Source organism: Panicum virgatum, chromosome 2N (genome assembly GCF_016808335.1).
Source record: "Panicum virgatum strain AP13 chromosome 2N, P.virgatum_v5, whole genome shotgun sequence".
In the NCBI taxonomy this organism is placed as follows: Eukaryota; Viridiplantae; Streptophyta; class Magnoliopsida; order Poales; family Poaceae; genus Panicum; species Panicum virgatum.
Window position 1 is genome coordinate 16,536,746 of NC_053146.1, and position 72,089 is coordinate 16,608,834.

A 72,089-nucleotide genomic window follows, 5' to 3' on the forward strand; every position below is an offset into this window, starting at 1 on the left:
CCATCCTGACCCCCATGTACCCCTCACAGGAGCCCTACGTGTCGATCCGCACCGCCCAGGAACCCGGAGCACCCTCGCGTCAACCTCGTCCGCGAGCTCCGCGTCGTCTTCGCCGCCGGTCCTCGCCGTCGCGCCCTCTGCACGACTCCCTCGCCAATCTTGCACCCCGGTGAGCACCAGTAGCCATCCCTCTATCCTTTGCGCATGTTGTTGTGGCCCGTAGCACGCCTTAGGAGTCCGAGCGTGGCGCGCCGGCGACATCCGCCACCCCAGTGCCGCCGCCGCCGCCGCGCATGGCGCCCCACGCCCTAATCCTTGCCCCTGAGAGGCCAGGTAGATTACGCATGCTCCGGCGATCGTCCCAGGCCAAAGCCCCGCTCGTTTTGACCCCCGGAGTATCGAGATTGCCCGACTCCGGCGGGTTTCCCCTGCGCGCCGCCGCGGGATTCCTCGCTGGCGGTGACCCGCCGCCCCCCCCCACGCGCCCAAACTCTTCCAGCCGCCCGATCTCGAATGGACGTCCTAGATTAGATCTAGGACTGAGCCACCCTGAGCCCTTAGATCCAGATCTGACGGCCGTGGTGCGTGCGTACCGGTTCGGTCAGTGTTTTTGTTAAAGAGCCCCTCCCTTTCTTAGATATCAACCCGCGGTCCTTTTCTTTTGAAAAGTAATTACGGATCGGCCCAAAACTTTGCAAGAACACCCCTGATCTTCCTAGAATTAGCACCCGCCGTCCAGGCTTAGTCCTTTTGCGTGTTAGCCCCTGGATCTTTTCAGTAATTGCGTTTTAGTCCTCGGTTTTAGCAGAAAAGCCCCTGGAACTTCAGTTTTCTTACAAATAAGCCCCTAGGACTTGTTTTAGGCCTAGTTTATGCGTTTTAGCTCCGTTTTTAGCGTTCTTTATGTCCACGCGATCGTTGTAACGCGAAGAATAGTTTTAGCTTAGTTTTTCTTGCTGTTTTTATGTATTGATGTACTGTTTCTTAGTTTTTATTAGTGATTGCTTGTATGCTTATTTTCGTGCATTGTTTTGGCCATGTGTTCGTGAGTAGACGTTGATCCATCTGAGGAGCCCCAGTACCAGTTCCCGGAGCAGTCGTCTTCGGATCAGTTTGAGCAGCAGCAGGAGCAGTACGAGGAAGGCAAGTATAACATGAACAACCTATCATCTTTAAATACAATTTCATACTGCATTTTAATACTGTATGCCTTTAAGGATTTCCTAGCCAGTTTATATCCTTTAAATATAACCTTGGGTTGCATTTTGGTTAGTTGTGCTAGGTTGCTGCGCTATAACACACTCTGGTCCTTTTTAATTAATTTGACTAATGGTTTACTTGAACTTAATTCTGAGAGTGGCACTCTGTGTGGCTTGAGTGGCTCACGTCTCGTTAAAATTGGCTTTTGTTAGAAACATGGTTTAGGGGGCCAGCACGGTGCTTAGTGCTTGGTTGGCCACTCTCCATAAGGACCGGTTCATAGAGCGACAACCTGGGACAACAGCGCTACCACAAGACTGGAATGGGACGGTCTTGGCTTACTAATTAGGCCATGTTGGTTCGGGAGTAACTTACCGACGGGGCATGGGGGGTGGTGAGCTTCAATGGTGGCCAGGCTACGAGGCTGGTCTGTGTGTCTTGTACCCCCTCGAGGTGGTTACCATCGTTGCGGAGCCTGATTCCTTAGTGGTTACACCTTGCCAATGTGTCCTTTGTAACAGCCTCGTAGTGAGTTTGCCAGTCATCTCACCTAAGGAAGTGTGATGAACAACTGGCGTAGCTCACGACTTGTGGGTAAAGATGTGCAACCTCTGCAGAGTGTAAAACTGGTATACTAGCCGTGCTCACGGTTATGAGCGGCCCAGATCCTCCTTTTGATTAGTGAAGTTATCTCCTTCCGACGAGGGAGGTGCTTCTCGGGGTTTACCTTGGTGGCTTGGTCGTGGTTTGGTTCTCAGTAGTAGTATAATTTAATTCTGATTAATGACTATGTAACTGGGTTAATGGTAATTCATCAATTCGTAGTAAATAGCTTTAATAAAATTTTGCCAACACTTAAAAGCTAATGCAGTTGAGTCAGCCAACCTTAGAGCCTCATAGTTTGTGTTATACTTGTTGAGTACAAGTTGTGTACTCACCCTTGCCTCTTCTCTACTTTTTCCTCTTGGCTACGCTACTGCTGCTCAGTTCCTGCCGACGCGAGGGAGTTCGCTCAGCGCTACCAGGACTACGAGGACTTCTAGGTGTTCGTCTCCCAGTCGACGTCCCTGTGGCGCCCTGCTTCAGCTTCGGAGAGCTTTTATCGTATTTTGTACTTCGTTTCCGCTGTATCAGACATTTTGTCATTATTGTAATAAATAACATTCGTATTCGCTTTATTATGTCTTTTTACGTGATATGTGCTATGATATACTGTTCATTCTGTTGTATATACGTGTGACTTGATCCTGGCACGTATATGATTGCTCGGTTTATGTTCTTTTATAAACCGGGTGTTACAGAGTGGTATCAGAGCCGTATCGACTGTAGGACGAAGCCTAGATAGAACTGGTCGAGTTTTAGGACTTCTTCTCTCCAATCCTTGACTGCTGAAACTATTTTACTATTATACCCCTTGACTTCTTTGACTTTTTACCCTTCTTGCCTTGATTTCTCTCTCTGAAGAATAGTTTCGTAGATTTTGGCCTGAATCAGTCATCTGACCACCATGAGTTAGCTAGGTGACCCTTTAATAATGAAACGATAGCACGTTCTGCGATGCGTTGCGTTAGTCGAGTCTATTGCTAAACTCGGCTAAGTTGTGAAAAATTGTCTGCTTGTTATTATGCTACATGTTTGATTTGGATTTTTGAATGATTGCATAGCTTAGTAGTTTAGATTTGTTTAAAGAAAATCACTCAGATGTTAAAGTTAACTAATTAATAAAATGAGTTAGATCGTTGGGGGTAAAACAGTCAACTCTATCCTGTCTACTTTATCATGTCTGAGTCTTTTTCCGCAAAGAGTTATCATATCCATCTGAATTCATTCTTGCAATATCCTTACTCGTGAAATCTTTTGTCCAAAATCAGATGGTGAACACCAGGAGCACCGGTTCAGGTTCTGGCCAGCAGCAGGGTCAGAACAACCAGGGTACTGGGATCCCGATGCCTCCACCCTTGACTCCGGAGCAGTACTTCCAGCTCCAGATGCAGATGATGGCTACCCTGAACAACACCGTTCAGGCTCTTCAGCACGCTCACACTCAGCCTCCGCCTCCTCCACCGCCGCAGCCTCGCGACAGGCGTGCTGAGTTCCTGAGGGGTCACCCGCCGACGTTTTCTCACACGTCCGACCCTCTTCAGGCTGACGACTGGCTCCGTGCAGTGGAGCGTCAGCTGGACATCGCCCAGTGCGATGATCGTGAGCGAGTTCTGTACGCAGCAGGACAGCTGCGAGGGGCAGCTTTGGACTGGTGGGAGTCCCACCCAGTTCACGACCGCGAGTCTCTTACTTGGCTCCAGTTCAGGGAGCGTTTCCGTAGCCACAACGTCCCCGCGGGCGTTATGAAGATGAAGCAGAAGGAGTTCCTTGCACTGAAGCAGGTAATCCTAAGTATAATCATTCAGCGTTTTCTTTTGAGCTTATGCCCCTTGTTCTATCCTTATGAATCTTGAGTTAATCTTCCGATATCCATCTGTCTTTGTGAATTCAGGGGACTATGTCGGTCACGGAGTATCGTGATCGCTTTCTTCAGCTGGCTCGCTACGCCCCTGCCGAGGTTGCGGATGACCGCAAGAAGCAGGAGCACTTCATGGAGGGTCTTGAGGACTACCTCAGTACGCGCTGCTCAACCTCCGCTTCGACGACTTCAACCATCTGGTTGACAGTGCGCTCAACACTGAGCGTAAGCACCTGGAGATGGAGGACAAGAAGAGGAAAGTTGTCCCCGTTGCTTCCGGCAGCAACACTCGTCCTCGACTCCAGCAGCCCCAGCAGTACCAGCCTCAGTACCGGCCTCCTCAGCAGTACCAGCAGAGGCCACCGCAGCAGTACCCGCCTCGACAGCAGCAGGCAGGTCAGGGCCCGAGGTTACCGGCACCTCCGGCTCGTGCTGCTCTACCAGCTCCACCGGCACCGCAGGCTCCACGTCCGGCAGCTCCTACCGGACAGCAGGCTCCAGCACCTCCTCGCGTCTGCTATCACTGCGGCCAGCCGGGGCACTACGCCAACACTTGCCCCCGGAAGGCGCAGGCGGGACAGCAGGGGCGCCCAGCTCAGCCCAGGGCGCCACTTCAGGGCAGAGTGAACCACGTGACGGCCGAGTCAGCGGCCGAGGCTCCCAACGTGGTTATTGGTACGTTCATGGTCAACTCCCATCCAGCTTCAGTGCTTTTCGATACTGGTGCTACTCATTCTTTCATCACCAAGTCATTTGTTGAGGAGCATAGTTTCTTTACCACTGCATTAAAGAACTGTCTGCTAGTTTCTTCACCGGGAGGGGAGTTGAGATCCCATATTGTTTGCCCCCGAGTCAGTGTAGCCATAAGGGGGGCAACGTTCAGTGCTGATCTGAGGGTGCTAGACACCAAGGGTATCGATGTGATTTTGGGAATGGATACTCTTGCCAAGTGGGGAGTCAGAATTGATTGTGCTCATCGAGCAGTTCACCTGACAGCATCTGATGGCCAAGAGGTGACAGTTAGTGCTTCAGAGCCTTCTGGATTTCTTCACCATATGGAGGCTAGACCCACGGACGGTATTCGCGTGGTGTCTGAATTCCCGGATGTCTTTCCGGATGATTTGCCAGGTATGCCGCCTGAACGCGCCATTGAGTTTTGTATTGATCTCTTGCCTGGCACAGCTCCTATTGCAAAGCGGCCCTACCGTATGGCACCTATAGAGCACGAAGAAGTTAAGAAGACTATTGATGAGTTGCTAGCCAAGGGTTATATCCGTCGCAGCTTCTCTCCTTGGGCTTTTCCATTGCTGCTAGTAGATAAGAAGGATGGCTCGAAGAGGATGTGTGTGGATTATCGGGAGCTGAATGCAGTCACTATCAAGAACAAGCATCCACTGCCCCGTATTGAGGATCTCTTTGATTTGCTTCGAGGTGCTCGTATATTCTCGAAGATTGATCTTCGTTCGGGTTATTTTCAGCTAAGGATCCGTCCTGGGGATATTCCGAAGACGGCATTCACTTGCAAGTACGGGCTATATGAGTATACAGTCATGTCCTTCGGCTTGACTAATGCCCCGGCTTTCTTCATGCATCTGATGAACATGGTTTTCATGGACTATCTGGATGTCTTCGTGGTGATTTTCATTGATGATATCCTGATCTTTTCCAAGACAGAAGAAGAGCATGAGGAGCACCTGAGACTCGTATTGCAGAGATTGAGAGAGCATCAGCTGTATGCCAAGTTCAGCAAGTGCGAGTTCTGGATTGACGAGGTTCCATTCCTCGGTCATGTTATCTCTCAGGGAGGCATTGCTGTTGATCCAAGCAAGGTGAAAGATGTGCTCGAGTGGGAGACACCGCAGACAGTGAAGGAAGTCAGATCTTTCTTGGGCTTAGCTGGATATTATCGGAGGTTCATTGAGAATTTCTCCAAGATCGCGAAGCCTTTGACTTCTTTGCTAGAGAAGAATGTGGCTTTTGTATGGACTGATGAGCGTCAGATGGCCTTTGATGAGCTGAAGAAGAGGTTGACTACGGCGCCAGTCTTGACTCTGCCAGACCAGACAAAGAGGTTCACGGTGTATTGTGATGCCTCGAAGGATGGTCTTGGGTGTGTTCTGATGCAGGAGGGCAGAGTAATTGCTTATGCTTCACGGCAGCTACGCCGGCATGAGCTGAATTATCCTACTCATGATCTCGAGTTAGCCGCAGTTGTGCATGCTCTGAAGATTTGGAGGCATTACTTGTATGGGCAGCGGTGTGACATCTACACTGATCACAAGAGCCTCAAGTATATTTTCACGCAGAATGAGCTGAACATGCGGCAGAGAAGATGGCTGGAGTTGGTCAAGGACTATGATCTGGAGATTCACTATCATCCGGGTAAGGCCAATGTTGTAGCAGATGCTCTGAGCAGAAGAAGTTATGTCAACATGGCCGTGGCTTTCCAGATGCCTCCAGAGTTATGCGAGGAGTTCGAGCAGTTGAGTCTGGGCTTCTTGCATCATACTTCTAGTGCAGCATTTGAGGCAGTACCGACTCTAGAGGCCGAGATCAGGCAGCATCAGAAAGATGATGAGAAGCTGCAGGAGATCCGTGAGTTGCTCAAGAAGGGCAAGGCTCCTCATTTCAGAGAGGATGATCAGGGTACCTTGTGGTACAAGAACCGGATCTGTGTTCCAGATGTGAGGGATCTTCGGAAGTTGATTCTGAGTGAGGCCCATGACACAGCTTATTCTATTCATCCGGGCAGCACGAAGATGTACTATGATCTGAAGGAACGCTTCTGGTGGTATGGGATGAAGCGTTCGGTGGCAGAGTACGTGGCTATTTGTGACACCTGTCAGCGTGTCAAGGCTGAGCATCAGAGGCCAGCAGGTCTATTGCAGCCTTTGAAGATTCCAGAGTGGAAATGGGAAGAAATTACTATGGACTTCATTGTTGGATTGCCTCGTACTCAGAAAGGGTACAACTCCATTTGGGTAGTAGTGGATCGTCTGACGAAGGTTGCTCACTTCATTCCAGTGAACACTACTTACTCCGGTGCTAGACTTGCAGAGTTGTACATCTCTCGGATTGTCTGCTTGCATGGTGTGCCGAAGAAGATTATATCTGACAGAGGGTCTCAGTTCACTTCTCGTTTCTGGGAGCAGCTCCATGATTCGTTGGATACGAAGCTGCGTTTCAGTATAGCTTATCACCCTCAGACAGATGGGCAGACAGAGAGAACCAACCAAGTGTTGGAGGATATGCTGAGAGCTTGTGCCATTCAGTACGGCACTAGTTGGGATAAGTGCCTGTCATTTGCTGAGTTCTCATATAACAACAGCTATCAGGCCAGTCTGAAGAAGTCTCCCTTTGAGGCATTGTATGGCAGAAAGTGCAGGACTCCTCTCTATTGGGATCAGATTGGTGAAAAGCAGCTCTTCGGTCCTGAGATCATCGATGATGCAGAGCAGATGGTTCAGGCTGTGCGAGAAAATCTGAGGATTGCACAGAGCAGACAGAAGAGCTATGCAGATGGCAAACGGAGAGACCTGACTTTCAGTGATGGTGATTATGTGTATCTGAAGGTGTCTCCGATGAGAGGAATCCGCAGATTTAATGTCAAAGGGAAGTTAGCACCTCGTTATGTGGGGCCGTTCAAGGTGCTAGAGCGGAAAGGCGAAGTTGCTTATCGCCTGGAGTTACCTCTCAGCCTCTCAGGAGTTCATGATGTCTTCCATATATCTCAGCTGAAGAGATGTCTGCGAGTACCCGAGGAGCAGGCACCCCTGGATGGAGTCGATGTCCAGGAAGATCTGACTTATACTGAGCATCCGGTGAAGATTCTGGAGACATCAGAGAGGGTTACTCGGAACAAGCGCATCAAGATGTGCAGAGTTCAGTGGAGTCACCACAGTGAAGCTGAGGCTACATGGGAGCGAGAAGATGAGTTGAAGAAGACATATCCAGATCTCTTTGCTAGCCAGCCCAGCTAAATCTCGGGACGAGATTTCTTTAAGGGGGTAGGGTATGTAACACCCTAATTTTTAAATTTCAGAATTTACTAATAAATTAATTGGTTTTATTTAATTTTCTAAGGTTTATTGTGTTTAGTTGGCATTTAACCTAATTTTTGTTCCTTAATTAATTAAAATTTATCATAGGTTTAAATTTTTGTTGCATTCATGCTGGTGCATAATTTTAATTGAGTGTGGTTTGAATTCAAATTCAAATTTGAATTCAAACTATGTTTGAATTAGATTTAGAAAAGGAAACAAAACCCAAAACCAAACCCAAGACCCAGCCCAAACCTCTTTCCCAAACCCGGCCCAAGTCAACCCAGCACCGGCCCACTCCTCCCTCTCCTTTCCCCGCAGCCCAACCCGAGACGGCCCAGCCAGCAGTGCCACCCCCGGCCCAGCCCGCTCCCCGGCCTGCTCCGCGTCACGCGGCCCGGCCTGCCCCGCACTCCCGCTCCGCTCTCGGTTCCGCGTCGGCCGCGCCCCACTGACCGCCCGGGCCCGCACGTCAGAGCCTTCTCCCTCCTCTCGCAACCGCACGCCGCGATCCCCGCCGCGATGCTCGCAGGCCTTTCCCTGGGCGCGCCTCCCCAAGATCCCCGCCCGGCCCTTAAATTGACCCCGCGGAGCCCCTGCGTCCCTCCCATTCCGCAGCACAAACCCTAGCCGCCGCCTCCCTTTGCTCCTCCGCGCATCCGCTCTGCGCCGCCGCGGCTACGGCGCTCCACCACGCTCCAGCGCCACCGGAGCCGCGCGCTAGAGCCAACTGAGCCCCAGGAGGCCCCCCGAGCCCTCCTACCCCGGCCGAGACCCCTGCACCGCCGGATCTTCGCCGAAGACCGCCACGCCGGTGAGCTCTCTGATTTGAGCAATTGCTCACCGCCGTGCAACCCCCGGCCATCCTGACCCCCATGTACCCCTCACAGGAGCCCTACGTGTCGATCCGCACCGCCCAGGAACCCGGAGCGCCCTCGCGTCAACCTCGTCCGCGAGCTCCGCGTCGTCTTCGCCGCCGGTCCTCGCCGTCGCGCCCTCTGCACGACTCCCTCGCCAATCTTGCACCCCGGTGAGCACCAGTAGCCATCCCTCTATCCTTTGCGCATGTTGTTGTGGCCCGTAGCACGCCTTAGGAGTCCGAGCGTGGCGCGCCGGCGACATCCGCCACCCCAGTGCCGCCGCCGCCGCCGCGCATGGCGCCCCACGCCCTAATCCTTGCCCCTGAGAGGCCAGGTAGATTACGCATGCTCCGGCGATCGTCCCAGGCCAAAGCCCCGCTCGTTTTGACCCCCGGAGTATCGAGATTGCCCGACTCCGGCGGGTTTCCCCTGCGCGCCGCCGCGGGATTCCTCGCTGGCGGTGACCCGCCGCCCCCCCCCACGCGCCCAAACTCTTCCAGCCGCCCGATCTCGAATGGACGTCCTAGATTAGATCTAGGACTGAGCCACCCTGAGCCCTTAGATCCAGATCTGACGGCCGTGGTGCGTGCGTACCGGTTCGGTCAGTGTTTTTGTTAAAGAGCCCCTCCCTTTCTTAGATATCAACCCGCGGTCCTTTTCTTTTGAAAAGTAATTACGGATCGGCCCAAAACTTTGCAAGAACACCCCTGATCTTCCTAGAATTAGCACCCGCCGTCCAGGCTTAGTCCTTTTGCGTGTTAGCCCCTGGATCTTTTCAGTAATTGCGTTTTAGTCCTCGGTTTTAGCAGAAAAGCCCCTGGAACTTCAGTTTTCTTACAAATAAGCCCCTAGGACTTGTTTTAGGCCTAGTTTATGCGTTTTAGCTCCGTTTTTAGCGTTCTTTATGTCCACGCGATCGTTGTAACGCGAAGAATAGTTTTAGCTTAGTTTTTCTTGCTGTTTTTATGTATTGATGTACTGTTTCTTAGTTTTTATTAGTGATTGCTTGTATGCTTATTTTCGTGCATTGTTTTGGCCATGTGTTCGTGAGTAGACGTTGATCCATCTGAGGAGCCCCAGTACCAGTTCCCGGAGCAGCCGTCTTCGGATCAGTTTGAGCAGCAGCAGGAGCAGTACGAGGAAGGCAAGTATAACATGAACAACCTATCATCTTTAAATACAATTTCATACTGCATTTTAATACTGTATGCCTTTAAGGATTTCCTAGCCAGTTTATATCCTTTAAATATAACCTTGGGTTGCATTTTGGTTAGTTGTGCTAGGTTGCTGCGCTATAACACACTCTGGTCCTTTTTAATTAATTTGACTAATGGTTTACTTGAACTTAATTCTGAGAGTGGCACTCTGTGTGGCTTGAGTGGCTCACGTCTCGTTAAAATTGGCTTTTGTTAGAAACATGGTTTAGGGGGCCAGCACGGTGCTTAGTGCTTGGTTGGCCACTCTCCATAAGGACCGGTTCATAGAGCGACAACCTGGGACAACAGCGCTACCACAAGACTGGAATGGGACGGTCTTGGCTTACTAATTAGGCCATGTTGGTTCGGGAGTAACTTACCGACGGGGCATGGGGGGTGGTGAGCTTCAATGGTGGCCAGGCTACGAGGCTGGTCTGTGTGTCTTGTACCCCCTCGAGGTGGTTACCATCGTTGCGGAGCCTGATTCCTTAGCGGTTACACCTTGCCAATGTGTCCTTTGTAACGGCCTCGTAGTGAGTTTGCCAGTCATCTCACCTAAGGAAGTGTGATGAACAACTGGCGTAGCTCACGACTTGTGGGTAAAGATGTGCAACCTCTGCAGAGTGTAAAACTGGTATACTAGCCGTGCTCACGGTTATGAGCGGCCCAGATCCTCCTTTTGATTAGTGAAGTTATCTCCTTCCGACGAGGGAGGTGCTTCTCGGGGTTTACCTTGGTGGCTTGGTCGTGGTTTGGTTCTCAGTAGTAGTATAATTTAATTCTGATTAATGACTATGTAACTGGGTTAATGGTAATTCATCAATTCGTAGTAAATAGCTTTAATAAAATTTTGCCAACACTTAAAAGCTAATGCAGTTGAGTCAGCCAACCTTAGAGCCTCATAGTTTGTGTTATACTTGTTGAGTACAAGTTGTGTACTCACCCTTGCCTCTTCTCTACTTTTTCCTCTTGGCTACGCTACTGCTGCTCAGTTCCTGCCGACGCGAGGGAGTTCGCTCAGCGCTACCAGGACTACGAGGACTTCTAGGTGTTCGTCTCCCAGTCGACGTCCCTGTGGCGCCCTGCTTTAGCTTCGGAGAGCTTTTATCGTATTTTGTACTTCGTTTCCGCTGTATCAGACATTTTGTCATTATTGTAATAAATAACATTCGTATTCGCTTTATTATGTCTTTTTACGTGATATGTGCTATGATATACTGTTCATTCTGTTGTATATACGTGTGACTTGATCCTGGCACGTATATGATTGCTCGGTTTATGTTCTTTTATAAACCGGGTGTTACAAAACATGGCCGAGTTCAATGTACTCCTGTTCTGAGAAGAGGTCAGGTATGAACATAGGCAAATCTTCAAGGAGTGGCACGTGATCTAAGGACTTGGGTGGTTCGGTGATTTCCTCTATGTGTGGTGGAGGTGGAGAGGAAACAATGGAAAGGATGTGGAGTGTCTGCCTTTCAGTGGGCGGAACTTCTGGCTCAGGAGGATCGTCAAAGACATCTATGTACAGAGTAGAGTTAAGGACCATCTCTAGGATGGTCCTTACTTCAGCCGCTGTCTTATACAAGACCGATCCCTCGGAAGCGAGGTTTAAGAAACACTCGCTTTCCGGGTTGAGGCCATAGATGAAGTGTTGCATCAGCATCTCCTCAGCAATTTTGTGAGGGGGACCTGAGGTCGCGAGATGCGTAAATCGTGCCCACGCTGCCCCAAGTGATTCATTGTCGCCTTGCTCAAAAGTGAGCAGTTGGATGCGACGCGGGATCACTTTGGGGACAGGGAAAAAGAACAGACAAAACTCGTCCTTCAGCTGAATCCAATCTTCTCCAACTCTCACTGCAGTCCGGTAGTACCAGGTTTTTGCCCTTTCCGTTAGAGGGAACGGAAATAGCTTCCACCACAGGGTGTCCTGGTTCATTTCAGGTATGATGAGGAGAGAACAATTCTCCTCGAATTATTGCAAGTGAGTGTAGGGGCATTCATCTCTTCTACTAGAGAAGGTTGATGCACGAACCATGGCTACGAGATTGGGACAGATCTCATAACCATCAGATAGGATAGGATGGCAGGATGGAGGCGGTTCCATATACTCGCGGCATGGAACTGCCGGATAACTAGGAGAAAACTCCATGTGAAAAAGTGAATGGATGGATGGATAAGTGTACAGCTGAAAAGTTCTAGTACTAGTGTTGCTACCGTTCCCCGGCAACGACGCCAGAAAGCTTGTTGGCACTCCTTAGCCTAACGAATTACTCCGCAAGCTTTCACCAGGTGAGTAAGCCTGGGATATCGAATCCAAGGAACGATAAGCATCGACTAGTGGTTTGGAGCATTTCAGCCAGACCCGCTAAGGAGCAGAGGTACGAGGGCAGACGACTTATCTCTAGATAGAATCCTAATTACTAAGATAACATGAAGAGCTGCTAACTTGATCTGTTTCGGCGGCCTAAGCGAAGGGCACAAAAAGGGATGAGAAGGGGCCCAACATACTTTTGGCAATCCTACTGCTATGAAAGCACCCGAACGTGGTGGACTACTAGGGACGGATAAGGCTATCACCACTTGCCGCCTACCACTGCGGTACCGTGGGGTGGAACACAACCCCTGGTAACTACCAAGTCTAAGCACCACGCCTAAACTATCGAGTCACTGACTTCCGCCTCGCGCTAAAGCAAGAATAAACCCCAAATGGATAGAACTTGTTATCCACGCAGACAAGGGATCCCACAGATCAAAGAGAGCATCTAAGTAGTAACTTAAGTAAAAAGTAAACTAGCGAGGAACTAAAAATAAGCGAGAAAAACTTACTCGATTACAAGATTCCCCTGAGGTGGGTACAAGATGGGGTAAGGTCAAGAGAACTCGACTCCGCCCCTTTAGCCCGGCTTCCGCCAAAGCTCTCACCTCACACTCTCCCTATTCTACTAAGGGTGAAACTAAAATTGTGAGGCACTCAAGCTCCCAAGGTGTGTGTTACAAGTGAGGTGAGGGGGTCCTATTTATAGCTGCCAAGGTCGGTGGAATGGTTAACCGCTGCAAGCCTACGCTATCTCTTCCTTGGCTTCAACTCCATGCGAAAGGCAGCCTGGGGGTAGTGCCACCTGTCCACTGACTTCGCATGGTCGGCTCTGATCACATCAGGAGGTCGGTGCTTCTAGCGGTTTGCTCAACCGTCATCTTCTTGGGCCGGGCGATCTCCTTAGGGCCAGGCGGCCTGCCTTTGGCGGCCTCTCGGTCCTCTGTTGCACCGTCACACTCTTCTCTGACCATGGATCAATCCTGGATAGGGTGTATGTTGCATACTTGATCATGGCCCAGGTTGGCTTCTCCTTTGGATATGGGTCCAAGCCTTCCGGGTCCAAGTTATATATTTCTGGATATAGCCCATTGAAATGGCTTGGATTCTTCCTCTATTTGACTTTCGTAAAGTCTCATACCAAGATTCCACCGAAAGTATGCCGGTCGGCCGGATTTGAGCCTTCCAGTCCAGACAGTGTCCGTTTTGGGACAACTTTGGATATGTTGTTCCTGAAGTCAAATAAACACCAAAACTTGTAGAACTCATTAGTAATAATGGTTATGGCATGGTTAGGGCCAACATTTCATGAAATCAAGCGGAGCGTTGGCGGTGAAAACCATCATTATCCACCGCCAACAACGCTTCAATTTATTGACCGTCGGTTCAACCGAAGCCCACCGGTTAGACCGGTGCTAGGTCACCGGTTAAACCGGTGCAACTGATTTTGCAAGCTGTTGTCCAATTTGTCACGGCGGTCATTTGGACACCTCAAAAATATACTCTCTGCTTTTTCACTATGGTTGGGTGTCTCAGTGGTTGATTGGACACATCTCTATGGTGAATTGGACACATTTGATTTTATCCATGGGACCTACAAATCCTACAAATATGATCTCACAAACTTGTTAGATCTATTGATTATGTTGTCACACAATCACCAAAATCACAAACAATGACCTAATGGGGTCATGTTCCGTACAATTATTATATTATTCGGTCCAATTATATACCTCGATCTGAACGAAGGAAATGTAGCCCACCACATGTATAGTCGCCTCTTCTCGACTGCCAAACAGTCAGGTGCTATATATATACCTATTCCTAAAGTAAGTAAGTTTTTCAGCTAAATTTTTTGTTTGTTCCGCCTCGTATCTTTGATAGGTAGATATTAGATCATCCAGTATATGAGTCGGACCAATTCTCACTATTGGTGATTCGATTACGTAGATCCCTACAAATTAACACACGACACCAATACGTATCCGATACTTATACTAACTTTATCGGTATAATACATGAGCACAATTTCCTGGTAAGTTTCAGGCTTTCAGCTAATGCAAAGCCACCGCAAGGCCCTCCACAACGTGTGTGTGGCTTGACTAGTGTTTTAAACTCTAGTAAAATTGCATAAACCTCCCATGAGCAACCCCTAGTTGATATTTGATCCCCCAATATGCCCATTCGTCACTACTACATTTTTTATTTTCAGAGGCGTGCATTTTTTATTTTCAGAGGCATTTTTTGGAAATGCCTCAGAGCTACAGACAGTGTAAATACAACATTTTCAGAGGTGTTTTTGTGCACGCCTCAGTTAAATCAAATAAAAAAATCACGGGCCCGGTCGAGCCCATCTGCCGCGCCGCAGCCCACTGTCGTGCCGCCACCCACCGCTCACATCCCGCAGCGCACAGCGCCGCCGCGCCGACGCCTGCAGCGTCACTGCGTCGACGCCCGCAGCCTACAGCACAGCGGATCCTCCCGTCACCGCCGCTCCGGCCGCGGATCCGCCCGCCACCGCCGCTCCGCCCGCTCCGCCCGCCATGGACGCCCGCCATCGCCGCTCCGCCTGCTCCGGCAGCCATGGATGATCGAACCGCCCACTCCGGCCGCGGATCCGCCCGCTCCGGCCGCTCCCGCCACCCGAAGGCCGCTCTGGCCGGCCGCGGCGGATTCGGTGGAGGCCTGTGTGGGAGAGAGAGATAGGGAGGGAGAGAGAGAATACGGCAGAGAGAGTGCGGGAGGTAGAGAGAGAGAGTGGTCGAGAGAGTGCTGGAGGTAGAGAGAGAGTGTGGTCGAGAGAGTGCGGGAGGTTGAGAGAGAGTTAGGGTTAGGGTTTATTATATACTCCTCTTAGCAACCAGGCTCAATTGGGCTTTCATTGGCCCGGTCCATTAACTGAGGCAGACATTTATAATGTGTCCGCCTCTGAAAATAGGACGATTAATATGTGACCACCTCTGTTAATGGATTTTTGAGGCGGTTATTGTAACCGCCTCTGTTAATGTTGGGCATTAACAGAGACGGTTATTTTTTGTGCATGCCTCAGAGACCTTTTTTAGTGCCTCCTTAAATCCAGAATTATAGTAGTGCATTGCAGAAGGCACATCCCCATCACCATCAGGCATGGTTGCAAATGCCCCTACTCAGCCCACATGGCCTTGCCACTTCAGCCCAAGCCTGCCAGTGTGGCACAGTGATGGGCCAACTCCTCGAGCCCGACTAGCTCGCACAGAACCTGTTTAAGATGCAAATGCCCCCATCCGATCTAGACGCGCAATGTGAAATGAGGCGAGAAGCTCTGGAGGATAGAGGCGTGCGTCGCCGGCGGCCATCTGCTGCAGCAATTGTAGAAGATCGTGTGGCAAATTCAATCTTCCGTTCTGGTGGAGGGACGTCTCCAGGTCTCAAGACACAGTGCTGCATGGTACGTGTGTTTATTTTGTGCAAGGGTTCTGTGGATTTTTGCTGATTCATACAAGGTTTTTGTGGTATGATTGCGTGAAAAATCATGGTAGAAAATTGGTTGCACATGTAATGGATGTAGAGGGAGGAAGTAGGGTTTAGTAAAATATGTTGGTTTTTTAGTACAGATCGACGATTTTGTTCAATTGACTGGCTGAAGCTATATCCCTATCTATGCTTAATCTGCCACAAAGATTTGAGCTTTGAGGTTATCTACCTAACTAGGGTGTTTACATATATTATCTTAGATATAAATAGTTGTAACAGCAGCCTATCTGGCTTCTTAGATATAATTTGTTGTAACAACAGCCTATTACTTACTCCTGTAACTGCAGCCTTTTCGGCTTGCTCTTGTACAACTATGCGTGAAAGGTCATCGTCCCTCCTATGATATGTGGTGTTTTCCAGACTCTCTGTATGGTATCACATGGTATCACAGAGACCAGGCCCCTTCCTAGGCCTGCACCTTCTCTACTCCGCTGCCCTCTGTCCTTCTCCCCTACGCAGCCGCTGATCGGGACTCCTCCGCATCAACGCCACCACCAGAACTCTACACCACCATGAGCACCGACAATACCATGTCCTCTCTCCACTGGTGTCCCTTCCGGTGCCGGTGAAGAAGGGGAACGGGGAACCGACCGCCGGCTGTGTATACTTCCTAGGTAGTAGTAGATCCATGGTAATTTAGGTTTGGCCCATGGTGACGGGGTCGCATGGGGTCTTTTGTTCCTCAGGTGGCGGTGGCTGTCTGGCTAGTGACGAGTAGATCCTTCCTCTGATGAAGCATCAATGAGGATGCGTGTGCTGTTGTCTAGAGGTTCGCAGTGCTAGCGGTGTTGCTACATTGCTGGCAAATAATTTTCCTCCAGTTCTTCAATGTTGACGATGGCGTAGGTGGTTTCGGCTTCGACATCTTCTACAGCGATGACAATGGGAGGTTTGTAGATGGATCCATGCTCCCTTAGGGGTTGCTTGTTCCGTGTCGGTGGCTCCGTCGCTAGTGGTGGATCTTCTTTTAGGCTGTCATTTCTAGCTGGGAGTGGCAGCACTAGATTCTCCTCTAGCTGGTTGAGTCTGGCTGGGTTGGAGACCTCTGCTTCTTCTTCTCTGATGGATGGATCGCTATTCGTTCAGTAACTCATATCTGTCTTGGCAAGAGTCCTGGGACAGTGGCTCTTGCGGCTTTACAAAGTGATGACGTCTTCTGGCAGAGAAGTGGAAGTTCAAGTCTTCGGTTTCGTCCTTGCTTCACAGCCAGGTGGAGCGAAGTAGATGTGGAAAACGAATGCGGCTCTTAGGGATCTACTTGTAATTTTATTTTCTTAGGGGTCTTGTTTGTAATATGGGATGTACTGTTTTTCTTTTTAATGTATCTTCCCTTTCGGAAAAAAAAGAACTTGAAATGTGAAACTATTAAGTAATTATCTCATTAGTTCAAGAAGGTCCCACCCATTGATCCACATATTACAATACTACTGACATGTTAAGCACAAAATCAATAGGAGTACAAAACTACTCGCTTCTGAACCCGTTGATCCACATATTACAACAACAACAACATATGAAGCTAAAATCAATAGGAGTACAAACTATTTGCTTCTTAAGTCTAAACACAAGCTTCAAATGTAACAAGTGGAAGCAGATGGAGGAGGCTGGTGGTTTATTTATTTATAAAAATATCAGCACACGAGTCCATGCTAAAGGTTGGGGAGTCTTTTGCTGCTCACTGGAACCAATGTCATGGGGGCTTCTTGTTACCTATTCGGCTGGCTTGATTAGCCGCCCCCAGTGGCTTATTTGTCACTGTAGCTACAGTGCTTCATCTCGGGAAAAGGAACCAGCGTCAACGGATGGAGCTGGCTTTTTCCCTAGCCGAATAGGGCATTGTTCTGCTGATATAGATATAGGGTGTTGTAGGTCATGAAACCGCCTACAGTTTGGTTTTTCTACTCGAAATGATGGGGACTCCTGTAGTTCCATTCTCCATATTTCCTAGCTCTCCTAAGCATAAGAAGCTGTTCTGCTACTTCCTTCATATCAGGTCGGTCTTCAACCTCCTCTTCCAAACACTCAACGGCAAGCTTGCCAATTTCTTCCAGGACAAACACATCTTCTTCGGCTACTAAAATATCCTTGTCGAACATTGCCCTTCCACTGCTACTGAAATGATGAGGCTGCAATGTTCATCGTATATGGTTGGCTTCCTGCAGATAAGCTCCAAAGAGAACAACTCCAAAGCTGTACACGTCGCTCTTCTGAGTTAAAAGCCCGGTTTGGTGGAATACCGGGTCTATATAGCCCATGCTCCCTACCACAAACATCGTGAAGTCCTCGTCTCTTCCTAGCAGCTTGGATGTCCCAAAATCTGAGATTTTAGGCATGAAATTGCCATCCAGAAGTATGTTGGCTGACTTAACATCACCATGTTGTATGGTATGGTTTGTGGACGAGTGCATGTATTTTAACCCCTCTGCCGATTCAGTTGCAATGCCTAGACGCAAGTCCAAAGAGAGAGGCAGGTGGCGGTTGGCTTTGCCATGGAGGACGTTGTAGAGGTTCCCATTAGGAGCAAACTCGTATACCAGCATTGGGACATCAACCTCTAAGCAGCAACCCAAGAGCTTGATGATGTTCTTGTGGATCATTTGTGATTGGATGATCACTTCATTTGTGAAATCCTCCTTCAGAGCTTCGCTTACCTCAATGGAAGCCTTCACTGCCACCATTGTGCTGTCCTCAAGAGTCCCCTTATAGACATAACCGGAGCCTCCTTTGCCAAGGATATGTGAATTGTTGTTTGTGATTTTCTTGAGCTCCTCCTTGGTGAAAATCCTGATGTTATCCACCTTCTCAAGCACGGAACCACCATTCCTTTGGAAAAGTTGGTTCATCCTTCTTTTGTGGCACACCACAAGTGTGAAGAGCAGAGCAACAGCTAACAAGAGAAAGCCGGAACAGATGCCTACATACAAAAGATTATGGAAAATCCGTAAGAGTTCTCATTAGCCTTCCATTTTAATAAATGGTGAAATAGGCAATAATAATCTCTCTCTCTCTCTCTCTCTCTCTCTCTCTCTCTTTCCCCCACATGTTACAACCTTTTGGCATTTGAAGCTTGTTAGGACTTTGTTTTTATTTTTTGTAAATTTAGGACTTAGCCTTCGGTAAAAAGGGTAAATTAGCTTAAGCTGCCATGTCAAAAGCTTGTTAGCAGTTCATCCTACTGTCATTACAGGATTCGCATACTTTATTAATAAATTTGCACAAAACAGTGATTGAAAGCACTAAGTTAAGCATCTTTAAGCATTTACTCCCTCCATCTCAAATTATATGTTGTTTTGGATTTTCTAGGTAATATTTTTTTGGTGTGCATTTAAATAAGCTATGTCTAGATATGTAATAAAAACTACATATATAAAAAATCAAAATTGCATATAATTAGGAACCAAGGGAAGATGTGATTATGTCAACTTGTAGTTTCTAGTTAATCAAGATCATGTTTACAGATTTATATCCTCTATAAAATAAATTCACATCAAGTAAATATAATGAACCTTTTCAACTAAAATTATAAAATATTAGAGTGTGCAGCGTAATTCAGCTCAGTTGTTATACCCATACCCTACTAGACCCAGATTCAACGGAGCCCAACCAACATGTGGCCTATCTGAACCCAAAAAAACTAGCCTGATAGGTGAGGGTTATTCCTGTGTTGCCCTACCATCAATTTCCAATATGGAACTAAACTTAACATTGGACCTAACTCTTCCAACACAAGCCACATATATGTAATCTCTCAGATGATGTTATTCCAGGCCTAGAGTTTGTTGCCGCCGAATTAGGGCCAACACACGATTATGCTCGAACGCACGGCGCTAGGAGAAGCTCGATGCAGCTCTCCTACGTAGGGTGGTCAGACCGATCAAGGGGGACCGATCAGACCGGTGAAGATTGGCGACGACCGACGAGTGCTTGCCCGGGAGGGACCCCGTCAGGGCAATCACGCGCAGGGTTGTTCTAGGATCGGCAGGCCACCTAGAACGCATTTAGACGTCGTGGAGACGAAGAAAGAACAGCAAGTATGGGGGTTGGAAGAGATAGGGTTTTGAGGAAGACAAAAAGTAATGCAAAGTAATGAAAAGTAATAGATTGATGTGTTTTTGATCGATTGGATGATTCCTCAATCGGCCGTAACCCTTTATATTTATAGGGTGGGATGGACATATCCCACAAGTAATCCTTTTTACAGATCTAGATCTATAAAAATCCTAATTGTACTCGGACTCCTCCTGGACCGGTCAGACCGGTCGGGCTCTTGCCGGACAGGCCACAGCACTAGATCGGTCAGACCGCTTGGTCAGACCGGCCACGACCAATTTTGGTCATCCATAGAGTCCAACTCTCTAGCCATACAAACCCGTGTGATCCTCTGGAGATGTTCATGAACTTCCCCATCACCTTATGAGCCTAGAGATATTCCAGATTTCCCGACCTTCGGCTCTTATACCACTTGTTAGAGTAATCTAACCGACCAAGGCCTCAAGCCTAACTCAACCCAACACAATTCAAGTCCCATTGTAACCAGACTTGTACAAATATTCGACACATATTCAATATAAAAGAATATACCAACGGTCTTGAGGCACTTCTGTCTATGCTGGTGATAATTCTTAATTTCCAACAGATCAACTTGTTCAAACTAAGGTTTAAGTAATTTTCTGACATGACAGGAACTTCATACAAAATTTTTAAGTAGGGTAGGAAACAATATAAAAATATCTTCTTTACAAAATAAGAGTGGCAGGACTAATTACTTATATTTGCCTAGTAGTTTGCATCCTGAAATATATATGTTTGGGAGTTTTTTCAAAAAAAAAAGTGTTGCAGAGATAGATTATATATTGAAATATACTACAAGGAAAATAAATAAAGTGAAGGGGAGAGAGATTTTTTCATGTTGTAGCCTATGTTTTAAGAAAAGCTATACTATTATGCCCCTGCACACAGACATAGAAAAGGTCTATTAGTTCCGGTTCAAGTTCCATTTGGAACCGGCAGTAATTAAATATCACTACTCGATCTTGTGAAATAACTGCACAAAAATTGGTAGTTATACTAACACTAAGGATGCGTTTGGTTCAGGAGCGGCCGGGGATGGAGCCATCCCATCCCTTGTTTGCTTCGCGAGCGTAGGAGCGGAGTAGGAGCGGAGCGATTCCTCCGAACGAATATTCGCTCTATATTCGGGATGAACTCGTTCAGCAAAATCCACCGGACGAGCTCGCTCCTGTTTCACGCCGTCTCTTCCCGTCCGCGGGACGAGATCGGGTGGTGGCCGAGCTCCGCGTGGAGGCGAAGCTCAGGTGGGGGTTGAGGCTGGAGCGGAGGCGAAGGCGAGGAGGAGGCTGAGCTCGGGCAAGGGGCGGAGGCGGAGCTCGGGCCGGGGCGGAGGCGGAGCTCAGATCGAGGCCGAGGCTGTCGGAGGCGGAGCTCAGGCTGGGCCACCGGAGGTGGAGCACGGCGCGAAGGCGAAGCACCATCGTCGCGGGAGCAGAGCTCGAGCGGGAGCTCGTGCGGGGGCGGGGATGGAGCGCGTGCGCGCCGCTGGGGTGAAGCGCGGGCGGTGCTGGGGGCAGGAGGGCGAGGCCGCGCGGTGCAAGGGAGGGAGACCGGTGGTGCAGAGAGGAGGAGCCATGGCCGAGGCAACTGGGAAGAGAGGAAGAAGATTGGGCTACTGACAGACGGGGCCCACTAACGGTGCTTTCACGGAGTAATGTCTGTTCCACGCTCGTTCCTCCAACCAAACAAAAAATGGAACCGCTCCATTCCTCCAACCAAACATGTAGTATAGAATCATCTCATCCATAAAATCTAGAATGGAATGGTTCCATCCTACCTCACTCTCCAACCAAACGCACCCTAACAGTTTTTGGAGGAACTGGAAGTAGACCAAGCAATAAACCTACCTCGAGGCTCGATCTGATTCCTTCGACACGGAGGCTTGAACTGATCAGTTAATGCTTGTTTCTGGGTATGAGCTGTTGCAAATATGCGATCGATTGGAATTTTCGGGACCAGCAAGTTTAAGGTATTACTTAGTCTACTAGTAAGAAGTGAATGGTTTTGCAAGTTTTATTGATTCATGATCTCGTTGTTTCGAATCACGATGAACATGTACTGAAATTTCTTATGATGAAGCTATTCCCCACAGATCCCCAACAGAGTTCAGGGCCTCAACGCGGTCGTTACGGGACTAACTTTTGCCCCGAATCAATCTGGTAATGGTCTGAGAACCGGCCCACAACTGAGCCAAACCGATTTAATGATATACGTTATCACACTCCACACCACCCTAGACTACCAACTTCCAGAACCAATCTAAACTGAACTGCGGTATTGTTTTAGCCAAACCAAACCAGCAGTCCACCTTTGAAACCACGATTTCACCCATGCACTCAAAGCTAATCGATTCCATGAACAATAATATCATCATTACTTGAAGGTAAATAGATCTCAACACGAGCCTGATGCTCACATGCATGGAGACAGGCACAGGAGAACAACATCCGCTGGGCTGGGGCTACCATCCATGGCGCCGGTCAAGCTAAGAGCAACAGCGCCGCGCCTTTGATTTTCTGGTGGTCTGCTGCCGGCCACTACGTCATCAGTATGGATCCGCGCGCGCTTGCCGAATACCCCCGTCGCCGCCACTGGTCACCGTGGCGATGGCTGCCGTCGACATGCGGGCTCCATGCTAACTAGGGATGGGTTCGTGCGCGAGCTCCGTGCTAACTGGGGATGGGGTCGGGGCACCATGGGAGAAGGGGAGGAGGAGCCATGGGAGAAGCCAAGCGAATTGTGGCTGCTGCTGCGCTGCCACCGCCACCGCTGATGACGAGACGATAAGGGTGATGGGGATCCACGAGAAACCAAATCAGACCAGACCGACCCACCTAAACTGTGAATCCCAACCAAACCAGCCCACTGGCCACATCTGCCCATAGTTATTGGGACCGGACCGGACGTCGAACCGATGAGGCTCTCGTTTCACGGTTTGATTGGTCCGGTCGGTTAGACAGCCGGTTCCAACCGGTCTAATATAATATATATTTCAACTAAAACACAAGTGAACTTGTGATTTGATGGTAGTCTAGCAGGCTGTGGCTGGGTTCGAATCCCACGGAACCTTTTTTTGGCCCAGACCACTAGCAGATTGAGCCTCGATATGTGCATCACAAGATTGGGGTGGGGATAGATGTTCAGGGATTAGGGCAGGGACGGAGGGCACTCCCTGGTGGCCCCATCGCGCCCCGTTGCCATCCTTATATGGGCTAACGGCGACTTTGGCCACGGCTGTTGATGGTACTGTTTTGTTATATGGCCCTTTGTTATATTTGCAGTACCCTATCACTGCTAGTCCTAGAAATGAACCTACCATGCTAGCATTTTTGTAGTAGTGACACCACTATCTCATTAGATTAGTTGGAGCAACAAGAGCTTCTCAAAATCACACTAGCCAAATTCTTTTTAACTAACTATTTAACGATCCAAAGGATATGAAATCCAACAACTTCTCCATCCATCCCATCCCCTCCACTCCATTCTCTTCATCCACCACCTCCACATCCTCCATCCTCATTGTCAGGATCCACCGCCTCCACCTCCGCCGAAGCTCGCACCGACGAAGCAGGCCAAAGCTCCGGTGAGTGGGGAAAATGGAGAATAGGCAGAAGGGACCTCGGGGAGCCGCTCACCGGTGCTGGGGGTGCTTAGAGTTGGCTGGAATCGAGGCTAGCTGCCGGACATGGTTTGCTCCGTGGCTGCGCTACTCTGGCGACAATTCGAAGATAGCGCTTGGTGGAATTGTCATGAATTGACATGGAGAATGTGGTGGTGCTGTCGGTTTTGTCTGGCTGGGCATCGATGCGATGAATAGGGCCGGCAGTCGGCGGCATCTTGCTCTGTTCGAGCGACTAGAACCGGTTGGCGGTGGTGGTGGCATCAGCAAATGCGAGGATGGGACGCGTTGTAACGAACATGTCCCCATTTAGGCCATTTCGAGTGATTTTGGTGATCGAGTGACAACGCAATCATTGGGACTAATGTGTTTGTCAAGTGTATCTCATCAGATCCCAAGAATGAAGTAAAAAGACCTAGCAAAGCAAAACACGAAGAAAGAACTCGAAGAAACGCTGAATTGGACGAGTTCTGCAAAACTCAGTGGGTTCGGATAATCCGAAATGCACAGATCGGATAAACACTTCAAAGCAGCCGGATTATCTGACGCCATGAAAACACAGGTCGGATTGTGAGTAAGAGTGTTCTGCAGAGAGCATGTCTTCAGGGTATGAAGATTTGCTTATGGGGTCGGATTATCCGATGCTAGGCAAACTGAAGGTTGGAGAAAAACTCGGATGATGTACCAGGGAGCCTGTTTTCTCAGCTGGAATTCATGCTTCAGATCGGATGATCTGACGTAGTGAATTCAAAGCGTCGGACAATTGGGCAGTAGCAATGATCAAGTGCCGTTGGTTGTAATTCAAATGTGACCATTGCACCGGATGATCCGACGTGGCCTTCAGAAAGTGTTGGACTAACTGGTCGGACAAATGACGTCAGCAGAATGTTTAAATCTCAACGACTACGGTGGAGAACGCAGTGGGGTCGGATGATCCGACGCCCTTGGTCAGGCACCGTCGGATTATCCACCGCCTACGCAGAAAAAGGCTAACGGCTTCCCAACGGCTATTCTGAGTTGGTGGCCTATATAAGCGGCTCTCCCCGGCCATTTTGGAGTTGCTGGAGTTCAGAGAAATCCCACACACATCCTCAATACCTTCAAGCCAACCATAGTGCTTATTGATCACATCTTTAGGTTTAGCACATGCTTTGTGAATGTTAGTGCTAGATTAGCTCTTGAGTGAATGAGTGAGCAAGATTTGTGCCTTGTGCCTTGGTTCTAGGAGAGAACCACCACAAGTACTCGGTGAGCTAGCCATCCTTGGAGTCTCCGTAACTCAACGGCAATGTCATCGACCCTCCGGCTTGGTGTGGAGCGGCGACGACATCTTTGTGCGGGGGACGTGGAGACCCCCACCCTTCTTGGTGAAGCTCCTTAGTGGAACCCGGGGCCAAGGTGACCGTGATTGTGTTCATGGAAGAGACTTGGTGGCCGAGAAGCAATACTCTTTGTGAGTGCTTCAACAACGTGGATGTAGGTGTGCCTTTATGGCTAACCAAACCATGAGATAAATCCTCGTGTCAAAGAGTTTGCTTTCTCTCATCCCTCCTTTAAACTTCCACATTTACTTATTGCAATCTTGTGTGCCTTTACTTTCATAGAGTAGAATCTTGATAGGATTGGCTATAGGTTGCTTAACTCTTTTGGGATGAGGGTTTTCACACTAGAAGAATACTAGTTGCACATCTAGATAGTATATCTTAGTTTAATTTATGTGCAAATAGTTAGAGCTTGAGGTTAAGGTTTTTAGTTTTCCTAATTCACCCCCTCCCCCACTTAGGCTACGAACACCCGATTCCTTTCAAGTGGTATCAGAGCCGGGACTCACATCTCTCACAAAGAAAGCCAATTCCATTGGCAATTTGTGTTACCGGCTCATAGGATTGGTATTAGGCTTCACTGCCTAGTGAGTTAGCTCATCGTGGAAGGAACGGATTCTTTAGGACCTCCTCCACGGTTCGATGGCATGGGCTTCCAATGATGGAAGGTTTTAATGCAATCCCATCTCCAAGCTAAGGGCCTAAATGTTTGGAGAGTAACCAATGATGGCATGAAAAATAATGGTCAACAAGAGAAACAATTTGATGCTATTGCAAAATGTGTAATCTTGAGTTCTCTTGAGGATAAAATTTTCAATCGTGTGTTTGTTTGTGAGAATGCTAAAGAGCTATAGAAAACTATCAATGAGAATCACGAAGGCACAAAAGATGTGGCAAACGAAAGATATCATGTTCTCATTGATAGCCTAAATAGCTTCAAACAATTAGATCATGAGAATGCCGAGGCTATGTACTCACGATTGAATATTCTTGTGAATGAGATTAATGCCCAAGGTGTCAAGAGTATTGAAGACAAGGAACTCATTCGCAAGATGCTCCACTCTCTCCGAAGGCCGGAATATGATTTGGTGACAACCATTCTCTATGAGAAAGATCTCTCAACAATGACACCAAATGAAGTCCTCAATAAAGTGACCGCCCATGAGCTTCACAACGACATCTAGCCAAGAGCTCCACCTTCTTCACGAACACATAGTGCTCTCACAAGCAAACAAGATAGGTTGTTGAAGAAGATGGCAATCAAGATAAGCTCAAGTGAAAAGGAAGAAAGCCAATGCTCCTCAAGTGATGAAGATCAAGTCATGACCCCCAAGCTTTACAAGCAAGTGAAGATCATGAACAAAAGCTTGAAGAAGATCAATTCAATGGGGTACATGGTCTTCCTCAAAGATGGGTCTCACCATCAACTCATGAAGGTTGAAAGGAGGTTTAAAAAGAAGAACGAGAAGAAGCCCAAGGAAGAAGCCTTTGTAGTTCTTGGCGAATGGACAAGTGGTGGTGAAGAATCAAGCACAAGCTCAAGTGATGAGTCAAACAAGACATTCACCACCCGCTTCAACATGGGTGCGGCTTCATCATCCAACATATGCCTTATGGCTAAAGGTATGGAAAGCGATGTAAGTGATGATGACTCCGACTCTCCTTCATATGAAGAGCTTCTTGATTTAGTACATGAGAACCAAAGAGCAATTAAGAAACAATCTAAAAAATGTGATGCTCTTAATGATCTTAATGCTACCCTCGCTACAAATTATGATAATTTTTTGTGCAAATTCCAAATGCTTAGCAAGGAGCATGAAGAGCTCAAATTAAAAATTGAGAGCATCACTAAAGAAACTAATGACTCTTTGGAAATGGAGCAATCTATCCCTTGTGAAATTCCAATTTCTAAGGTAGATGATTCTTGCATTGATTTAATTGATAAATCTTGCTCTAACCCTTGCAATGAGAAATGATATAAGAATGTTGTTGTAGAATCATGTGATGATGTCATTGCCAAGGAGAATGATGAGCTCAAGCAAGAAGTGGAAAGGCTCATGAAGGACTTCGCAAGATTGAAGGGCAAGAGGATTGTCCAACCTTCTCAAGATAACCATGAAGACATGGTGAAGAAGCTTGAGAAGGGGTCCACCATGACATGTTTCAAGTGCCATCAAGAAGGCCACAAGTCCAACAAGTGCTCTCAACAAAAGAAGAAGCTTCCGGATGAGAAGAACAAGAAGAAGATCACAATCAAGAGTTCTCTTATCTACACCAAGCCCAATTGGAAGAACAAGAGCAAAAGCACCACCTATATGATCAAAAAGAAGGACAATGGCAAAGTGGTTGCTCACAAGGTTGGGAAGAAGGATTGGAGTTGGAACCGCTCCATTTGGGTACCCAAGGAAGTCATCACCAACATGAAGGGGCCTCAAATGGTGTGGGTTCCAAAAGATACTTGAAGCCCAAGATCGGCTACGGGGGATTTGGAGGCTTAGCTTACAAGATGATGAGAAGATTCAAGCCAAAGAAACTAAGCTCACAACTTGGACATTTGGTGCCCAAATCCCCCATAAGGTAATGGTAGCAAGATTTCAATTCATGCATCATGTAGCACCATTACTTTTGCTAGGATGTTTGCATTACATTTCCTAGTGCTATATATGGTGGGTTGCTTATGTCTTGCTCTAACCCATGATCAATCTACATGGTTTGATAAGTGTGTAGAAAGCTACACAAGATCACCTCTTTCATGGTACATAGACTTCATGAGGTATGTATTTCATTTTTGTACCATGAACACAAGCTATAGGGTAAATTTTCCATTGTTTTCATAAACAATGTGCATATATTTGCTTGGTGATTCAAACACTAAATGCACACATTAAGGGGGAGTTCATCCTATGGTTTGTGATTTTGGAGACTAACATGTTTGCAAGTTTATCGTTTGTAGTCTCTTTCCGGAGTTAACACTCTAAGAGAACATTGTTCACGCTCAATGTGAATTAACAACTCTATAAGAGTGATTAGAAAAAGTAGTGTGCTTTCATGCATATTGAGCCATGCTCTAGCGGACTTAAATTTCCATATCTAAATTTATAGACTATGTGCTCATACATTTGTTCACCTTGGTGTGCCCAAGTGCCTCTCACTCTTCTTCTTTCAAGTAGTACAACCAAGGTAACTAAGTGACTCCCCCGGAGGTATGCAAGGTTCTAAAACTCATTTCAATTGATATCTTTATCATTTCTATATCCTTTAGAGCTACCTCCGTGCATGATATGATCTAAGCTTTCTTGGTCTAAACATATAATTGTGCACTTGATTTTCACATTATCATTTTGTGCACACACTTGTGGAAAGTTTAGCTCATGTCATGCAAAATTCATGTGTTATGATCCATCTTAGTAATCATTCAAGTGGTATCTTCATCGATATCATACACATGGATCATGACTCATGGAACTAACTCCCTAGGCTACTAACTTTTTCCTTTGAGCTATATTATTTTGCAAGGCCTTTTTAGGTGATTTGACTCCAAAGGGGGAGAAATGTGGATCAAAGCAAGTATCTCCCAAAGGGGGAGGAATGTCTTCCAAATGGGAGAGAAATATGGGGAGAAGCAAAGGGGGAAAATCATGGATTTAGGGGGAGGCCAAGTCGACATTGGATGGTGGTAAGCATCCAAGCAAGTGTAAGTGGTTCAATTTGTCAATTTTTGCAAATTTATGCTTGCTTTGATTGTGTTGTCATCAATCACCAAAAAGGGGGAGATTGTAACGAACATGGCCCCATTTAGGCCATTTCGAGTGATTTTGGTGATCGAGTGACAACACAATCATTGGAACTAATGTGTTTGTCAAGTGTATCTCATCAGGTCCCAAGAATGAAGTAAAAAGACCTAGTAAAGCAAAACACGAAGAAAAAACTCGAAGAAACACTGAATTGGATGAGTTCTGCAAAACTCAGTGGGTTCTAATAATCCGAAATGCACAGGTCGGATAAACACTTCAAAGCAGCCGGATTATCCGATGCCTTGAAAACACAGGTCGGATTGTGAGTACGAGTGTTTTGCAGAGGGCATGTCTTCAGGGTCTGAAGATTTGCCTATTGGGTCGGATTATCCGACGCTAGGCAAACTGAAGGTCGGACAAAGGCTCGGATGATGTACCAGAGAGCCTATTTTCTCAGCTGGAATTCATGCTTCAGATCGGATGATCCGACGTAGTGAATTCAGAGCGTCGGACAATCAGGCAGTAGCAATGATCAAGTGCTGTTGGTTGGAATTCAAATGTGACCATTGCACCGGATGATCCGACGTGGCCTTCAGAAAGCGTCGGACTAACTGGTCGGACAAATGACATCAGCAGAACGTTTAAATCTCAACGACTACGGTGGAGAACGCAGTGGGGATGCGATCAGCGGTTCGCCAGCGGGCGAGGAGGGGGGATTTGACACGGGAAGTGGGGGACCGGGCGCACAATCGAGGAGATGGAGAGCTAGCGCCGCTCGAAAAAAAGCTAGGGGAGGGGGATAAAGAGTCTGTTGGAAGAAGTTTTTTCTCCACTTTATCGAAATTGACCTAGCCAAGTCAATATACCTAATCAGTTGAAGTTGCTGTTAAAGGTAGCGAAGTCATCTTTTAAATTTGTTATTGAAATTCGTCGATTGTTTTTTGTTATTGCAGATATTCAAAGCCAATTCGATTTGTTAGTTCTTCGAATCCAATAACACATAAAGAACAATTTTCAACTACTAAAAACATCAGGGAGGGGGGGAGAGAGAGAGAGAGAGTAACCTAGGGCAAGCTGTGCTTGGAGGGGGAACTTCCGAATACATTGTTGCTTCTTTAGATCGCCACCATTGGTGGTCATGTAACCTGAGGGGCACTTACATTGCAATGGTAGGTTCCTTGAGTGTCCTTGCAAATGCCGTAGCAAGGATACACCTCGGGGCGTGTGCATTCGTCAATATCTGTTTATCTCAGGAATTAGTACATATGTTACTTAACTGACACACTACTAGAAAATAGGCTATCAGTCCACCACAAATATAGCGGTATGAGCTTGACCCGGTACATAGTAGCAGGTCTAGCTCATACCGGTATATTTGGAATGGACCAAAGGGTTTAGGGCCTTTAGTACTAGTTGGTAACACCAATAGGTAGTAAAACTTTCACACTAATGTGTGGAAGCACCTAGTACCTATTGGTGTTAACACCCAACACTAAAGGGTCCTCCCATGGTTAGCTCTGTTAGGATTAATTAGATTAATTAATTAGTGATCAATTAGGATAATCATGTCATTAGCAACTGTAATGACTTGACACCCCTTCAGGATTTACGTTAGACACAAGACACCCTTCGGGGCAATAGGCACCCCTTCGGCCATGGCAACTGCCCTCTGGCTTGTATATATACTATTTACTGTACACAATCATTCGATTCGATCCTTTATTCGACAACCTACTTTTAACACGTTATCACGCACGCTCACCACTGAGTTCAATGCCGACTGGGGAAAAGGAAAAGTCGTGGATGCAGGGGACTGGAACGGACTGGTCTCGCTGGCCTCTGCAGGGACGCTCGCCGGAGACGCTTGCCGGTGATCTCGTCGGTGAACTGCAAGGTAAAAGAACATGGCTAACCCCGTACCTTCAATGAATGCCATGGAGGATTCCATCACCGACGCCGTCGAGTCTGCACTCCACCGTGGCCAAACCACCGGAGGTCTCCGCCTCCACATGCTGCAGAGCGCGATTCGTCGCGTTCTTCGGGACATCCACGCTCAGCGCATCCCTCCTCGCCGTTTCAATGGCATCCGAACTGAGGGGAGTGGAAGTCGGCGGCCATCAACGCCGCCACTGCCACCACGCTGGACGCCGCGCACCCCGTCCACACTGCCGCCGCCCACGGTGCCGGCACTGCTTCCGCTACCGCCTCCTCCGCCATTGCCGTCCTCCAGGCTTACACGCCCTTGGAATGGAGGTGGCGGCCCTATGGCTACACGCCATGGCGCCCCCTCCATTCCCAATGTCGGGGTTGCTTTGTGGCCGCCTGGCTTCGCCTACGACTTCGACGTCGTCCTTCCACCCCTACCCTACTGCCGGGACGCCGTTCCTGCGCCGATGCGGCAGCAAATCGGCCGCACAGGGGCGTCCTCCCGCCGGGGACGGCCCTTGGCGCCGGATTCGCTTCTTCCCCGACCTCGGGGGAGGCGGCTCCGCGCCCCTGAGTACCACCGGGATGGCCGGCGGGGACGGATCCACAGCGCCCCGGCTCGCAGCGATGGTTCTATGGACCGAAGCTCGCCGGGGATGGGCGGCCTTGCTCCGCCGGCCGGCCTCCATGGCCGGGTCTTGTGCTCGCCATGAGAGGAGGAAGGGGAAGGGGGATTGGAGGCTTGGAGGCAAGGAGGGACGGCAACTGGACAGCGGCTTAGCGATGGCGGCGGCTGGAGCACCCCACGGCGGCGGCGGCTCGGCACAGGGGGCGGTTAGGGTCCCCAAACCCTAACCGTTGCCCCTTTTATAGGCCCCACGCATTGGCTATGGGCCGGCTGGGCGGTGCACCCAGCAGCAGGCCAAACGGGCCGCGCGCGCGCCCCTGGCTGCTGGGCCAGCCGGGCCGCTTGCCGTGGCCGTCCTCTGGCATCCCATTTTCTTTATTTTTTTAGTTCTTTTCTATTTTAACAGCATTAGTAGTATAATTAGCCTCTGATTTAGCTAATTTGTTGTCTTGTGAGACTTATCTACTTAAATTGTATTGTATGCTATTGCTCTGTAATATTGTACTTGTATTTGTATATATTTGTGGATTGATTATATATATACATTGCAATTAAATATTCTATGAGAGTATTATTTTGTGCGATCATATATTCTTTTGCACCATACACATATTATTTTGTGTTCTTTTCTGGTATATATATTAGTGCAAATAATCCCCACTGTTTTTCGCACCTAGTACTTGTTTATATTGTCTCTACATCATAGAATCATGTATGTTTATGCCCCAAAACTTTTAGCACTACATACAAGTTAACTAGAGCAATTCCAACGTTTGTTCATTAAATTGTACATATACTATTGCCTTAAATATTACAACATCCCCATGTTTGATTTAATTTACCTTACGATAAATTCACTAGTCCATAATTGTCCATGTAGGACCATGGCCACTAAGGAGTTCGAGGAACTCGCATTAGATGGCAGTAATTACCCTACATGGGCTTCTGATATCGAGATAGCGCTTGCATCTCGTGGACTTTTGGCCACAATAGAGCCTGCCCAAGCTGGAGTTGTCCTCCAAAACAAGCAAGTCTATACTGCTTTGGCTTTACTACGATTTTATATTCATAAGGGTCTCAAGGCTGAATACCTTATGACTAAGAATCCTCGTGAATTATGGGACTCTCTAAAAGAACGCTATGAGCAGCAAAAGGAACTCATTTGGCCTGAGGCCAATCATAAATGGAATCACTTACGTCTCCAAGATTTTAAATCTGTGGCAGACTATAATCATGCTGTTCATAAAATTTGCTCTAAATTGAAGTTTTGCGAGAAAGAGCCAACGGATGCAGATAAGATATGGAAAACACTCTCTACTATGCTTCCGTCTGATCGTGTATTGCAAGAGCAATACCGGGCCAAGAATTACCAAGTTTATTCTCAGCTTATTCATACATTGACTCAGGCCGAAAAACATGCCGAACTTCTTATGAAGAATCATCATAAGCACCCGGTTGGTTCGGCACCTTTACCTGAGGTTCACAATGTACAGAAAAATGCTAAGAATAAAAAGTTCAATGGAACTACTTCAAAGAACAGATTTGGTAAACGCAAACATAATAAGGGGCAGAGACCGAATTCATACAAGAGGAACAAAGACAATGCGAGGTCCAAAAATGACAACAAGTGTCATAGATGTGGTGACTTCTCGCATTTTTCTAAGAATTGTAGTACTCCAAAGCATTTGGTTGCTTTGTACCAAAAGTCATTGAAAGAGAGCAAGCACCCAGGAGGAACAAGATATGAGACACACTTCAATCTTGCATCCGAGATTGTCAATGATAAGGGTTGTTCACACAAGGAACCAAAAGAACAAGAGAACAACAACACTCTTCACGTTGAAGAGAAAATCCCATCGACAGACAACATGCTCATAGACTTCGGTTCTGGAGACATGTTTGGAGATATGGACTAATTTTTGGTCCATCACTTGATATCAGATTGCACATATGTTGTAATATATTTGAGTTGTAAATAGTTACTTTCGATTGTATTATTTGTTATACTTAATGATTGCTTACCTAAGTTATTCGTTTGTAAATACCCATACATATTGTGATATCATACTCTTATTTTATTCAATATTGTATGTATACGTCTATATGTTATAATATTAAATTAAATTATATTACTGTTTTACATATAGATGTCTATTGACTGCAATCCAAAAGAGAAGAGTTATGCCTTGTGGACTCATGTACCACAAACTCTATACTTAGAGAGATCAAATATTTCCAAACTCTTACAAAAAAAGATGGAAATATTATGACTATTGCTGGTGGTGATGCATTAATAGTTGGCTCTGGACAAGCCACTATTACTCTCCCTATGGGTACACATATTACGATAGAGGATGCCTTGTTGTATCCTGATTCGACTCGTACCCTTTTAAGTTATAGAGATATCCGTAAGAATGGTTTTCATGTAGAAACACATGAAGAAAATAAAGAGGAATTCCTTCTCTTTACTAAACTTACAAGTTTTAGCAAACAAATCTGCGAAAAGATTTCTTCACTCCCAACTGGATTGTACTTTACATACATAAAGCCTATAGAACATGTTGCTTATAAGATAATTTTCCAAAACGTCGATACATTCCAGAATTGGCATGATCGACTAGGGCATCCAGGACTAGGGATGATGAGGAAAATTATTAGCAATTCAATTGGTCATGATATGGAAAACGCAAAGTTTCCCCAGAATAAAGATTTTTGTTGCACTGCTTGTGCAACTGGAAAATTAATTTTAAGACCATCATATCTTAAAATTAGAGCAGAACCACAAAAATTCCTTGAAAGGATTCAAGGAGATATTTGTGGTCCGATTCAACCATTATCGGGAACGTTCAGATATTTCATGGTATTGATAGACGCATCTACTAGATGGTCTCATGTGTCCCTTTTATCGACACGCAACCATGCTTTCGCTAAGATAATGGCTCAACTTATTAAGTTGAAGGCTCATTATCCTAAACATCGGATTCAATCTATCCGAATGGACAATGCTGCTGAATTCTCATCCCGTGTATTTAATGATTATTACATGGCATTGGGAATTCAGGTTCAGCACTCGGTTCCATATGTCCATACCCAAAATGGTTTGGCTGAATCATTGATTAAACGAATCAAGCTCATTGCAAGACCATTACTAATGAATTGCAAATTGCCAACGTTGTGTTGGGGTCACGCAGTTCTGCACGCTGCCGATTTGATCCAACTACGACCAACTGCATATCATGAAACCTCCCCATTGCAGTTAGTACGTGGAAATCCTCCGAGTATTTCCCATTTGCGTAAGTTTGGGTGCACTGTATACGTACCCATCTCACCACCTCAGCGAACATCGATGGGCCCTCACAGAAAACTGTGGATCTATGTTGGATATTCATCTCCGTCCATCATTAAGTATTTAGAACCTTTGACTGGGGATCTATTTCCTGCCCGTTTCGCTGACTGTATTTTTAATGAGGATCATTTCCCGGCATTAGGGGGAGAATTGTACCAAAAAGAATGCCAGGAAATTAATTGGAATGCTGAAGGCATTTCATTCTCTGATCCACGTACTACAGAAACTGAACTACAAGTTCAAAGAATTATTGATTTGCAAAATATTGCAAACAATCTGCCAGACGCTTTTGTTGATTATAAAGGTGTCACAAAATCAATATATCCTGCAAGGAACGTGCCTGAGAGAGTGGAGGTACCTAATAAAACCACTCAACCCCAAACTGGAAACAAGAGGGGGAGAAGCACTTCCAAAACGCAAGAAAAGACTAGAAATACATCTAAAATTTCCATTGATAGACACTTAGAGGACAAGCAATGTCCTGTGGATATATGTGATCCACAATCTAGCCCAATTATGCGCATAAACACTGAGGCTGGAACATCGGAAGACCCTAGATCCATCGTTTTGGGAAATCATGATGAATCTTTAAGGGTAGACGAAATTGCTATAAATTTCGTAGAGACTGGAGAGTCTTATGATCGTAAGTCCACAATAGGCGACTGTTACCTCTCTGAGCAAATTGCAAATATTCTTCAAACAGATTCAGATCCCAAGTCTATGACAGAGTGCAAGAAGCGCTCTGACTGGGATAAGTGGAAGATAGCAATAGAAACAGAGATTGCCTCGCTTTATAAAAGAAAAGTGTTTTCGGCTGTAATGCCAACACCTCCTGGTATCCTTCCTGTGGGATACAAATGGGTTTTCGTTCGTAAAAGAAATGAAAACAACGAAGTGGTGAGATATAAAGCAAGGCTAGTGGCACAAGGTTTTACGCAAAGACCTGGCGTTGATTTCAACGAAACCTATTCTCCAGTAATGAGTGGGATAACCTTCTGATATTTAATATCGCTGGCAGTACAAAATCATCTATCTATGCAGTTGATGGACGTAGTGACCGCATATTTATATGGGTCATTGGATTCTGAGATATACATGAAAGTTCCTGAAGGAATTAGTATACCAGATAATAAGGCAAACCGCAACATGTATTGCGTCAAGTTGCAGAAGTCATTATATGGCTTAAAACAGTCAGGCCGAATGTGGTACAATCGGTTAAGTGAATTTCTTAAATTGAAAGGATACACAAATAATGATGACTGTCCATGTGTCTTCATTAAGAAATCTTCAACAGGATTTTGTATTATATCGGTATACGTTGATGATCTTAATATCATTGGCAACGGACCCGATATTAATGAAGCACGTCATCATTTAAAGACGGAGTTCGAAATGAAAGATTTGGGTCAAACTAAATTTTGCTTGGGTTTACAACTTGAGCACTTTCAACTTTCATTCTGGTATATTTATATACCAAGCTGCCTATATTTACTGGTGCATCCGTTGTCTTCGTACGGGTTGCCCTCGAAGCCTTGCTTGCATCTGCAGAAGTAGCCAGGCACATTGGCCGAGTCCACGCACTCACTGTTCGCACTGACGCAGGCGTACCGAGCGCTGTTCCTCGCTGCGGCGCACGTCAGGGCGGCGCTCTCGTCGCGGATGGCCCAATCCAGCCACACCGGCATGCTGGTCCGCTCCACGTCCATGCGCAGGTCCGACGCCCGGAAATCGTAGCTGTCCTTGTCGACGAGGAAGGCGATGTCGCAGGGGCTGTAATCCATGCCGTCGTGCGGCCAGTCCTCGAAGGAGACGACGTTGTCGGTGAGGCCGGGCGCGATGTCGACGCGGCAGCAGCCGACGCTGGCGCACCGGCCGTCCATGGCGCTCCCGGGGCCGCCGCAGTAGGTGAAGCAGCCCATGTAGAACTGGTAGTTGTAGCGGCCGGTGCCGTTGGTGGCGGAGTTGCTGGTGTAGGCGCCGGTGTTGCAGCCGAGCACCACGAACGCGTTCCGGGCGTCGGAGATGCGGTACACGCCGTGCGTGTTCACGTCGACGTGCCCGTCGAAGAGGCCGACGGTGCCGCCGGTCGAGTTGTGACACCGGTAAGCCACCGGCAGCATCACCTTGGCCTCGGCTGCGGCGCCACCGACAGGCTCGTCACCGGGATCGTGTGGTGCGTGGCGGAGGGGAGAACCGCCGTGGTGCCGTTGTTGACGCAGGAGATCTCGAAGCCCTTGCTGCGGAAGCAGCCGGCGCCGATGCCGAACGGGTAGGGGACGTCGACGTCGCCGCACTTGGTTGGGCATCCGTGCCGCCCCGCGGCGTTTGCTAGCGTGGCCACCGCAAGAAGCAGCGTACACAGCAGCAGGACGGCGCCGCCGGCGACCTTATTGGCTGACTTGCTCGCTGTCAGAGCTCGCGCGCGGTGCGGTGCATGATGAATCGAAAGCTTTTGGCTTTTGCTTTAGTTTTCACGAGTCATTTGGCCTGGTTTTGCCACGAACAACATTTAAATAGCATAGATAGAATACAAGTAGAAGCTACCACTTTTCAACCAAAAAAAAAAAGAAAATTAAAGCTACCATCTGACCCGCTCCAGCTCTTCTACCTTGTGGATATCAGTTATCACAGTCGACTTCATATCGACATCGTATTTATTTATTTATTTCCTAAAAAATACTCAGGTAAACAAATGAAATTTTACCAAACAAAAAATCCCAATGGTGCATGTATAAGGTGAAGTTTCTAATTAAATGGCTCTTTATGATTAAAAAATCACCGCAAGAGTTGCCTCTTCAAGTAGTAGGGTCCTCAATATAAGTTAATTACCTAGCTCTACATGTAAACTTCTTCGGAAATACTGTCACGTTTTTAGCTTTTTATGTGCTGATGATATACTAGCTAGCAGTAGCTTATTCTATAGTATGCCCTCCCTTAACTTTTCACATGCTAAATGGTAATCATGACATTGTTGCAGGTCTTTATTAGATCCATTGGTAATATATACCTCGTTAATTATAGAGTCCGTATGGAAAAGGACCTAATAAAGCATCAATGATGTGAAATTGGCACTGTCCCTGTTCCATTGAAAGAATAAGAATTCTTCCCGTGAGTCCATGGAAAAAACTGGTAACCAGTTGAGTATTACTCTCTTGTCATTCATGATGGCAAATCATAAATTGACCTCTAAAAAAAAAGGTGCAACATGATTTTGGTGGATACTCTTCATCTGGTCTTGCTCAAGCTTAACAACTTATTCACGGATCCTCTCTTGCAATTATATGGACGAGGCTATTAGTTGTTTTGTCAAGTTGCCCTCCAAAATTCATGATATTTTTTTCAATGGAGGCAAATGTTGCTATATGATCATGTATATGGTGATTATATATGCTCTAGCATGCCCATATATAGGAAGACAAGAGATGAGATTGGTGCCAATACCAATTCAATATATTTTCTTAGCATACGTATCCCGTCAAAGCATATATATGATTGAGCATGGTCCTTGTCCACTACTAGAATTCGAACTTTCACCTAGGTTTTACTGACAGATTGTTGAAAATCAGATTCCTAACATTTGTCCCATTCATCTATGTGTCAGTGGTGGAGCGAGAATCGAAATTTACCTATGACGAATTTACTACTATTAATTTATTTAAAGAAACACATACTTGACAAAAGGTTACAACAATGGAATGCAATAAAACATAGACACTGCAATCAAATATGCATAAATGTACTTCTGATTAGATTGTGAGTCACAATTGTATGGAAATAGTAAAGATTGGATAAATATATTCCACAAGCACTAATTGTGGCTAGGTAGCAGGTACGGCTGCCACCACGGCTCACCATAGTACTGGTGGCTCCGCCATAATATGTGTATCTTAGTATCATTTTATTTTGTTCTCTTCTCGTTTACTGATACATTATAAAAAAAATCAGATTTCTAACATTAGAGAGTGTTCATAAGTTCATTTCCCTCGACTGCCAAACAGAGAGTTGCACATCATTATATTTATAATTAAGGAGTCCACATTGAATTATATACACACAGGCACACACGCAGTTATGTGTCTTTGAGCAAGAATTATGGCATGTTAATCTGAGTGGACATGTTCCTTATTAACTTGCACCAATTTTTGTGGCATATACATAATTAATAGCTAGATTGGCATGCCATGTGGGCCTATATCAAGATGTTAAACTGAAGTAACAGCGAAAAGGTGTTGGCTCTTTCTGCTATGCTCAAAACAGCATCGCACCAATGAATCGAATCAAATTAGAAAAATAAAACACATCCTAAAATTTTCTTCGTCATACTGCTAGCTGCTGGTCTTTCACGCACTATACAATATTTTTTGTCTAGAAGTTCACTGATTTTACACATTTAGTGTATTTAGTTGATTGATATATACCTTAGAGATTGACAAGTTGTGCTACACTGGTTCATAGTTTTGCCAAAAAAATCAAAATAGAAAATTGACAATAAATAATTTGATTATAGTTTAAAAGTTTAGAACTGTTTCAAGGAACAAGGTCAAAAAGTGGTAAGGCTGCCACCGGTGCATGCAGCATTCCAATGTTTATCTACTGTTTTTATACGTGATAAAAGAATCGTACATATGACATCGTCTATCGAATGCGGCTCTTCAAGCAGTAGGAAAGAAAATCAACTTAAATTTTTCGGAAAAAATAAAGAGTGTTGTGGGACCCATTGAACAGAACGGTGGACCTACCAGGACAGCGCGTGTGTGGATCCCACATGAACGGTACTATGGGCCCAGTTGAACCGTACCATGGGCCCACTGCTAAAGTAACGGAACTCCTGAGATTCTCCAGTATATGTAACAGACTAGGTAAATCCCGTGCTACGCCGCGGCCATTTGAAAATATGAAGCGAAATAGTTGATGGGTTGACCGTTACGTATGCGTATAGAGAAGGAACAGTGATACGTTGGAGGGCGATGCGGCAGGTCAGCTCGTGTGGCGTCCCGTGGAGATGAATTTAGGCTATCCACACTCGTGGTACTCTATTTCATCCTCTAAGAAGAATATATTCATATCTAGTCATCGAGATTTTCTTTTCTATATTCAGTTTTCCGCACCCATCATCCTCTATATACCAACTACCAGCAGCGGACCCCACTTATAAGATTTTTCTCCTTATTCCCCACCCGCCACCCCCTCTCTCTCTTTCTCTCTCCGCCTCTACCTAGTGTCCTCCGCCTCCTCATCTCCCCAGATCGCCCGCCCCGCGCGCGCCGGCGAGAATCAGACACGGCCGGCGTGGCGCGAATCGAGGCGTCGAGCTCTGGCGGTGGCCGGATCCGGGCGCGTCGAGCTCTGAGGCATGGCGGCGACCGGATACTCCCTCCCTCTCCTCCCCTTCCTCTTCGCCTTCCCTCTCCTTCCACGCCAGCTCCTCGCGGCTCTGAGTTGCTGTGCCCGGCCCTTCGCTCGCCCCAGTCCCTCCTCCCGCCCCCTCCCATGGCAGCGGCGGTGGCGGAAGCCAAGAGGGGGAAGAGAGCGTGGACCTCGGCGGACGACGGCGCCGAAGGGTGGAGCGGACCAAATCCGCCACTGGGATGCCTCCAATCGGATCCCCACCGGCGGCATGGTGGAGCGAACGGCGGGGGTCAGAGGGGCGGCGGTGTGCGGGGACCCACACGCAGGCGAGGTGGTGCAGCAGGTCAGCGCGCGTGGCGTCCCATGGAGATGGGTTTGGAGGACCCCGGCAGCCCCAACGTGCAGCCGAGGCGCTGCAGGTGCAGCAGGTCGGCGCGGCAAATCCATGGCCAGCGTCGGGCGTCTCTCTTCGGGGCTGGTCTCAGCGTTCCGTCCCCCAAGCCATGTGTCACTCTTGGAGCACCCGAGTGCTCCCAGCCCTCCCTCTCCACGCTGTATAGTCTATACAGTATGTGTGAACCTATTAGCTCTTGTACAATACCTGGGCAGCAGTCTCATTTTGAATTTTATTTAACATTTCTTATTTTGGATTTGGATTTATTTTTGGAGGCTAGCTATAGTATAGATTTTTTTGTGTAGGCACTAGGAGGCACTTGCTTGACGTTTGTTTCAAGTATCTAACCTGGCTGCATGCATTAGTACGGTAGTACCAACTCAAGGACCTGGTCCCCGTGGAATTTATCATGAAAGCAACCTCACTAGAAACGATGTGGACATCGAACCAACCTAATAAGTAATCAGAATAACTATCAACTACTCACCATGTCTCCATCCTGTAATATAACTATATAAGACATAGTTGAAGGGTTCAATTTTTTCCTTTTTTAAAACTTGAGGGTTCAAAATTTATCGCCAAGTATAAAGCATTCTAGGAAGAACGAACATTAGTCCATTGGCATTGACTGCAGTAAGGGTTGCACAAGGGGAGTATGCATGAAGGGGAAGGGATGGCAGTTGCAGGCACGCTATGACGCAGGGGCGGAGCTAGCAGGCCATTTTATTAGGGTCAGCTGATCCCTGACGATTTTCTGAAAATTCAGTAGAAAATCACTGCTATGAAAAGCCCAGCCGATAAGGTTGATGACCCGGCAACGTATAAGATAAGGTTGAGACTGACTTGGAAGCGGATCATGAATGCTCTTGTACTGGGTCCATTTCAGTTCAACATCGTGGACAAATGGATGGCTAGATCGGACGGGAAGGGCCTCTCTTTTACAAATATTATAGATATATAGCTTTGTTTATTTATAAACCTTCACGTGAAATTTAGCGCATGTTTGAATTGGCAAATTGGCATGCTAAGTTTACCACAACTAACCTTTAGCAGTAGTTAGTCCTAGTTTTCCTAGTCAGTATGTGGTTGTTGTTGCACCTTTGTGCATTTCTTAGTCACTCGGCCCAATTGATATAATTTTCTTGCCTAGCTTTTCCTAATTATTAGGTGATCAATTTTCTTATCGTAGAAATACACATGTGGAAATCAATAATACTAACCTCAACCTTAGGCAAAAGAGTGTAGCAAATAGTTCTCAACTAAAGGTGCTGACTTTACAAGTTGGGGCATTTGTGTTCTTACCCCTACTTTCAAGTATAATTGTGATTTTACCCTCATTTTTTTTCCTTTGGTATCCACAATTCAATGCGATTTTACCCCTAGTCAACGGTCAAAACTGGGGTAAATATGCAAAGATTAAGGGCAAAATCACAATGACTTGTGAAAATAAAGAAAAAAATCATAAAGTTCAAAAAAATAAGGGCAAATCCATCATTGCACTTCAAAGCAGGGGTAAGAACGCCAAAAGAACTTACAAGTTTGCACATGAGTTAAAGACGCTTTTTGTTGTTTTAGTTTCTTAGTATTGGTGCCATTAAAACAAGACTAAGGTGATGATGCCTCTTATAAAATCTGTATTTTTTAAGTGTTGTTAACACAAATTTGATCAACACACTAAAGTGGTAGAGTGCACGGATTGCAGACAATCTTCACAAACAGCCTCTCCGCACAGACTGGTCAGACCGGTTGGATAGGCTGGTCAGGCTAGTTCTTCAGGGAGAACTGCAAAAAAACCACAAGCTCGGGAGGGACCCCGTCGGAGATAATGGAGTTAGGGTTGTTCTAAGGTCGGCAGGCCACTCGAAATGTCTTCAAACACCGTACAGATGAAGGAATAAGAGCGGATAGGGTTAGAAAGCTAGGGTTTGGAGAGTGAAAAGTAAATCTAAATTTGTACTGAGTCAATTGGGATTTACCTTAATCGGCCTTAGCCTTCATATATATAGGCCGGGGAAGATGTACCCCTTCACAAGTCGATTTACAAAAGATTCCTAATTATAAATCTTAATCTACTCGGATTGCACAGGCCAGATCGGTCAGACCGGTCGGTCTCGATCTTTGTTAATTTTTGCAGTCAACATATGCCTCTTGCCATTTTTGTGAGCTTTGCAAGCAAAAAAGCAAGAACCAGAACCTATTCTGTGCCTAAACTACACATAACACACTGACCTAAAAAGACCACTAAGGGAAACAATTACATATCAGCCATCTCTATCTTCGTGCGTCTTGCCATACGCTAGGATAGTACTTTTTTAGGTATCTTCCATTAATAGCCCTGGGTAAACTTTCTCCTTATAGTGTCTCCACCATGTATGAATTTCTGAAGATGACCTTGATAGTCTTGTATGGACCCTCCCAACATATGGTGACCGCTTGCCAAACTTGTCGGTGTTTAGCCGCCAAGCCTACTCAGGGATACCCTAAACAGTAGGATTGTAGGCAAGGGGTTGACTAGTTCTGGAACCCGATGGTGCAAGAAACACAAAGATTTGGATAGGTTTAGACCGCGAGGTGTGTAGTACCCTACGTCATGTGTGGTTGTTTGTATTGCCTTAGATGATATATGTTTCAGAGGGGTCCTTGCTTGCCCTTATATAGTCTGGGGGATAGGGTTACATGGAAAGTTCTAGTCGAGTATTGATAGAGCCCTACCTCAACAGGGTCGGGTAGTTTATTATACTATAACTAGTTCTACGTTTATTCAGGTAGTTACAATAGGATAAGGGACATCCATGGGTTATCCCTTATTCTAGAACATTCTGTACCTATGATCAGTTCCGCTACCCCGGGTCTGACAAGCCCCCGAGCTCTTCGTAGCTGAGTCCTGCAGGAAACGAGTACTTCTGAAGGCGTCTTCGAGTGCTTTGAGTGCTCTGAACGTCCCATTGAGTGCTTCTGAGTCTTCCATCGAGTTCTTCGAGTAGTCTTCCAAGTACTTCTAGTTGCTCTAAGACTATGAGGTGCTCAAGCCCCCGAAATCTTCTTCTATATGGTGCGCGATGTACTCACGCTCCATATGGAGTCGCCCTCGAGCCATATGCTGAATCACATAATAAATCTGAGGGTCAGTTCAGTCTTTTTCCTTATCTCCCAAAAAATTTAAAAAACAAGTCATTAGTGACACATATCCCGCAACCCCCAAGCCTTGAATCTAAATCACAAGATTTGGAATTAAGGATATAAACTCGTGGCGAAATATTTCATCCTCATGATATAGACAAGAAAAATCGAATCTAATACCTAAAAACCTTTTTTTTGGAATAAAATCCCTGAAAAAATGGTTAATTCGATACCTCACATCAAAAATTCCTGACCTACCGCTCAGAAATAAATTAGGGAGTGTCCTCAATTTCCTGTTTGATCACATGTCAACCAATGTGAGGGAATCTATCCTGTTAGGTTTGTGACTTTTTTGTCTATAGCGTCACGGGTTAGATTCGAGTGGGTTTCCAGCTTCTATAAATAGGGGGTGAGAGCTGTTCCAGAACCATCTTCCCGTAGAAATCATGACTCTGATTTGGCCTTCATCTCTAAATAGCTCTCGTCCTCCTGATAGGATTAATTACTACCAAGCAACTGATGCTAGAAGTGTACTTGCGAGCAACAAGGATCCTTTTTATGATCTGGGCCGTCATCCTTGCAACTCCCATCTTTACCATCCTGATCAAATTGTCCCTAAAATAGCCGCTGAAGAAGCAAGCATCGGTTAAGAAGCCTCCAAAGAAGAAGGAACAGAAGGAAAAAACAAAGGAGTCTCCTATTAAACCCTAGAACATGAGTCTTGAAGAATGCAGAGGATAAGTGATCAATGTGTTAAAGGGCACTTCAAACTGAAGAAACCAGAAAAAAGGAGAAAATAATAAATATGAGAAATTTGAAATTTTTTATTGGAATGTGCGAAATAAATAAGAGAAAATTTATTCCGAAATAGCCGTCTTCAGACTACGACCAAACGATTATCAAGTCTTACGAGAAGAAGAGGAAGTCAAGGTCATCGTCGTCCGACGTTCCATAGCTCAGAGCCCAAAAGACTCAAACAATAGAGCCACTCATATATAGTGCAACGGCCGGAACAACAAGACTTGATTAGCCTTTTGCAATCATCAAACCTCACGGCGGCTCAGGTTGCAGGAGGAGTGGAAATTCCAAAGGCCCAAGTTAGATGGCAGTTTAAGGAGGGCAGGACTCTCCCCCATGTCGTGCCTATGCTGCCACTTGCAATGGCCAATTGCATCTTCATGCAAGGCGCGAAGTGTAAAGATGATGATTTCTTTCGGGGGAGGCCATCATATGGATAAATTGGGAAGAAGTTTACCAACTATACCATCAGGATGCCCTCAACATCTCATTGGTCGGCTTGTGGGTTCTATAAGTGGTGTTTGTTATATTTTACTCGTTAAGATATATAAGTAACATATTTTACTACATGACCTCAACCTACTGATCCCTTGTTTTATTTTGTATCATGTAGAATGGAGATTCAAACTTGCAGGAAAAAAGAGTCGTCCTACCTCGGCTGCGTCAACCAATTACTATGAATTGCAAGAATCTATGTGACAAGCCCGATAAGATATTTCAAAGCTTATACAACTACTTATCCATTCAGTATGACAAGTACAAGATATTATTTCCTTACAACTTTGCGTGAGTGTTTCCTACCATCTAACTCTTTCTAATTTTATATAATTGAATTGTTTAAACCCTATCAAGAATCGCCTCCGCATAATCTTGCAGTGATCATTGGATACTACTTGTTATAATCCTCGAGAAGAGTTTAGTGGTAGTTATGGACTCATTGAGGAGGGATCCACAACAATACAAAGACCTGACTGACATTTGAAAAAGTAATTCTAGTACTACTCCCTCAATCACCATTACTTTGAAATCATTCATTACTTCAAATTAATTGTTCTGAATCTTTCACAGGGTTTGGAAAAAATTCGTTCAAAATCAAAAAGGTAAATACAGCAAGGAATTAAAATTGAAGATAGATTTTTCGGTACGTACTGGATGATTCTTTGCACATTTCATTACATTTATTATATATTCATATAGATACCTAATAACTTCTTTTCTCTTAAAGTGTATGAGGTAGGCACAAGACAATAATTTATGCAGATACTATGTTTGCGAGAACATCCACTGTCTAGTAAGTCCTCGGAAGGACTTTGCATATTGGAAGCTTGAAGTAAGTAGAAAACTTGTCAATGTTTGAACTCATCTTGTAAATAGTCGTAATTAATATTCCCACTTTTACATAGGTCGAGGCGATGCACAATGTACTTATACTAGAGGAAAGGGTTCTGGTGATTCAAGGAGCCTTATGCGGATTTATTGTTGACCAAGTCCTCGACAGAAATGGCAAATTCTACTATGACGGAGAGTCGTACATTGACAATATGAGCAAATATGATAATATTGTGTAAAACTTTTGAGGCACTTTGTATATATATATATATATATGTGTAATTAAGAATATGTGTATGTAAATATATATAAACCAAGGCTCGGGATGAACTTCAACAAAAATTGCATGACATGCAAAGGAGGCACAGATGACCTATCAAGGATCATAGTGAGTATATTGTCAAATACCTCTTTGTTATGTTATGCAGTTTTATCTTAGCCTTGTTTAAGCTTTTCTGAAAAGGAAAAAATGATGAACAGTAAAAAATCTTTTCAAAACAAATCTCTCTCGAAAAAATAATTAAATAAAAAGATGGCAAGCATTTTGGGATCCATGCTATATGAATCTTTTGAATTTGAACTTTCCTTAAAGCATGGATGTGAACAACAAATCCAAGCAAAGTATTTTACGCATATCTCGAGTATTTGTTGTCCACTAACCTTTTGCAGGAACAAAAAAAGGGGAAGGAACAAGGACATGCATACATAATTCCAACTCCAACACAGCGTTCCTTGGTCCGACAAGAAGACAGATGCACGAGGAACCAAGCTGAATGAATGCAAAGCTTTGCTTCATGTATATAACGCTTAACTTTTGAATTTTTGTTCATCGCTTGGCAAGTTCTTCCAGGTAAGTATTCCACACAACTCGTGCATCCTTGCCTCATGTTTCCACCCTGCTTAGTTACACATCATTTAGCTTGACATGAGTAAAAATATATACAATAACATAAAATAAAAATACAAAATAAAATAAAATAAAAATTTAGTTCTCCAAATAAAAACATTCTTTGATTCAATAAAGTTTTAACTCCCCGGTATTCAACCCCGGCAGAGTCCCTCTTGTTCCAACTTTTTTTTTCTTTTGAATAAAGACAGGTACAAGAATAAGTCTGGGGGAGATCTCTAACATCACCAATTGCAAACTCATTCGAGATCTCTCCCCCAAACATGTGCACAACATCGACGATCCAGCACGCTAAAGAACAGGATAGAAGGAATCCAAAAGGAGGGATGGCTGAACCTTTGGTTCGACCAAACCACCTCTGACTTCCTTCAGCTCCCTCTTCTTCCTCGTCAACGATGGTATGTGCGAACACACTCCTCATACTCCCTAAGTTCTTGAGTTTAAATGATTTTGTGCTAATCAATGAAAATAAACTCAATGAAACTTGTCAATCACCTTATGCATTCCATGCACTTCCATGAACAAACTTGCATACTCTTTATTCCTTGCATTCTTTCCAGTTCTTGTGAACAATTATTTTCATAGGGACACATGCTCTCTAAGTAATTGACTAATGTGATACGATTAGACGAATGGAACCATGCTCTTCCTTGCAAAGTACTTGGGGTTTCTTTTAAAAAAAACAACAACAATAGCTTGCCTCCTCAAATTAGTATAAATTCCTACCAGATCCAAAGTTTGAGCATCATGAAAAAAAACCTTATGACTTTTTCAGCTTGTCTATTGCTTTGAGCTTTGTCAAATTCTATGACCCCCTGTTAGAAACTTTAAATACTCCCATGATCAAGATCACGTACACATCCACTCACATGCTATGCTTCTACACTGGAAGATAGTAAGCATTTCCATCCACCACAAAATAAAACTCCAAGTCATACCATGACCCCCTCTCTCTCTCCAAAGTCACCGTCAGGGATGTGGGTTGTGCAAAAAGAAATAAAAGATGCATACCCAAAGAAGGTATGCCACATGCTCATAGAGCATGTTAAAAAAAAGAAGAAGAAAAAAGATGCATACCCAAAGAAGGTATGCCGAGCATGTTAAAAAAAAGAAGAAGAAAAAAGATGCATACCCAAAGAAGGTATGCCACATGCCCATAAGGCATGTCAAAAAAAAGGAAAAAAAAGAGAGAAAAAGATAGCCCACATCCATGAAAAATAAAGGAGAGAGATGGTTCATAAAAAAGAGTTCATACACCATGTAACACCCGGTTTATAAAAGGACATAAACCGAGCAATCATATACGTGCCAGGATCAAGTCACACGTATATACAACAGAATGAACAGTATATCATAGCACATATCACGTAAAAAGATATAATAAAGCGAATACGAATGTTATTTATTACATTAATGACAAAATGTCTGATACAGAGTAAACGGAAGCGTAAAAACATATACGAGAAGCTCTCGGAAGCAGGGCGCCACTAGGGACGTCGACTGGGAGACGAACGCCTAGAAGTCCTCGTAGTCCTGGTAGCGCTGAGCGAACTCCCTCGCGTCGGCAGGAACTGAGCAGCAGTAGAGTATCCCCAAGAGGAAAAAGAGTAGAGTAGGCAAGAGTGAGTACACAACTTGTACTCAACAAGTATAACACAAACTATGAGGCTCTAAGGTTGGCTGACTGACTGCATTAGCTTTTAAGTCTTGGCAAAATTTTATTAAAGCTATTTACTACAAGTTGATGAATTACCATAAACCCAGTTACATAGTAATTAATCAAGATTAATCATGTTACTACTGAGAACCAAACCAAAACCACCAAGGTAACCCCGAGAGGCACCTCCCTCGTCGGAAGGAGACAACCCCACTAATCAAAAGGAGGATCTGGGCTGCTCATGACCGTGAGCACGGCTAGTATACCAGTTTTACACTCTGCAGAGGTTGCACATCTTTACCCACAAGTTGTGAGCTACGCTAATTGTTCATCACACTTCCTTAGGTGAGATGACTAGCGACTCACTACGAGGCCGTTACAAAGGACACGTTGGTAAGGTGTAACCGCTAAGGAATCAGGCTCCGCAACGATGGTAACCACCTCGAGGGGTACGCAGACCAAGCCTCGTAGCCTGGCCACCATTGAAGCTCACCACCCCCCATGCCCCGTCGGTAAGTTACTCCCGAACCAAAATGGCCTAATTAGTAAGCCAAGACCGTCCCATTCCAGTCTTGTGGTAGCGCTGTTGTCCCAGGTTGTCGCTCTATGAACCGGTCCTTATGGAGAGTGGCCAACCCAGCAGTAAGCACCGTGCTGGCCCCCTAAACCATGTTTCTAACAAAACCAGTTTTAACGAGATGTGAGCCACTCAAGCCACACAGAGGGCCACTCTCAGAATTAAGTTGCATATACCATTAATCAAATTAATTAAAAAGGACCAAGTGTGTTATAGCGCGGCACCTAGCACAACTAACCAAAATGCAACCCAAGGTAATTATATAAAGGATAAATGTGGCTAGGAAATCCTTACAGGCATACAGTATTAAAATGCAGTATGAAAGTGTATTTAAAAGTGATAGGTTGTTCATGTTATACTTGCCTTCCTCGTACTGCTCCTGCTACTGCTCAAATTTGTCGGAAGACGGCTGCTCCGGGTACTGGTACTGGGGCTCCTCAGATGGATTAGCGTCTACTCACGAACACATGGCCAAAACAAGGCACAACAATAAACATACAGCAAACACTAACAAAAACTAAGAAACAGTACATCAATACATAAAAACAGTAAGAAAAACTAAGCTAAAACTATTCTACGCGTTACAACAATCGTGTGGACCTAAAGAACGCCTAAAACGGAGCTAAAACGCAAAATCTAGGCCTAAAACAAGTTCTAGGGGCTTATCTGCGAGAAAAACTAGGTTCCAGGTAGTTTTCTGCAAAAACCGAGGGTCTAAACGTAATTAAAGGATAAATCTAGGGTCTAACGTGTAAAAACAGCAGCTATGCACGGCGGGTCCTATTTCTAGAAAAACCAGGGGGCTTCGTGTAAAGTTCTGGGCCTTTTTGGGAATACTTTAACACTGAGCAGGACTGCGGGTTGATATCCATAAAGGGCAGGGTTTCTTTAGCAAAAGTTACAGGCCGAAGCGGTAAGTTTATATTTGGGCCGTTGGATCGCGATCCGTCGGCTCCGGGCGAAGGGGTAAGTTGATCTAATCTAGCGCGTTGAATCAAGATCGGGCGGCCCAGGATGGACGGTGCGCACGGGTGGCGGCACTGACGCCGGAGACAGAGCTCCTGCGGTGGCGTGCTGAATGCAGTTACTATCAAGAACAAGCATCCACTGCCCCGTATTGAGGATCTCTTTGATTTGCTTCGAGGTGCTCGTATATTCTCGAAGATTGATCTTCGTTCGGGATATTTTCAGCTGAGGATCCGTCCTGGGGATATTCCAAAGACGGCATTCACCTGCAAGTACGGGCTATATGAGTATACAGTCATGTCTTTCGGCTTGACTAATGCCCCGGCTTACTTCATGCATCTGATGAACATGGTCTTCATGGATTATCTGGATGTCTTCGTGGTGATCTTCATTGATGATATTCTGATCTTCTCCAAGACAGAAGAAGAGCATGAGGAGCATTTGAGACTCGTGTTGCAGAGGCTGAGAGAGCATCAGTTGTATGCCAAGTTCAGCAAGTGCGAGTTCTGGATTGACGAGGTTCCATTCCTCGGTCATGTTATCTCTCAGGGAGGCATTGCTGTTGATCCGAGCAAGGTGAAGGATGTGCTTGAGTTGGAGACACCGCAGACGGTAAAGGAAGTCAGGTCTTTCTTGGGCTTAGCTAGATATTATCGGAGGTTCATTGAGAATTTCTCCAAGATCGCGAAGCCTTTGACTTCTTTGCTGGAGAAAAATGTGGCTTTCGTATGGACTGATGAGCGTCAGAGGGCCTTTGATGAGCTGAAGAAAAGGTTGACTACGGCGCCAGTCCTGACTTTGCCCGACCAGACGAAGAGGTTCACGGTATATTGTGATGCTTCGAAGGATGGTCTTGGGTGTGTTCTGATGCAGGAGGGCAGAGTGATAGCTTATGCTTCACGACAGTTACGTCGGCATGAGCTGAATTATCCTACTCATGATCTTGAGTTAGCCGCAGTTGTGCATGCTCTGAAGATTTGGAGGCATTACTTGTATGGGCAGCGGTGTGATATCTACACCGATCACAAGAGCCTCAAGTACATTTTCACGCAGAATGAGCTGAATATGCGGCAGAGAAGATGGTTAGAGTTGGTCAAGGACTATGACCTGGAGATTCACTATCATCCGGGCAAGGCCAATGTTGTAGCAGATGCTTTGAGCAGAAGAAGTTATGTCAACATGGCCGTGGCTTTCCATATGCCTCCCGAGTTATGCGAGGAATTCGAGCAGTTGAGTCTGGGCTTCTTGCATCATACCTCCAGTGCAGCATTCGAGGCAGTACCGACTCTAGAGGCAGAGATCAGGCAGCATCAGAAAGATGATGAGAAGCTGCAGGAGATTCGTGAGTTGCTCAAGAAGGGCAAGGCTCCTCATTTCAGAGAGGATGATCAGGGTACCTTGTGGTACAAGAACCGGATCTGTGTGCCAGATGTGAAGGATCTCTGGAAGTTGATTCTGAGTGAGGCCCATGACACAGCTTACTCTATTCATCCGGGCAGCACGAAGATGTATTATGATCTGAAGGAACGTTTCTGGTGGTATGGGATGAAGCGTTCAGTGGCAGAGTACGTGGCTATTTGTGACACCTGTCAGCGTGTCAAGGCTGAGCATCAGAGGCCAGCAGGTCTATTGCAGCCTTTGAAGATTCCAGAGTGGAAATGGGAGGAAATCACTATGGACTTCATTGTTGGATTGCCTCGTACTCAGAAAGGGTACAACTCTATTTGGGTAGTAGTGGATCGTTTGACGAAGGTTGTTCACTTCATTCCGGTAACACTACTTACTCCGGCGCTAGACTTGCATAGTTGTACATCTCTCGGATTGTCTGCTTGCATGGTGTGCCCAAGAAGATCATATCTGACAGAGGGTCTCAGTTCACTTCTCGCTTCTGGGAGCAGCTCCATGACTCATTGGATACGAAGCTGCGTTTCAGTACAGCTTATCACCCTCAGACAGATGGGCAGACAGAGAGAACCAACCAACTGTTGGAGGATATGCTGAGAGCTTGTGCTATTCAGTACGGTACTAGCTGGGATAAGTGCCTGTCTTATGCTGAGTTTTCATATAACAACAGCTATCAGGCCAGTCTGAAGAAGTCACCCTTCGAGGCATTGTATGGCAGAAAGTGCAAGACTCCTCTCTATTGGGATCAGATTGGTGAAAAGCAGCTCTTTGGCCCTGAGATCATAGATGATGCAGAGCAGATGGTCCAGGCTGTGCGAGAGAATCTGAGGATTGCACAGAGCAGACAAAAGAGCTATGCTGATGGCAAACGGAGAGACCTGACTTTCAGTGTCGGTGATTATGTATATCTGAAGGTGTCTCCGATGAGAGGAATCCGCAGATTTAATGTCAAAGGGAAGTTAGCACCTCGGTATGTGGGGCCATTCAAGGTGCTAGAGCGGAAAGGCGAAGTTGCTTATCGCCTGGAGTTACCTCTCAGCCTCTCAGGAGTTCATGATGTCTTCCATATATCTCAGCTGAAGAGGTGTTTGCGAGTACCCGAGGAGCAGGCACCCCTGGATGGAGTCGATGTGCAGGAGGATCTGACTTATACTGAGCATCCGGTAAAGATTCTGGAGACATCAGAGAGGGTTACTCGGAACAAGCACATCAAGATGTGCAGAGTTCAGTGGAGTCACCATAGTGAAGCTGAGGCTACTTGGGAGCGAGAAGATGAGCTGATGAAGACATATCCAGATCTCTTTGCTAGCCAGCCCAGCTAAATCTCGAGGACGAGATTTCTTTAAGGGGGTAGGGTCTGTAACACCCTAATTTTAAATTCCAGCATTTATCAATAAATTTAATTGGCTTTATTTATGTTTCTAAGGTTTATTGCGTTTAGTATGGCATTTAATTCAATTTTGTTCCTTAAGTAAATAAAATTTCATCATAGGTTTAAATTTTGGTGTGGCATTCATGCTGGTGCATAGTTTTAATTATTTTGAGTGTGGTTTGAATTCAAATTTTGATTTGAATTCAAACTTTGTTTGAAGTAGAAAATGAAAGGAGAAAGAAATTAGAAAAGAACCAAGCCCAAAACCTAGCAACAGCCCAAACCGGCCCAACCCTTCTCCCCCTCACCCCCTTCCGCGCTCGGCCCATCGCCTCCCACTTGGCCCAACTCCGCACGGCCCACACCGCGGCCTGCCTCAGCCCGCTCCCCGGCCTGCCTCACGCCACTCGGCCCAGCTCGCTTCGCGCGTCGCCCTCTCTCCCTGCGCACCCGGGCCCACCTGTCGGCGTTGCTCGCCCGCACCGCACTCGCCCACGTGTCTCTGCGTTCGCTGACGCGCCGGACCCACTTGGCAGCTCCTTCTTCCTCGCCGCGACGCCCGGCCCGCGCCTCTGTTCCGCTCCGTGGCGCCGCTCTCCGCTGACCCGTGGCCCCGCCTCCCCCGCTCTAGTGCCTGGACCTACAGGCCAGCCTCCGGAGCACCTCCCTCCTTCTAGAAGTGCCACATCGGGGCTGGATCACGCCAAGATCCGCTTCCCTCGCGTTGCACCGGCCCGCCGCGATAGCAGCGCTACGCCAACCCGGGCACGCACAGCCGAAATTCCCGGCCTCTCCCCTTTAAACACAACCGCTGCCACCCTACGCCTCCCATCCTGCCGCCCTAAACCCTAGCCGCAGTCCCAGCCGAGATCCAGCGCCAGCCCGCGCCGCTCGGCCTCGCCGTGCCCCTGCGCTACCGTGGTCCGGCCACTCTGCAGTGCCGCTGCTACCACGAGCTGCTGCAGGAGCACCGCCGCAGGATCGGAATCCTCACCGGCCGCGTCTTCTTCCCTCTACCCCGCGCCACGCACGGGAATTCCTCTCCGGATCTCCACCGAGCCGCCGAGCCGACGAGGATCGGCCGCTGCGCTCCTTCCGCGCCGAATTAGACCACCGTAGGAGCTTCACGAGGAGGTAAGGACCCTCGCCAGCCCTTGTGCCCCTTCCTTCCTCCCTCTGCGCGCGCGGGGATTTCCTCGCCGTTGCTTGGCAGCGCCGCCACGCCGTGGACGACCCGCCGCCCTGCGAAACCATAGGTCGTGTTAGGTACTATAGAAGTTCACCCGTGCCGCATGGTTGCTTCCCGTAGCAAAGCTTGACCCAATTTCGGGCCGGAACCACGTTACCACGGCTCACCGGCGACCTAGGACCGCCCCTCACCGCGGCATGCCTCACCGAGCCCTGACCCGCTCTTTGGATGTGCCCAGGAGGGTTCGCTGTCGCGCACACTCGCTCCCCGACCTGAACACGAGTCGAAACGATCCCGGGAACACCATTTCGGTGAAGTCCGGCGGCGCTCCGCCGCGGACACCGCACACCGGCGACCCCGCACCACCGCAGCCCTCGCCTCGCGTCCTGAGCCACCGGATCTGCATCGGACGGCTGAGATCTGATAGGGCCGAGGTCAAACAGACCACAAAACGGTCAGCGCCAGTAGATTTTTCTGAAGAGCCCCTGCCCTTTCCCTGATTTAACCCGCGGTCCATCCTTACTCTGAATTAGTTGCAGTTTGGCCCAAAAATTTCCACCGAACCCCCTAAGTTTCTTTAAATTATAACTCGCCGTCCACCCTTGGCAGTTTTGCATGTTAGACCCTGGATCTTTAGTTTAATTACGTTTTAGCCCTCGGTTTTAGCAGAAAAGTCCCTGGAACTTGATTTTAGCCTAGAAAACGCGTTTTAGCTCCGTTTTTAGCGTTCTTTATATCCACGCGATCGTTGTAACGAGTAGAATAGTTTTAGCTTAGTTTTTCTTGCTGTTTTTATGTATTGTTGTACTGTTCGTTAGCTTTTTGTTAGAGTTTGCTTGTATGCTTATTGTTGTGCATTGTTTTGGCCATGTGTTCGTGAGTAGACGCTGATCCAGTTGAGGAGCCCCAGTACCAGTACCCGGAGCACCCGTCTTCTGACCACTTTGAGCAGCAGCAGGAGCAGTACGAGGAAGGCAAGTATAACATGAACAACCTATCACTTTAATTACAATTTCATACTGCATTTTAATACTGTATGCCTTTAAGGATTTCCTAGCCAGTTTATATCCTTTAAATATACCTTTGGGTCGCATTTTGGTTAGTTGTGCTAGGTTGCTGCGCTATAACACACTTTGGTCCTTTTTAATTAAATTGATTAATGGTTTACTTGAACTTAATTCTGAGAGTGGCACTCTGTGTGGCTTGAGTGGCTCACGTCTCATTAAAAGATGGTTTTTGTAGAAACATGGTTTAGGGGGCCAGCACGGTGCTTACTGCCTGGTTGGCCGCTCTCCATAAGGACCGGTTCATAGAGCGACAACCTGGGACAACAGCGCTACCACAAGGCTAGAATGGGATAGACTTGGCTTACTAATTAGGTCTTTTTGGTTTGGAGTAACTTACCTGCGGGGCAAGAGTAGTAAGCTTCAATGGTCCCTGCTCCTCCGGCTGGTCTGTGCTTGGATTGCGCTCCTGTGCTTGTACCCCCGTGAGGTGGGCCCCATCGTCGCTGACCTATCTCTCGCGGTTACGCCTTACCAACGAGATTCTTTGTAACGGCCTCGTAGTGAGTCGCTAGCCATCTCACCTAAGGAAGTGTGATGAACAACTGGCGTAGCTCATGACTTGTGGGTAAAGATGTGCAACCTCTGCAGAGTGTAAAACTGGTATACTAGCCGTGCTCACGGTTATGAGCGGCCCAGATCCTCCTTTTGATTAGTGAAGTTATCTCCTTCCGACGAGGGAGGTGCTTCTCGGGGTTTACCTTGGTGGTGTGGTCTTGGTATGGTTCTCCGTAGTTACATAATTAATTCTGATTAATTACCATGTAACTGGGATAATGGTAATTCATCAACTCGTAGTAAATAGCTTCAATAAAATTTTGCCAACACTTAAAAGCTACTGCAGTTGAGTCAGCCAGCCTAGAGCCTCATAGTTTGTGTTATACTTGTTGAGTACAAGTTGTGTACTCACTCTTGTCTCTTCTCTACTTTTTCCTCTTGGCTACGCTACTGCTGCTCAGTTCCTGCCGACACGAGGGAGTTCGTCCAGCGCTACCAGGACTACGAGGACTTCTAGGTGTTCGTCTCCCAGTCGACGTCCCTGTGGCGCCCTGCTTCAGCTTCGGAGAGCTTTATCGTATTTTGTACTTCGCTTCCGCTGTATCAGACATTTTGTCATTATTGTAATAAATAACATTCGTATTCGCTTTATTATGTCTTTTTACGTGATATGTGCTATGATATACTGTTCATTCTGTTGTATATACGTGTGACCTGATCCTGGCACATATATGATTGCTCGGTTTATGTTCTTTTATAAACCGGGTGTTACAGGGTGGGAGCTCGCCAGAGCTCGCCTAACTAGCATTCCCGGGCTCGAAATGGGGTGCAGTTTGGCCTGGGAGAGAGCTAGTGGCACGTGTAATCCACCTATGTGGGTTGTGCAGGTCTGCGGAGGGTATGGTGGTGCGCGCAGCAGAGGGGGCGGGTTTGGCGGCGGCGAGACCCATCTATGTTCGCGTTTGCGTGCGCTACCAGCTCGACTTGGGGTGCTAAGGAAGTAGGGCACACGCGCAGAGCATGGCGCGGCTACTGGAGGCTCCAGCACGGCTATAGCGCCGCGGGACAGGGCCTTCGCTATGGCGCGGCGGCGGCGGCGGTGCATCGCCGGCGTGCGATGTACCGGGACCTAGGATGCGCCACGGTCGAAATTAACCAGAGCAAAAGGACGGGGAGGTTCCAGCGGTGCTCACCAAGGTTTGGATCGAAGAAGAAGGCCGGGTGAAGTTGATGGCGTCGCTGACCGGCGGCGGAACGGGGGCAGCGCTCGCGGAGGGGGTTCTGCGGCGGATCTTCGGATGCCTGGACTCCGCGGTTCGGCTCGGGGGGCTCCTGCGATGGTTCCACGTGGTCAGGACGGGCCAAAGGGCCACCGGCGGCGAGAAAACCGAGATGGCGGCCGAGCTCACCTGCGTCAGATCTCGGCCAAATTAAGGCGAGGACGCGGGTCGGGTCGGGGCAATCGGGCTCGAGGTGAAGCCTGGTCTCGGTGCGGAGCTCTGGAGAAGCTTGGCAGGGTTGGTGGCGCGGCAGGGCGACGTGGCCGCGACGGTGGAGCGCGAGCTCTGTGCGGCGAAGCAGAGTGGCGGGCGAAACTCGGGCTCGGGGTTGCGGGTTTGTGCGGGTGCGGCGCAAAGGATGGCCAGGGGCGCGTTAAAAGGAAACAGGGCCGACGATCACGGCGCGTGGGTGAGGGAAGGATGGTTGGCGAGGATTACGGGCGAGGCGGGCTCCGCGCGGGGAAAACGGATCGAGCCGTTGCTCCGCGTGATCCCGAGCTCGGGTGTTGGTTCTAGAAGGAGGAAGGCGCTGGTTTGGCTGGCCGGTGGGCCTGCGGAGGTCGGGCGGTCCACGGCGCAGAGAAGAGGGACTCGGCAAGGCTGGTCCAGCGGCAGGGAGGCGTGGCGCGAGGAAGAAGACGACCTGCAGGTGGGCCAGGGCAGTTAGTCGGGGTGTGCGCTACGCGGGTGGGGCAGTCCGCGGTGCTGGGTCCTGGGGACGTGAGTGCGCTGGGCCACTGCGGCGCTGAGGGAGAGAAGGGAAAAGCTGGCTGGGCCGGTTTTGGGTTTTGGGTTGGGTTGAGTTTGGGTAAGGGTTTTCCTTTCTATTTCTTTTCCTTCTCTTTTCTACTCTAGCTCAAACAAACTTATTTGAATTCAAACAAAATTTGAATCCAAAAACTTATTCACTCAAACAAATAAAGAAATGCTCCAGCATGATGCAACAACAAAATTAAACCTACGTTAAAATTTTAATTACTTAAGGGACAAAATTTAGATTAAATGCCAGACTAACACAATAATCCTTAGAAAATTAAATAAAGCCAATTAAATTTATTATTAAATGCTGGAATTTAAATTAGGGTGTTACAGACCCTACCCCCTTAAAGAAATCTCGTCCCCGAGATTTAGCTGGGCTGGCTAGCAAAGAGATCTGGATATGTCTTCCTCAGCTCATCTTCTCGCTCCCAAGTAGCCTCAGCTTCACTGTAGTGACTCCACTGAACTCTACACATCTTGATGCACTTGTTCCGAGTAACCCTTTCGGATGTCTCCAGAATCTTCACCGGATGCTTAGTATAAGTCAGATCTTCCTGCACATCTACTCCATCCAGTGGTGCCTGCTCCTCGGTTACTCGCAGACACCTCTTCAGCTGGGATATATGGAAGACATCGTGGACTCCTGAGAGGCTGGTGGGCAACTCCAGGCGATAAGCAACTTCGCCTTTCCTCTCTAGCACCTTGAATGGACCAACATACTGAGGTGCTAACTTCCCCTTGACATTGAATCTGCGGATTCCTCTCATCGGAGACACCTTCAGGTACACATAATCACCGACACTGAAGGTCAGATCTCTCCGTTTGCCATCTGCATAGCTCTTCTGCCTGCTCTGCGCAATCCTCAGATTTTCTCGCACAGCCTGAACCATCTGTTCTGCATCATCTATGATCTCAGGGCCAAAGAGCTGCTTCTCACCAATATGATCCCAATAGAGAGGAGTCCTGCACTTTCTGACATACAATGCCTCAGAGGGGGACTTCTTCAGACTGGCCTGATAGCTGTTGTTATATGAAAACTCAGCATATGATAGGCACTTATCCTAACTAGTACCGTACTGAATGGCACAAGCTCTCAGTATATCTTCCAACACTTGGTTGGTTCTCTCTGTCTGCCCATCTGTCTGAGGATGATAGGCGGTACTGAAACATAGCTTCGTATCCAACGAATCGTGGAGCTGCTCCCAGAACCGTGAAGTGAACTGAGATCCTCTGTCTGATATAATCTTCTTGGGCACACCATGCAAGCAGACTATCCGAGAGATATACAACTCTGCAAGTCTAGCACCGGAGTAAGTAGAGTTCACTGGAACGAAGTGAGCAACTTTCGTCAGACAATCCACTACTACCCATATGGAGTTGTACCCTTTCTGAGTACGAGGCAATCCAACAATGAAGTCCATAGTGATTTCCTCCCATTTCCACTCTGGAATCTTCAAAGCCTGTAACAGACCTGCTGGCCTTTGATGCTCAGCCTTGACATGCTGACAGGTGTCACAAATAGCCACGTACTCTGCCACTGAACGCTTCATCCCATACCACCAGAAACGTTCCTTCATATCATAGTACATCTTCGTGCTGCCCGGATGAATAGAGTAAGCTGTATCATGGGCCTCACTTAGAATCAACGTCCGGAGATCATTCACATCTTGCACACAGATCCGGTTCTTGTACCACAAGGTACCCTGATCATCCTCTCTGAAGTGTGGAGGCTTGCCCTTCTTGAGCAACTCACGGATCTCCTGCAGCTTCTCATCTTCCTTCTGATGCTGCCTGATCTCTGACTCTAGAGTCGGTACTGCCTCAAACACTGCACTGGAGGTATGATGCAAGAAGCCCAGACTCAACTGCTCGAACTCCTCGCATAACTCTGGAGGCATCTGGAAAGCCACGGCCATGTTGACATAGCTCCTTCTGCTCAAAGCATCTGCTACAACATTGGCCTTACCCGGATGATAGTGAATCTCCAGGTCATAGTCCTTGACCAACTCTAACCATCTTCTCTGCCGCATGTTCAGCTCATTCTGCGTCAAAATGTACTTGAGGCTCTTGTGATCAGTGTAGATATCACACCGCTGCCCATACAAGTAGTGCCTCCAAATATTCAGAGCATGCACAACTGCGGCTAACTCAAGATCATGAGTGGGATAGTTCAGCTCATGCCGGCGTAGCTGCCGTGAAGCATAAGCAATCACTCTACCTTCCTGCATCAGAACACACCCTGGACCATCCTTCGAAGCATCACAATATACTGTGAACCTCTTCGTCTGGTCTGGCAGGGTCAGGAGTGGCGCCGTAGTCAACCTTTTCTTCAGCTCATCAAAGGCCCTCTGACGCTCATCAGTCCAAACGAATGCCACATTTTTCTCAAGCAAAGAAGTCAAAGGCTTCGCGATCTTGGAGAAATTCTCAATGAACCTCCGATAGTATCCTGCTAAGCCCAAGAATGACCGGACTTCCTTCACCGTCTGCGGTGTCTCCCACTCGAGCACATCCTTCACCTTACTCGGATCAACTGCAATACCTCCCTTGGAGATGATATGACCGAGGAATGGAACCTCGTCAATCTAGAACTCGCACTTGCTGAACTTAGCATATAGCTGATGCTCTTTCAATCTCTGCAACATGAGCCTCAGATGCTCTTCATGCTCTTCCTCTGTCTTGGAGAAGATCAGAATATCATCAATGAAGATCACCACGAAGACATCCAGATAATCCATGAAAACCATGTTCATCAGATGCATGAAGAAAGCTGGGGCATTAGTCAAGCCGAAGGACATGACCGTGTACTCATATAGCCCGTACTTGTATGTGAATGCCGTCTTCGGAATATCCCCAGGACGGAACCTCAGCTGAAAATAACCCGAACACAGATCAATCTTCGAGAATATACGAGCACCTCGAAGCAGATCAAAGAGATCCTCAATACGGGGCAGTGGATGCTTGTTCTTGATAGTAACTGTATTCAGTTCCCGATAATCGACACACATCCTCTTCGAGCCATCCTTCTTATCTACTAGCAACAATGGAAAAGCCCAAGGAGAGAAGCTGCGACGGATATAGCCCTTGGCTAGCAACTCATCAATAGTCTTCTTAACTTCCTCATGTTCTATAGGTGCCATGCGGTAGGACCGCTTTGCAATAGGAGCAGTGCCAGGCAAAAGATCAATAGAAAACTCGATGTCGCGTTCAGGCGGCATACCTGGCAAATCATCCAGGAAAGACATCCGGGAATTCAGACACCACGTGAATACCATCCGTGGGTCTAGCCTCCATCTGATGAAGAAATCCCGAGGGCTCTGAAGCACTGACTGTCACCTCTTGGCCATCAGATGCTGTCAGGTGAACTGCTCGACGAGCACAATCAATTCTGACTCCCCACTTGGCAAGAGTATCCATTCCCAGAATCACATCAATACCCTTGGTGTCTAGCACCCTCAGATCAGCACTGAACGTTGCCCCCCTTATGGCTATACTGACTCGAGGGCTAACAATATGGGATCTCAACTCCCCTCCCGGTGAAGAGACTAGCAGATACTTCTTTAATGGGGTGGTAAAGAAACTATGCTGCTCAACATATGACTTGGTGATGAATGAGTGAGTAGCACCAGTATCGAAAAGCACTGTAGCTGGGTGGGAGTTGACCATGAACGTACCAATAACCATGTTAGGAGCCTCGGCCGCTGACTCGGCCGTCACGTGGTTCACTCTGCCCTGAAGTGGCGCCCTGAGCTGAGCTGGGCGCCCCTGCTGTCCCGCCTGCGCCTTCCGGGGGCAAGCGTTGGCGTAGTGCCCCGGTTGGCCGCAGTGAAAGCATGTGCGAGGAGGTGCCTGCTGTCCGGCAGGAGGAGCTGCCTGCTGTGGAGCCTGAGGTGCTGGCGGAGCTGGTGGAGCAGCACGAGCCGGAGGTGCCGGTAACCTTGGGCCCTGACCTGCCTGCTGCTGTCGAGGCAGGTACTGCTGCGGCCTCTGCTGGTACTGCTGGGGAGGTCGGTACTGCTGCTGCTGGTACTACTGAGGCGGCTGGAGGCGAGGATGAGTGTTGCTGCCGGAAGCAACGGGGACAATCTTCCTCTTCTTGTCCTCCATCTCCAAGTGCTTGCGCTCCGTGTTGAGCGCGCTGTCAACCAGATGGTTGAAGTCGTCGAAGCGGAGGTTGAGCAGCGCGTACTGGAGGTAGTCCTCAAGGCCCTCCATGAAGTGCTCCTGCTTCTTGCGGTCATACGCAACCTCGGTAGGGGCGTAGCGAGCAAGCTGCAGAAAACGATCACGATACTCCGTGACCGTCATAGTCCCCTGAAGTGAAAAAGACAGATATATTTATCGAAGGATTAATTCATGACTCAGAAAGATAGAACAAGGGGGTATTAGCTCAAAAGGAAACAATGAATGATTATTTCTGAGATTACCTGCTTCAGTGCAAGGAACTCCTTCTGCTTCATCTTCATAACGCCCGCGGGGACATTGTGGCTGCGGAACCGCTCTCGGAACTGGAGCCAGGTGAGAGCCTCGCGGTCCTGAACTGGGTGGGACTCCCACCAATCCAAAGCTGCCCCTCGCAGCTGTCCTGCTGCGTACAAGACTCGCTCCTGATCATCGCACTGGGCGATGTCCAGCTGACGCTCCACTGCACGGAGCCAGTCGTCAGCCTGAAGAGGGTCGGACGTGTGAGAGAACATCGGCGGGTGACCCCTCAGAAACTCGGCACACCTGTCGCGGGGCTGCGACGGTGGAGGCTGAGTGTGGATCTGCTGCAGTGCCTGAACAGTGTTGTTCAGGGTGGCCATCATCTGCATCTGGAGCTGAAAGAACTGCTCCAGAGACAAGGGTGGATGCATCGGCATCCCGGTACCCTGGTTGTTCTGACCCTGCTGCTGGCCAGAACCGGAACCGGTGCTCCTGGTGTTCACCATCTGATTTGAACAAAAGATGTATGAGCAAAGATATTGCAGGAATAATTTAGACGAATAGGATAACGCTTTTGCGGAAAAGACTTAGACATGATAAAATATACAGTATAGAGTGGACTGTTTTACCCCCAACGATCTAACTCATTTTATTAATTAATTAACTTTAACATCAGAGTGATTTTCTTTAAACAAATTTAAACTACAAAGCTATGCAATCATTCAAAAATCCAAATCAAACATGTAGCATAATAACAAGCAGACAATTTTCACAACTTAGCCGAGTTTAACACAAAACTCGACTAACACAACACGTCGCAGAACGTGCTATCGTATTATTATAAAAGGGTCACCTATCTCATACTCATGGTGGTCAGATGACTGATTCAGGCCAAAGTCTACGAAAACTATTCTTTAGAGAGAGAAATCAAGGCAAGACGAGTAAAAGTCATAGAATTCAAGGGGTATAATAGTAAAATAGTTTCAACCGGCAAGGATTCGGAGAGAAGAAGTCCTAAAACTCGACCAGTTCTATCTAGGCTTCGTCCTACAGTCGATATGGCTCTGATACCACTCTATAACACCCGGTTTATAAAAGGACATAAACCGAGCAATCATATACGTGCCAGGATCAAGTCACACTGTATATACAATAGAATGAACAGTATATCATAGCACATATCACGTAAAAAGATATAATAAAGCGAATACGAATGTTATTTATTACATTAATGACAAAATGTCTGATACAGAGTAAATGGAAGCGTAAAAACATATACGAGAAGCTCTCGGAAGCAGGGCGCCACAGGGACGTCGACTGGGAGACGAACGCCTAGAAGTCCTCGTAGTCCTGGTAGCGCTGAGTGAACTCCCTCGCGTCGGTAGGAACTGAGCAGCAGTAGAGTATCCCCAAGAGGAAAAAGAGTAGAGTAGGCAAGAGTGAGTACACAACTTGTACTCAACAAGTATAACACAAACTATGAGAATCTAAGGTTGGCTAACTGACTGCATTAGCTTTTAAGTCTTGGCAAAATTTTATTAAAGCTATTTACTACAAGTTGATGAATTACCATAAACCCAGTTACATAGTAATTAATCAAGATTAATCATGTTACTACTGAGAACCAAACCGAAACCACCAAGGTAACCCCGAGAGGCACCTCCCTCGTCGGAAGGAGACAACCCCACTAATTAAAAGGAGGATCTAGGCCGCTCATGACCGTGAGCACGGCTAGTATACCAGTTTTACATTCTGCAGAGGTTGCACATCTTTACCCACAAGTCGTGAGCTACGCTAGTTGTTCATCACACTTCCTTAGGTGCGATGACTAGCGACTCACTACGAGGCCGTTAAAAAGGACACGTTGGTAAGGTGTAACCGCTAAGGAATCAGGCTCCGCAACGATGGTAACCACCTCGAGGGGTACGCAGACTAAGCCTCGTAGCCTGGCCACCATTGAAGCTCACCACCCCCCATGCCCCGTCGGTAAGTTACTCCCGAACCAAAATGGCCTAATTAGTAAGCCAAGACCGTCCCATTCCAGTCTTGTGGTAGCGCTGTTGTCCCAGGTTGTCGCTCTATGAACCGGTCCTTATAGAGAGTGGCCAACCCAGCAGTAAGCACCGTGCTGGCCCCCTAAACCATGTTTCTAACAAAACCAGTTTTAACGAGATGTGAGCCACTCAAGCCACACAGAGGGCCACTCTCAGAATTAAGTTGCATATACCATTAATCAAATTAATTAAAAAGGACCAAGTGTGTTATAGTGCGGCACCTAGCACAACTAACCAAAATGCAACCCAAGGTAATTATATAAAGGATAAATGTGGCTAGGAAATCCTTACAGGCATACAATATTAAAATGCAGTATGAAAGTGTATTTAAAAGTGATAGGTTGTTCATATTATACTTGCCTTCCTCGTACTGCTCCTGCTGCTACTCAAACTGGTCGGAAGACAGCTGCTCCGGGTACTGGTACTGGGGCTCCTCAGATGGATCAGCGTCTACTCACGAACACATGGCCAAAACAAGGCACAACAATAAGCATACAAGAAAACACTAACAAAACTAAGAAACAGTACATCAATACATAAAAACAGCAAGAAAAACTAAGCTAAAACTATTCTATGCGTTACAACGTTCGCATGGACACAAAGAACGCCTAAAACGGAGCTAAAACGCAAAATCTAGGCTTAAAACAAGTTCTAGGAGCTTATCTGCAAGAAAAACTAAGTTCCAGGGGGTTTTTTGCAAAAACCAAGGGTCTAAACGTAATTAAAGGATAAATCTAGGGTCTAACGCGTAAAAACAACAGCTATGGACGGCGGGTCCTATTTCTAGAAAAACCAGGGGGCTTCGTGTAAAGTTCTGGGCCTTTTTGGGAATACTTTAACACTGAGCAGGACTGCGGGTTGATATCCATAAAGGGCAGGGTCTCTTTAGCAAAAGTTACAGGCCGATGCGGTAAGTTTATATTTGGGCCGTTGGATCGCAATCCGTCGGCTCCGGGCGAAGGGGTAAGTTGATCTAATCTAGCGCGTTGAATCAAGATCGGGCGGCCCAGGATGGACGGTGCGCGCGGGTGGCGGCGCTGACGCCGGAGACAAAGCTCCCGCGGCAGCGCGCGGCTGGGAGCTCGCCGGAGCTCGCCTAACTGGCGTTCCCAGGCTCGAAATGGGGTGCAGTTTGGCCTGGCAGAGAGCTAGTAGCACGTGTAATCCACCTATGTGGGTTGTGCGGGCCACCGGCGGCGAGAAAACCGAGATGGCGGCCGAGCTCACCTGCGTCGGATCTCGGCCAAATTAAGGCGAGGACGCGGGTCGGGTCGGGGGAATCGGGCTCGAGGTGAAGCCTTGGCTCGGGGCGGAGCTCTGGAGGAGCTTGGCAGGGTTGGTGGCGCGGCAGGGCGACGTGGCCGCGACGGCGGAGCGCGAGCTCTGTGCGGCGGAGCAGAGTGGTGGGCGAAACTCGGGCTCGGGGCTGCGGGTTTGTGCGGGTGCGGCGCAAAGGATGGCCAGGGGAGCGTTAAAAGGAAACAGGTCCGACGATCACGGCGCGTGGGTGAGGGAAGGAAGGTTGGCGAGGATTACGGGCGAGGCGGGCTCCGCGTGGGGAAAACGGATCGAGCCGTTGCTCCGCGTGATCCCGAGCTCGGGTGTTGGTTCTAGAAGGAGGAAGGCGCTGGTTTGGCTGGCCGGTGGGCCTGCGGAGGTCGGGCGGTCCACGGCGCAGAGAAGAGGGACTCGGCGAGGCTGGTCCAGCGGCAGGGAGGCGTGGCGCGAGGAAGAAGATGACCTGCAGGTGGGCCAAGGTAGTCAGTCGGGGTGCGCGCTGCGCGGGCGGGGCAATCCGCGGTGCTGGACCCTGGGGACGTGAGTGCGCTGGGCCGCTGCGGCGCTGAGGGAGAGAAGGGAAAAGCTGGCTGGGCCGGTTTTGGGTTTTGGGTTGGGTTGAGTTTGGGTAAGGGTTTTCCTTTCTATTTCTTTTCCTTCTCTTTTCTACTCTAGCTCAAACAAACCTATTTGAATTCAAACAAAATTTGAATCCAAAAACTTATTCACTCAAACAAATAAAGAAATGCTCCAGCATGATGCAACAACAAAATTAAACCTACGTTAAAATTTTAACTACTTAAGGGACAAAATTTAGATTAAATGCTAGACTAACACAATAATCCTTAGAAAATTAAATAAAGCCAATTAAATTTATTATTAAATGCTGGAATTTAAATTAGGGTGTTACACACCATCCACTCAAAAAGAAAAAAAATAACCACACACTTGCACATCTTGATCAAGGATTATGTCTTGTTTCTTCTTGGATCTAGTCTTTGACTTAGCAACATAAGCAAAGCAAGCATGCCTCTTTACTCCTACCCTGAGCTCCACATAAGCCTGATTAGATGATAAGAGAAAAGAAGGCAGCAACTTTGCCTTGGTAAGGAACTACACAAAAAAACATGATTCGAGAATTTAATTTGAGGAGCAAGTATATTCTTCCTTTTCAAAAATAAAAACCCAAGTTTCTGAGCAAGAAGAGTTAGGAACCTGAAATCTGCATTGTTCCATTCTTCAATTACCCAAGAAAGCATGGTAGCCACTCAAAAAGATTCACAAGGATTAGAAGAAGTTTGGAATGAATTGTATGCAGGTTACATCATGGGAGTTGCATCCACCTTAGTCCTTCAACCTTTGCTCGAGGACGAGCAAAGGGCTAAGTGTGGGGTTATTGTTGACGGTCCTTAAGTGCCATATCTTACCGTCAACTCTTTTAGAGAACAGTGACAAAACAAACACCAAACTAGAGATAGGAGTTTAATACTAATCATTTCCACAAGTTTTGGTGAATCACTATTTTCAGGAGACCATGTCTGCAAACGAAGGAAAACTGTGCTCAAACAAAGACAAAAGTACACTTCAAAGCATTGTATGAGACCACAAGAATTGGAGGGCCACACCACAAATCAATTCAAACCCCAAGTCCAAGTAAAAAAGACACTTCTGACAAATCAGAGGCAGATACAAGGATCCAAGGGCCAAATGACATTCCAAACCATACAAAACTTCAAGGGAACACAAAGGAGCAGCACCAGGGCCCACCTACCAGTTGTCCAGAGGAAGGAGGGCCTGAGGGGGCACCATTTGGGGCCGGCCGAGCCACTGGGTCGCCCGACCCCCTACTGGGCCCAAACAGGCCCATCTTTGGCATGCAGACTCCCACCGCACTGCTTATACTATCCACAAATGGTTGTTGACGCTCCTTAGCGCCCCCGATTTATATACCGCAAGCGCACGGTTTCGTGTAGTTTTTCCCTTAGAGTATTTCCGCAAGGTTTATCAATCCACGGAACCAAAGAGACAAGAAACAATCTACTAGCATAGAGATTCCTTTGTGTTGATGTGGTGTAAAACGAATCTAATCTATTAAAAACACGACAAACACCGAAGGTAGCAAGAGAAAGTTAGAGATAACCAATCTAGATCACCTAGATAATGCATATGTTGTAGTTCCAGCTAGATAAAGTGAAGTAAGATAGATGTGAATCTCAATGAAAAGCCTCTTTAAACCCAAAATCTCCAATCCGATCCCTCGATACCCCACCTACTAAGTGGCAACGGCCTGTCACGACGCCACCCCTTTCAACAAGATACCCTGAAGCAAGTCGAACCCCCTTTGGTAGTTCCACCATGAACCTCTAGCCACCATGACTACAAGATCATGCTAAGTGATCTATCTCGATAATAGATCTAGGATGAAGTGAACCCAAAGAAAAGAACGAAATCGAAAGAGGAGAACATGGTCGCTAAACATTCGAAAACACAAATAACTTCACCAGGAATGATAGTACATCACAAGATCACAACCGGGGCCCTACCTTGATCTTGATGATCCTAGCTCCAGAACTCTGACGTGGTCTTCCTTGCAAGGTTCCCACGTCGGCTAGGGCAAACCCTAGACAACTAGCACGACCCTCGGCTCTCCGAGAGGTGTCCCTTTATCTTCTCTGCTCCTTGGCATAGTCTCCCGAATTGATCTCTCCGTGAACCTTGGGGAGGGGTCTTTAAATAGCCTCAGGGAACCCTCGGTCAAAGGGGAGGTCGAACCGACCTAAAAAAGGTCTGGGCCGGCCGGCCCAATGAGTCTAAGTCGGCCGGCCTAGCACTTTCCTTCGCCGGCTTGTGCTCAACTTTCTCCCCAAGTCTCCTGGAATCTTCTAGAGTTTATGTCTTTCACGATTGCACCCCTTTAGATGTCGTTATCTTCAAGATTTCTTCGAGGAGAAGGATAGGATGGAAAATCCTTCCTTAAATATCTCTTTGCTTTGCTTAGCCCCGAAGTATCTTGATCTTATCTTGTGGGCTTTGTCTTTTGGGCTTCATTGGAGGGTGGATGTGCATGAACGGGCCTCTAATCATCATGGCCTTTGATCCTTTGTTCGGGCTTTGGCCTTCATCTTTCTTCGTGTCATCGCGTGATCGTGGGCCTCACCATTTTATGCTCCAAAATTGGTCAAAAACCTGCAAAAACGAAGTACCTCCAAAATATATGTGCAAACGCAAAAATGACCAATAATTGGGCCGAGGTTAGGATGGTTAGTGATTTTGATATTAAATTCATGCCATTATCAAAGTTAAACAGGGGATAAAATGGATACTTAAGGAGCGCCAACAATGGTCCTACCTCGGAAGTTGATTCAAGGATCCACCCTTGGAGGGCTATATAAGGAGGAGGGGAGCCCCCCATTCAATACACAACAAGAAGAACAAAGCTCCACTCCAAGGCGAAGCCCTACCTTCGTAGTGCTTAGAAATGGGGAGAGAGAGTGAGGGTTAGTTCGGAGGGGTGCTGGCCTGTCGGCGCACTTCTCCAACTTGTACCTCGATGGATGCTTCCTTTCTTAAGTAAGTATTCGTGATCTTCTATGGTAGTTAGTCTTTTAGTAAAGTAAGTTTTATTCTTTATTTGCTTACGGGATCATCGTCCGTCCTCGTGACGGGTGCTCTAGTCTAATGGCTCGAGTCTTGGACGGAGTCGGGGCTAGAGTAGTAATCGCTAGCATAAATGTGGTGTCTAGGCTAGAGGATACTGTTGTTTGCATACCTTCTCTACGGTCTGTCGGGGTAGGCGGCAGGTGGTGACAGCCCTGTCCGTCCTTTGTAGTCCCCCACGTCAGGGTTGGGTGTAGAGCAAATAGCCGGATGCTCTTGGTAGACCAGGAGTAAGCCGGTGTCCGAAGTAAGCAAGTGGAGGTAGAACCTATCTTTGCTAGAACTCTAAGCCACAGGGATCCTCTCTATCCTCACCTACCTACCTCTTGTTTGTCCTTGGATGAACCAGTCAAAAGGCTAGTACCTCCATTCTCCGTGGAAATACGATACCCTTGAATACTCACGGGTGAAGTGCTACAACGGTATCTCCATACGCTTGCGGATTATTCTGTGAATGTTAAGAAATACCAACAACCTCCTCCTCCGCCGGCTGGCGTAGCTCGGCGGGGGCGGCAGCATCCTTGCCAGGGTCCCCCTTAGGCAGAGGAGCGGGGGACTAGTACTCCAGGACCTTGGCTTGCAAAGGATCCGAGTTGTGTTACAACCCAACGGGTGCGCTCGGAGAAACAGAGCAAGAACAGAGAAAACAACTCGGAGGATTCAAGAAAAACTTACAGCGTCGGTCGGCCGCTTCAGGCAGTGGGCTTTTGGGCAGCCCTTGTCTTGGATCTACCCCGCCATGATGTGGGCGACCCGGTTCGCGATCTCTTCCCGGGGGACCTTGCACTCATGTCCCCAGGTCGGGTCCTGATGACCCCAGTACTCAAAGGCCGGGTGGACCCTCTCCTGGATCGGCTGTGTGAGCCGTCTGCAGATGGAGATGGCCACCGCAACCCCCAGTCAGACCTTGCGCCGATAAGTCGGCGATCTCCTTGTGGAGGTGCTCCACCTGCGCCATCTCCTCGGTGGTCGGCGGCTCCTCCCAGCACGCCTTGTACTCCGGCACGCGGCCGGTGCGTGCCGGGAGGCAGGGTGCCGAGTTCGCCACCACGAACCATTCCCGCGCCCACCCCTTGTTGGTGTCGCGGAGCTCAAAATCAGGGTAGACGCTCCCCTGGTGCAGCGAGAAGGCGGCCCCGCCCACAACATTCCTGCGAACGTTGGACGGGTGTCCCTTGAGGCGGTATAGAGCCCGCCACAAGTTGAAGTGGGAGGGGTCTTTAAATAGCCTCAGAGAACCCTCGGTCAAAGGGGAGGTCGAACTGACCTAAAAAAGGTCTGGGCCGGCCGGCCCAATGAGCCTAGGCCGGCCGGCCTAGCACTTTCCTTCGCCGGCTTGTGCTCAACTTTCTCCCCAAGTCTCCTGGAATCTTCTAGAGTTTATGTCTTTCACGATTGCACCCCTTTAGACGTCGTTATCTTCGAGATTTCTTCGAGGAGAAGGATAGGATGGAAAATCCTTCCTTAAATATCTCTTTGCTTTGCTTAGCCCCGAAGTATCTTGATCATATCTTGTGGGCTTTGTCTTTTGGGCTTCATTGGAGGGTGGATGTGCATGAACGGGCCTCTAATCATCATGGCCTTCGATCCTTTGTTCAGACTTTGGCCTTCGTCTTTCTTCGTGTCATCGCGTGATCGTGGGCCTCACCATTTCATGCTCCAAAATTGGTCAAAAACCTGCAAAAACGAAGTACCTCCAAAATATATGTGCAAACGCAAAAACGACCAATAATTGGGCCGAGGTTAGGATGGTTAGTGATTTTGATATTAAATTCATGCCATTATCAAAGTTAAACAGGGGATAAAATGGATACTTAAGGAGCGCCAACATTCCCTCCATGCTTAAACCTTGCTCGTCCTCAAGTAAGTCTTTGATAAAAATCAGCGCTGCCTTTCAGTGTCCAATCCCTGCACTTGATCACACACGAGAAAACACAATGCTCCCAAAAAAATATATTTTGCAATTAATAATTCAAGTTGTAACCAGCTTTTTCAAAGTGGAAGGTAGATACAAGTTAAATACTTCCCCACAATTATTAAGCACATGCTCTCAAAATTAAACAAGTCTCAGAATTAAGAAAGTAAGTTCCATAAGTAATGCTAAACCAAGATCAATAAATGGTGGGGTCAAAATATTGTGCTCCAAATGACAGGTCGGGCATCTCTCCTTGATATGACGAGGGTGGGTAGCCGTAGTTGCTAAATGGTGGGGGTGCCGCCGCAGCGTGCCCCCATGCTTGTTCTTGGCTTCCTTCCCATTGACTCGTCCATCCTTGCGGGTATCCCTGTCCACTTGATGCACCTTGAAATTCATTCCTCCAATAAGCAGAACTTGGCGGTGGAAGGTTTACTTCCAAGTCTTCTTGTTGTGCCGATGCCGATGTCCCTTCAATTAACCTTCCTCGTTTTGATTTCTTCACCTTTTTTCCAATATTTTCAACTCGCCAATCAGTCCTCCCTCTTATAAATAATTTCAGCCTTTGATCGGGGAGGGAAATATCCACCTCAGAAATAGTAAATCCCTTCTTTTCATCCCCTCCGATATAATGGCCTTACCTCAAATGATCAATCCCAATATCTCTTCCCGGGACATAAAATTTTTGGATCACTCGTAACCTCGGATTCATGGCTCGGGCTATCATTGTGAGATAACATCCTGAACCAACTTCTCCCGTGCCGGATGATGCTTCACAAAGCCACCTTTCAACCATGATGTTGGTGGGATCAATTACTTTCTTCTTCACCAATGCAGCATACATCCAATTTAATTCTTGGTCGGTGACCTTCGATTCTCTCATCCTCCCGAGAATTCTCTTGCTCAACCAAGAGTGGAATATTTGGAGGATCACATTACTTATATTCTTCCTTTGGCGGTTGACATCTTTTGCTATTTTTGTCCAAAATTCATCAAGCTCTCCATCTTCAACTTGCACCATTTCATATGCATTATTTTTGAATCCGACCAAGCTTCCTATTTCTCCATAGGTGATTATTTTCTCTTCATTCTTGAGCCTAAATTTCAGACATGAAACTTCTTCATCATTCACCACTTCCGTTGATTTTCCTAATGTCATGAACATCTCAAGAGCCACTTCTTCTTGCATATCAACCGTGACACCGTCGGAAAATAAATTCCAACCGATGTTCTCCAATAGCTCATAGATGTCATGATGAAATCCCAGCTTCACCAATGCTTCATCATCAAAATCATAATTTGCTCGTAGTCTTCCCTTCATGAACTTGAGCCTTTCTTCTTCTTCCTTCGACAAGATAATAAACCCATATTCTGAATTCTTGGGCCTGTATGGTGGTGGTGCGGATGACCTTGTCGAACGCCGTGGAGGAGGTGGCATCCCTTCGGTGAATCTCAAGGAGGAGCTTATCGGGTCTCTCATCCCACCAAGGAGCAACATGTCGCTCCTCGGTGCGGGGTTGTCTTCCTCCATGCTCCACGGAGACTCGGAGACCGAGTGCCTCCGTGAAGAACTTGCCGATGCGTCGGATGTTGATGAATGCATCCTTCTCCTCCCGGCGATGAACTTCATGAGGCCACTCATGGTGACTCCTTGCTGCCAAAGGGGAGCACCAGAGGGCTTAAATAGGGGCCAGGCCGGCCGGCCTAGGGCATTTCTGGCTCCTCTCCACTTCAATTTTCTCTGGAGGCTTCCTGATGCAATTATTTGCTTCTGTCCAGTACATCTTGCATGCTTTGCACCATCCAAATCCTGTGAACCACTCCTTCTTTGCCTTTGATGTCCACTTGCAACATTATTTCTCCACTT

The 72,089-nt window shown here is 47.2% G+C and overlaps 1 pseudogene; it reads right to left on the minus strand.

Moving 5' to 3' along the window:
* Positions 1–16,939: 16,939 nt before the first annotated feature.
* Positions 16,940–36,871, minus strand: LOC120662449 (annotated as a pseudogene).
* Positions 36,872–72,089: the final 35,218 nt, after the last annotated feature.